The sequence below is a fragment of the Euphorbia lathyris genome, chromosome 10 (genome assembly GCF_963576675.1).
Source record: "Euphorbia lathyris chromosome 10, ddEupLath1.1, whole genome shotgun sequence".
Classification (NCBI taxonomy): Eukaryota; Viridiplantae; Streptophyta; class Magnoliopsida; order Malpighiales; family Euphorbiaceae; genus Euphorbia; species Euphorbia lathyris.
This window is the reverse complement of record NC_088919.1, coordinates 58,478,882-58,539,829: the sequence shown is the minus strand read 5'-3', so window position 1 is coordinate 58,539,829 and position 60,948 is coordinate 58,478,882. Positions and strand designations below refer to the sequence as shown.

The 60,948-nt window shown below is 38.5% G+C and overlaps 4 protein-coding genes and 1 pseudogene across 5 annotated transcripts; 4 read left to right on the top strand and 1 right to left on the bottom strand.

Annotated features, from left to right (window-relative positions):
• The first annotated feature begins 1,475 nt into the window (after positions 1–1,475).
• On the top strand, positions 1,476–2,191 carry LOC136209340 (protein PELPK1-like). Its single transcript, XM_066000786.1, has one exon. It carries the CDS (start codon positions 1,565–1,567, stop codon positions 2,063–2,065), a length of 501 nt encoding a protein of 166 aa, XP_065856858.1. The 5' UTR covers positions 1,476–1,564; the 3' UTR covers positions 2,066–2,191.
• A 7,866-nt stretch (positions 2,192–10,057) lies between these two features.
• On the top strand, positions 10,058–13,328 carry LOC136209962 (iridoid oxidase-like). 2 transcript variants are annotated; one of them, XM_066001602.1, is made up of 3 exons: positions 10,058–11,010; positions 11,963–12,591; positions 12,978–13,328. In XM_066001602.1, the coding sequence occupies exons 1-2, from the start codon at positions 10,105–10,107 to the stop codon at positions 12,584–12,586; spliced, it is 1,530 nt and encodes a 509-aa protein (XP_065857674.1). In that variant the 5' UTR covers positions 10,058–10,104; the 3' UTR covers positions 12,587–12,591; positions 12,978–13,328. The 2 variants fall into 2 exon arrangements, with proteins under 2 accessions (XP_065857674.1, XP_065857675.1); XM_066001603.1 differs by having other exon boundaries at positions 12,968–13,328.
• Positions 13,329–13,467: 139 nt separating this feature from the next.
• On the top strand, positions 13,468–16,588 carry LOC136209961 (iridoid oxidase-like). The gene is made up of 2 exons (XM_066001600.1): positions 13,468–14,449; positions 14,915–16,588. The coding sequence occupies exons 1-2, from the start codon at positions 13,535–13,537 to the stop codon at positions 15,536–15,538; spliced, it is 1,539 nt and encodes a 512-aa protein (XP_065857672.1). The 5' UTR covers positions 13,468–13,534; the 3' UTR covers positions 15,539–16,588.
• Positions 16,589–19,804: 3,216 nt separating this feature from the next.
• LOC136209960 (iridoid oxidase-like) lies at positions 19,805–21,636 on the top strand. Its single transcript, XM_066001599.1, has 2 exons — positions 19,805–20,753; positions 20,835–21,636. Exons 1-2 carry the CDS (start codon positions 19,839–19,841, stop codon positions 21,447–21,449), a joined length of 1,530 nt encoding a protein of 509 aa, XP_065857671.1. The 5' UTR covers positions 19,805–19,838; the 3' UTR covers positions 21,450–21,636.
• A 5,204-nt stretch (positions 21,637–26,840) lies between these two features.
• On the bottom strand, positions 26,841–27,659 carry LOC136208181 (aldehyde oxidase GLOX-like; annotated as a pseudogene).
• Between the last annotated feature and the right edge of the window lie 33,289 nt (positions 27,660–60,948).

The following is a 60,948-nucleotide window of genomic DNA, read 5'->3' as shown; positions in this document are numbered from 1 at the left end:
TATCTACACTCTTTACTGCTCAGTTTCGAAAATTACAGAGGAAGTATTGTATTCAGTGCGTTTGAAATGACAATCACAACAGATATTTATACAAGAAAAAAGAGCTATTGTGCTCTGATTTAGTGGAGACGAAAGAGGGAGTGAAATCAGGGTAGTGAGGAACTGGAATAACTGGTTCAGAAAGACCATATCAAAAGAGACGTTAGAGAAAAAAATATTTAGTTAATTAAAAAATATTTTATTCCGAATTTATTAAAATAATAATATAAAATATTATTATTTTTTCAATAAAAAAATTATGGAGTTTACACCACACCAATCCGGCCTAGACGGACAGCGACACATATGGTGGTCAAGCATCAAGTATGTCTTCACTCATTCACGAAAGTAGGGTATCCCTTAGGGCGCACCCAAATGTGTGAGGATCTTCTTTATGAATATCACCACAAAGTGCTTCCTAAGCAATGTGGGATCCCTTACTCTTCTAACTCTCTTTAAAGATTAAAATTTGGGTTTTTTCAAAAATTCAAATTGGACCTAAAGCCCAACAATAACTCTGTATCATTTGAAAATGAGAAAGAATATCATTCAAATAAGAGTTGTGGAAGAAAAAAGTTTTGGAAATTAATAACAAAAATAGTTCCATTAATGTGATTGACGTTTTTATTTTCCTCTAACCACTATTCAGAATTCAAATAGACATTCTAATTGTTGAGGTGGAAAACGACTGAAAAGGGTCCATTTTGATCGCCCATGATGTGTGCGGGTATGCCCCCAAGCCTATTGGGATTTGATTTATATCCCTCCTAGCATTAAAAAGCCTTTTAGTTTGTTTATTAGTTTTTTTTTTTTTTAAAATAATGCCAAGTTTTATTAACTTAAATCAGATTAAATAATATTCCTAAGAAATGGTGGTAGATATACCCACTTACCTTGAACAGACACAGAATTGAACGTTTTTGTTAGAGCATCGGCAGCCGAATTCGTTGAACAGATAGAGCACAACTCTAAATCTCGTAAGAAATGAATAGAATCAGAAATAATATCAACTAAATACGAATAACCTTTTAAACTCATTTGAATTGTCTTGACTATGACGAGACAATCCGACTGAATTTGAATTTTCTCAGTGGGACGATGTATTTTAATCCAACTTTATACGTATAATATACTGTTGGAAAGATCTCACGGAGTACAATATGAAAACATATTACTTGTTATTTTAAACTTCATCCCTCCATTATATTTTTAAGCCTCAAACTAAACAAATAATAACAATATAAATTATCATTATATATATATATATAGCTACACAATGAATAATACAAATAATTTGGTGGCAGCAAGCAAGAAAACATGCAAATGCAAGCCACCATCCTATGACTCAGACCTTCTTAGCTTATAAAAAAACCATAATTCAGCTAAGTAGTTGAACTAATTAACCAATATTAAAACCTATAAAAACTTCATCTGAATCTCAAAACTAAACCACAAGTAGAAATCACTAAAAGTTCCTCTAACAAGTCTTATATAGTAAACTTGCTCATTTTTTTGGTTTATAACTATGGCTAATCTTGGCATCTCATCCATTGTTATTTTTCCAATATTGTTGGTGATCAGTCTGTCATTAATGAGCTGCAAAATCCAGGTTCAAGCAAGGAACCTTTTGGAGTTACCTCAGCTTCCCAAGCTGCCTGAATTGCCCAAAATTCCAGAATTGTCAAAGCCTGAATTGCCTAAACTGCCTGAATTGCCAAAGCCTGAACTGCCAAAAGTTCCCGAGTTGCCAAAGCCTGAACTGCCCAAATTGCCAGAGATGCCAAAGCCTGAACTGCCCAATTTGCCAGAGATGCCAAAACCTGAACTGCCAAAAGTTCCCGAGCTGCCAAAGCCTGAACTGCCCAAATCACCAGAGATACCAAAACCTGAACTGCCTAAAGTTCCCGAGTTGCCAAAGCCTGAACTGCCCAAAGTTCCTGAGCTAGCAAAGCCTGAATTGCCTCATATTCCAACTTTGCCTGAGGATATAAAACCACCTCACTCAACTGCTGCTGCTGCTCCATAAATTATTAACTACTAGTTATGTGATCTATGTTTGATTCTTATTCAGCTTCAGTCAGATGCTTCTTATTATTTTATATGTATTTTTTTTTTTTTTTTTCTGTTGGATTGTTGTTTAAATTGATTTTTGTAATTTACATGTGTGTGTTTCAATCGAATTAGTAATAATCCATAAGAGTTTATTCAAGTGTGATCTCTAATTAATTATTGTTCCTCTTCCCCCATCTATAAAGCATAGTTCTTTAAATGGAAAAGGAGTTTAAGACGGCAAAGCAAGAAATTTTACGGTGGTTCTGGTCCATTGGACCTTGCCAATAGAAACGTGATAAATTCTTTTCTTACACCAATCATCTCCCAATGAGGTAGCATGATTCTGTTTTTTAATTGGTTGGGTCCATTGGATCCGGTCCACCGTAGAAGTCTCTGCAGAGCAAATGATAAATTAAGCCTCAATTTAAATGATTTTAAGGATTATGTCTTTATTTATCTTTTTTAAAATTAAGGCCTTGTTTACTAAAAAGTTTGGAGTAAAATTAGAGGTTTGAAACACTTTAGAGGTTTTAACTAGTCAAACCTCTAATAGTGGTGTTTGGTGAAGAAAGATTTGAAAGAGCTTATTGGATCCGAAAAGCTAATTTTGAAAAAGCTTATTTTATGAGCTTTTTCAATTAGCTCATCTCTTTTTATGGACATTTTTACCCCTAATTAATACTCTTTAATTCCAAATAAATATTTTACCATGTCTTTATTTGTCATTTTACACAAACAGCTATTAGCAATCAGCTAATAGTTTTACCAAACAAATTCTAACAATCCGCTAGTTAAATCAACTAACCAAAAACGTAATCAACTAACAATTAATGTAATCAGCTAACAGCTAATTACCAAAGAGGACCTAAATCTTAAATTTTATAATTTTAAGGATGAAGTCACGAGGCTTTATAAAGGGCTCAGGATGTGTAAAACTTAATAATAAGGGGCTAACCTAGCCTTTAAAACCGTAAAAATTGGGGTATACTAAAAAAAAAGTTTAAGGGATTAAATATGCTGTTTTTATCTATAATAATAATAAAAATTAGCATGCATCAGGATTCGATTTATAGAGGTTAGTTGCGTAAGATGCTTGTATATTGAAAATAGTAATTTGTATTTTGAAGGATTTTACTATCCAAATAATCAAATGAATTCAAGTACGGGTTTGAAGCATACATTTTGAAGCTTTTATTAAATTTGAGTAGGCAGTGGGAGAATCACTGTAGAACCACGACTTTCTATCACTAATCGATTTTTCCACGCTAAAACTATATTTAGAAAGAAAAATAAGTGAACCACAATCTAAGAACGAAGTCTCGCTGAGAGAGAGATTGTCGTCTTTAGCTTTAGCTTAACCCTCTTTTTATATGTTAGGCTTTCTTATGCCATTAGAATTAGACAGTTAATTATTTCTAGTAATACTTATTCTAATTCCCGACTAGATTAGCATTCCTAATTAATTAATACATTAGTTAGAATTAACTTAACTATAATTCCTATTTATTTAATTTCTTAATTAAATAAGTATCTGAATCCAATTAGGATTCCATCAGAGTCCGACTTTTAATCCGGACAGAATTCATACATCTGTGTCTCGTTAATTAAATTCACTTCACCTTTTCTTTTTTCATATTCGTAAATAGATCGTGTGGCTAGCATACTATTGAGAGCATCATTGTTATATACTTGTTAGAGATATACATTGTCTCGACAACTTAAGTATTGTACACATGTACATACTTAAAAATATCAGTAAATTGTACTTTATCAAAAATTCCATATCACATTTTCCAGCATTCTTTTACTTGGATCTCGATAGAATTCTATTTTCACAATTAAACATCACATTCCAACTATCTGATTGTGAAACATGAAAACTTGAAATGAGCAAATGATAAGCGTTCCTTTTAACTATGTTGCTTTCATCATAATGTAAAGTTTGCTTATCCAATTAGTCCTCTTCCGGGCTGAATTATCACCTAGTCCACAAGAGAATCCGATCAAAATAAACAAATACGTCTAGAACAAGCAAAGGTTCTAAAGGATAATAGTTTCGAAATCCTCAATGATTTGATTACGAAAAGAGCCTTACATTAGGAAAAGTTGAGATCATTTTTTCCATCTCTGCGTCGCTAAGCACACATGATATGAACTCATGTGTAATGGTGTTGTTTCTGATTTATGAAAAAAGTGCATGTTCAAAACACCATACAAAAGCATCAGTTAAGAAGTTCTCATCATCTAACCTTAAGTTCCCTTGCTTTCAGAACTAATTCGGCAATAAGGACAAATTGGTCTAAGTTATACATGAACTTTCCCTTTCAGATCTACATGTGATCTCTTTATATACTTAGGTGTATATAGAATTCTTATAGAGATGAGTAAAAATGGAACCCTCTCTGCTGAAGGCACTGTAATGTTCAATGGCATCAATGCTGGATTACTTTAGAGTTCTGAATATCTTCAATAATGTACTTCTCAACTCAACTCTCGTACTTCAACTTCAACCTCAACTTCTCCACCCTATGTTGCTGCCAAAAAGGGGGAGAAAGAAAAAAAAGAAGAAGGAAACCTCAACAAAACATCCAGAAGAAGCTCAAAGCAAAAGCTAGAATCCTAAACCTCTGAAAACCATCTAAATAGGTTCAGGTTCTACGTCTTTGAGAATAGGCGTATAAGTTGCTTAACTTTATCCTCTAATGTAATGCTTCCGAGTACAACTATCTTAATATACTTTTGAATTTTTCCATAACTTACTCTTTGTTTAATATGTTATATCTTCTAAAATGTTCTTTTCCATGCTCTGATAAATTAAGCTATAATTTTGGCTCTAATACTAATAATTCATGCATTATCTCTGAACTAATTTTTCTATTGAATGTTTTAACCCTCTGAGTGTTTTTCATTCTTAGCAAAATTTAATAGCTCAACCTTTATGAGGGAGTATCTATAATCTGAGTAAGTTCATCAATTCTGAGAGAGTAAGTGAAATATATATATATATTCCTTCCTCTGAACATTTTTTTCATCGTCAAAATGGAGGAGATTGTTGAAACTTGATGAAATTTTTTATTATGACAAAAATTACAATTAAGGAATAAGATCCCCAAAGTATTAAAATCCAGAATTAAATTAATGTATTTTATTGCTAATTAGTTTGTTTAAGTATCTAAATTCATTAGAACCAATACTACAAGTAAAAATGTCTTAATAAAATTAAAGACCCAAGTTGAAAACAAGCCCAGAATCAAGAAGCAGAATCTCTCGCAAAAGTCAACAGAAGACTTTCTAGTTTTGGCAAAAATATCATAAGACAGAAGACCCTATCAGATACTCATCTTTCTCGACAATCACAAATCAGGAAGGCCTAAACCATACGCAGCCCCCTGAACTTGTCCATTTTAGTCATTTTGCCCCCTGAACTTACGGGACGACCTATTTTTCCCTCAACTATTTAAAAGTGGTATTAGCAACCCCCTATTTTTATTATACCGAAAACAAAATGAAATTCCAACATTAGTACAAGTGTTCATGGAAGTATTGGAACCAGCCTGCATATATGTAACCTCATTTACAACTTGTTTTAGTAGTGCATAACCATATATGCAATTTTTACAAGAAAACTTGTGTATTGTATATACTAACCTCATTTGCAGCTTGTTTTAGTAGTGCAAAACCCTTTTTATTATGACATTGGTGTTTGCAATGAGAAATGTCATAATTGTTTCCGTTATAATGAAAACAGGGGGTTGTTAATACCACTTTTGAATAGTTGAAGGGGCAAATGGGTCGTCCCGTAAGTTCAGGAGGCAAAATGACTAAAAGTGACAAGTTCAGGGGGTTGCGTATGGTTTAAGCCAATCAGGAAACACGCGAGTCTGCAACCTGCATGATTCAGAATGCAGAAGCTGATCATTGAACACACTTCCCAATGGTCAATTGTCCCATAAATTCAGAAATGACTATTTTCTTAATTGGTAAAATAGGCGCAACAAGTTAGAAGCTCTAGAGAAAACATAAGTTGTTTCTTCACAACGGCTACCTTCTGAATCAAACGACAAGTTTGAATGCTCCACTTATAAAAGTCAAGGCCAAGATCAAAATTCAAAACTGATCATTCAAGCAAAAAAGAGATATATTGCAAAAGTAAAAAACAAAAGCAAAGAACAAATACATAATCATTTTCATATTTGTCTCATATATAGATATTAGCTCATCTAAATTTCCTATCAGAATCTTTCAATTGTAAAATCAGAAGCTCTATTGTTGCTTCGGTAATAGGTATCAAAGAGAGTGATAGCTGTGTATTGTAGTAAAAGACGGTACTTTACTCAAACTTAATCTATTGTGTAAAAGACTTGTACTTTACCTATGAAAGAGTTCTTTAGTTGATTAAAGATCAAAAGAAGGAATTCTGAATACTAGACGTTGTACCAAAACTGCTAACAATAACAAACCAAAACCCTCACGGAGGAGAGAGACAAAACCCTCACGCAAGAGAGAGACGAAATTTAGATTTGAGGTCAAATACTCTGTATGAATTGGTGATTGTGACATTATTTCATTTTAATTTTGTTTTATTCTTCCTCTCTTAATATAGAGAAGAAGGAAAAAAAAAACCTCTCAAAATATCTTGTATAGTTTTTCTAATTCTGCTCACCTTTTAGATATTATTATTTCATTCAAGTTTTAAACCGACCAAAAAACAAATTTTAAAAGGATAAGTTGTTAGCTTCATTTGCCAAATAAGATTAGCCACAATAAATCAGCCAATGAAAAATCAGATTGATAAGTTCTAAAAATAATCCTAAAGTTTTGGAAGAAGTGCAAACTTATCTGAAACGGAAATTTAATTCTAATATTTTTAATCAAGAATTAATTTGACCTTATTTTACTGAAAATATATATATAAAAAAAAAAACTAGTTTGCCATTACATCAGAATTTTTCAAACAATATTATATTAAAATGTTAATAATTATCTGTTATATATAAATTAAATACCAAAAAATTTATAATATAATTACAAATAATCAACTAAAAAATATACGAAATTATTTAATAAATAACTGTCAGAATTAAATTTTTACATCAAATAACTTTCAATATTAAATTTATACAATTTCATAATTTAAAACTAAATTTTCACTTCTCAAAACTATTAGGGTTTCGAAACCTAGTTTAAACGACTTGAGGCTGTTAATCATTTAAACCAATCTTAATTGGTGTAATAAAGATAAAAAAAACAGAAATACATGAAAATAATAAGTAAAATTTAATTAAAATATACGTACATAAAATCGTAGACACAATAAATTAACAAATAATATATGTATAAAACCTAAATAAAACAATTATATTTATATAAAAAGATTAATATGTACACTAAATTTGACACGGACAGTGTTGCATCGAATTTGACGTAATGATGTTTTTCTATTTTAAAGTTCTAACAAGTTTAGATGTAATATGAGTAATTAAGATCCATGTGATCAAAATCGATGATTTACAATAATAATTGAATTGCTAATCTACTTTGTCATCTCCAATCCAATTTGTCATTGGGTTGGAGATGACTCAACAAAATATTTATTGGAAAAATATAAGCCGTAGAAAATAAAAATAATTAAAACTAATAATTTAATGTGGTTTAACATTAATTTTCTTTTCATCAACCGGTAAAGCTTGCGAAAAAATTTCAGTATAAAATAACACCCATGCAAAAAAGACATTCATGAATATTTTCCTATATTTAGAACAACATAAGCTAAACCTAAAATAGCGGTTAATGTTATTATAAATAAAGGTCTAACTCACCCAAAAGGTACCTCAAATGTTGAGGATTGCCTCACATATTTAAGAAACCATATAGCTTCCTCATTTAGTAATGTGGGATGTCTAACACATCCCCTTCACGCCCAATTCATTTGATGCGTGATGCTAATATTAGCAGGAACCCCAATATTGAACCATGGCTCTGACATTATATAAACAAAAGCCTAACTCACCCAAAAGGTACCTCAAAGGGTGAGGATTGCCTCACATATTTCAGGAATCATATAGCTTCCTCATTTAGTAATGTGACATGTCTAACACGCCCCCCTCACGCCCAATTCATTTGATGCGTGATGCTAATATCAGCGGGAGCCCCAACATTAAACCATGGTTCTGATACTATGTAAACAAAGGCCTAGCTCACCCCAAAATGTACCTCAAAGGGTGAGGATTGCCTCGCATATTTAAGGAACCATATAGTTTTTCATTTAACAATGTGGAATGTCTAACAGTTATCCAAAAATATCTGAAAAATGATTATCCTATTTTGTTAAAAATAGTTGGACTACACTCTTTCAAAAGTCTCTCTCTCTTATTATTATAGCGACAAAACCTCTTAAAGTTTAGATGCATTAAAGATTTGATTCCATAGATAAATGTTCATGTTGACATATACAAGCCACACCATATGGTTTCAAAAATATATCACATCATAAAAGAGAAGTTGAAAGTGAAATAACATGTGGACCACTAATAAAGTTTTATGCAAAAGAATAACTGTCAAGATATGTGTTCCAATTACAAGAACGGACCTGAAATATTAGCTTCTAATTCCCAAAAGGTTCTGTAACTTACCGAAAGGAAAAAGATGTATAAAAGTGCATAGACACGTGGACCAATTCGGTATTGTCATGTGGAAACCTACCTACTCGTAGGGTACCCTCCACTTGTCTCTATAAATAATTATCTCAAAGACCGTAATGTATAGAATCACTTTTATGTCTACTTCACTCTGCTTTCTAGTCATTATACTCAAGTTCAGTATCATCGTTGACTTAAGCATGAAAGAGAGGCACGATGTACTCTGATAATTTGCTAATCTCTTAAAGTTTTATGCAAAAGAATAACAGTCACAAGAAGTGACCTGAAACATTAGCTCCTAATTCCCAATAGGTACCGTTAACTTATGGAAAGGAAAAAATGTGCAAAAGTGCATAGACACGTGGGCCAATCCAGCATTATCATGTGGAAACCTACCTACATATAGGGTGCCCTCCACTTATCTCGATAAATAGTTATCTCAAAAACCATAATGTACACAATCACTTCTATTTCTACTTCACTCTGCTTTCTAATCATTATACTCAATTTTAGTATCATCACTGACTTAAACATGGAAGAAAGGCACGCGGTACTATGATAATTTGCTAATCTCATCTCAGGTGTACTGAAAGGCTGCAAGACATCACTTCTACTTCTACTTTACTCTGCTTTCTAGTCATTATACTCAATTTCAGTATCATGGCTGACTTAAGCATGGAAGATAGATACACGTTACTCTGATAATTTGCTAATCTCATCTCAGGTGTACTGGAAGGCCGCAAGACATCACTTCTACTTCTACTTCTACTTTACTTTGCTTTCTAGTCATTATACTCAATTTCGGTATCATCATTGACTTAAGGATGAAAGAAAGGCACGCCGTACTCTGATAATTTGCTAATCTCATCTCAGTGTACTGGAAGGTGTACTGGAAGGCTGCAAAACATCACTTTTACTTCTACTTCTACTTTACTCTGTTTTCTAGTCATTATACTCGATCTCAGTATCATCACTGACTTAAACATCAGAGAAGGAAGGCCTTACTACAACCCCTCTTAGACAATTTGCTAATAATCTCGTTTCAGATGTATTGGGAGCCAACTGCCAAGCTCGTATTATTGGAAGACTTTACTATTTTTGCTCACATCTTAGATATTTCATTCCAACTTTAAACGGACCACAAAGAAGGATAACAACTTATTGGCTTCATTCTAACAAATAGGGCCAGTGGGAGATAAGACCAGCCACAATAATAAATGGAGCCAATGGGAGCTGAAATCATTGATTACGTGGCATGACGTTAAATTATTAACGTAACGGATGAATGACATGATACGTCGAGCTTATATAATAAAATAGATAACACAACAGCTCAAAGCATACACACAAAAAAAAAAAAAAAAAAACCAAAGAAATGGAGTGGAGTTTTATGCATCTGTTTACTATTCTGTTTGTAATAATTCTGATTCTGATCAAATCAAGACGATTCAATGAAAATCGGAGACCGCCAGGGCCACGAGCTTGGCCAATCTTCGGTAACATCTTCGATCTAGGAGCATTACCACACCAGACATTTCACAAACTCAGATCCAAATACGGTGCTGTAATTTGGTTAAGACTTGGTTTCACTAACACACTTGTTATTCAATCTGCAAAAGCAGCTGAACATCTTTTCAAGAATCATGATGTTCAATTCTCGGACAGGAAAGTTTATGATGCTTTCACAGCTCATAACTACAACGAGGGATCACTTTCAATGTGTCATTACGGTTCAAATTGGCGCATTCTTCGTCGTCTAGTCACACTTGGCCTCATGACAAGCAAGAAAATCATTGATTCTGTTAATGTTCGGCGAAATTGCATCGACAAGATGATACGTTTCATCGAGGAAGATGCAGCAGTAGCTCGTTCTAGAGGCGAATCAGGAGAAATAGTGGTGTCTAGGTATGTTTTTGTTATGACATTTAACTTAATGGGGAACCTTATTTTCTCTAAGGATCTTGTGGATTCTCATTCGGAAGAAGGTTGTGAGTTCTTTGAGGCAATGGATATGGTGATGAAATGGGGTGCGAAGCCTAATTTAGTCGATTTTTTTCCGAGCTTAAGAGGGTTTGATCCGCAGAGGATTAGGAAAAACATGGAGTTTGATTTGGGACGAACTTTAAAGATAGTGGAAAAGTTTGTGATGGAAAGGATTGAAGATAGAAAATCAGTGAAAGAAAGAGGTGAAGGAGATTTTTTGGATACAATCTTGGAGAATGAAAATGGAAAAGAAGGAGCTGATAAGATCTCAACTCACAATATGATCATAATCATACTGGTAATTAATTTCACTAACACTATTTCTACTTGATCATAAGCAACGCGGCAACGCAAATGATAAATATAAATGTCATTTGCCACACGTTGTGAATGATAAATCATGTAATGAAGCTTTGTTGCAAATAATAATATTATCATTTGCGACGCGTCTCCTTATTACACGTCGTAAATGATAATATTATTATTTGCAACAAAGCTTCATTACCCTTCACAAATAAGGCGTTGTAATGAAGCTTTTCTCCACTAGTGTGAATATCTAATTCAGTCTTATATTTTCAATATGCGTACAAGAAAAAATCATTCATAAACATTCATGTCCCGCATGTTAAGGATATGGTGCTTATTATTTGATCTAAAAGTTTAAACTGATATATCTAAGATTTAAATAACTTTTACTATTTCGAACTCTCATCGACTTAGTCTAAAACACTTTGATACCATGTAAAAAAAATCATTTCAAGGTAAAACATACAACGTAATGGATATGTGTTACGAGGTACCACAAGAAGAGAGAAAAATAGAGTTTTCAATTGACATAATGGAAAAAAAATGTGGATAAATTATATCAATAGTCACTAAAGTTTGGTACGGTTTCAAAAAGGTCACTAATTTTTTCTTTCAATCTAGTTATTGAACTTTATTTTGCATTTTAATAAAGTCATTCCAACCAATTCATACGGAAAAGCCCCTAAAATAGTGATATGACAACCAAGTTGGAAAACAACTTACTTTTTATAACATGACAGTTATGCGGTAACCACGTGTACCCCACCTGACAGCAAAAACGGATATATTTTTAGTTGTCACGTGACAGTTTCAAGTAATTGAATTGAGTAAATAAAAAAAAAAATATTGTCATGTCATATGTAAGAGTCGGTCATTTCCAACGTGGCTATCACGTTACATTCTAGACTCTTGGCTCACATGTTATAATATATATATATGTGCAGGAAATGTTTTTTGGTGGAACAGAAACTACAAGTGGAACTTCTGAATGGGTGATGGTGGAACTGTTTCGCAGCCCTGAATCAATGAAGAAAGTTAAAGAAGAACTCAATCGAGTTGTCGGAACCAAAAGGAAAGTTGAAGAGAACGACTTGGATGAACTTCCATATTTGCAGGCAGTAATCAAAGAAACAATGAGGTTACATCCTGTTCTTCCATTGTTAGTTCCACGAAACACATTAGAAGAAACAAAATTCATGGGATATGTGATACCTAAAGGTACACAGGTCTTTGTAAACACATGGGGAATAGGAAGAGACCCGGATACTTGGGAAGATCCATTGAGTTTTAAGCCTGAAAGATTTTTAGGCTCTAATATTGATTATAGAGGTCAAAACTTCGAGTTACTTCCTTTTGGATCTGGAAGAAGGATTTGTGTGGGATATCCATTGGCTCATCGGATACTTCACCTTACAGTTGCCACTTTGCTTCATTGTTTCGAATGGGAGATTGATACGAATTCTGCTGCAGAGGTCATGGACATGAATGAGAAGTACGGATTCACAGTTAAGAAGCTTATACCCTTTAGAGCTATACCAAAGAAGAAGATCATTGCAGAATCCGGATGATGATCGTAAGTAAATAAAATATATCACATAAAAGCTTAATACATATCTAGCCCCTTGTATTTGTCCGACCAGAAAATCAATTACCTTTTGAACTTGTTTAAAGTGTCATATTCATTTTCTTAAAGTGACTTAGTGGTCTCTAAACGTGCTTGGAGTGATCTATTGGACCACTGAACTTGATTAAAGTGTACGATTTGTCAAAAATTTCATCTTATTCTTTCAAATAAATTTTAGAGAATCAATATGTCACTTTAAACAAGTTCATAGACGTAAATAAAAGGTTTTCAAATTATAAAAAGCAATTGACTTTTCTAAATAAGTATGTAATATAGAAAAAATATATAAAAATTTCATGTTTTTATGAGACATCAAGCCATGTAGTTTATGTCAGGTTGTACAATAGCATCAGTGTTAGAGCTGAAATTGCGGGAGGTCGAATTCCAAATGGACTCCAAAATTGTTGCAGACAGTTTCAATAGCTCTAATCACGACATATCCAAGTTCGGTGTTCTCATTCAAAATTGTAAGGATATGGTTCTTAATCGGTCTGATATTTCTGTTTCCTTCTATCCTGGATTAGCGAACAAAGCAGCTCATACTTTTGCTAAGAGTGCTCGTTCTATTGCTAATCCGTTTATTTCTTTTTCTGCTCCGAATATTCTGGAGTCTGTAATTTTCAAGAATATTTTTCTTATTAATTGAATCTCCTAGTTTTCCTCTGAAAAAAAAAAATTTGTTGAAAGGTGTATTTTTTTTATTAATTTCTTTACTTCTATTTAGTTTTTTTTTTTTGTGTGTGTCTATTATATAGAGTAATTAGTCGAAGATCCGCGCGGGATGCACGACTATGATATTTTACTAAAAATTCAAAATAAACGTGATACGCCGGGCTTATATAATAAAACAAAGTAGAGATCACAGCAGCTCAAAGCACAAAAAACAAAGAAAATGGAGTTGAGCTTTGGGCATCTGCTTGCCTTGTTTGCTCTTCTGTTAGTAATAATTCTGATTAAGAGCAAGTCAAGGCGACTCGACGTAAAGCTGAGACCGCCAGGGCCACGAGCTTGGCCAATCTTCGGTAACATCTTCGATCTAAGAGCATTACCACACCAGACTTTTCACAAACTCAGATCCAAATACGGTGCTGTGATTTGGTTAAGACTCGGTTTCACTAACACACTTGTTATTCAATCTGCAAAAGCCGCGGAACATCTTTTCAAAAATCATGATGTTCAATTCTCAGACAGGAAAGTTTCTGATGCTTTCACAGCTCATAACTACAACCAAGGATCAGTTTCAATGTGTCATTACGGTTCCAATTGGCGCATTCTTCGCCGTCTAGTCACACTTGGCCTCATGACAAGCAAGAAAATCATTGATTCTGTTAATGTTCGGCGAAATTGCATCGACAAGATGATACGTTTCATCGAGGAAGATGCAGCAGTAGCTCGTTCTAGAGGCGAATCAGGAGAAATAGTGGTGTCTAGGTATGTTTTTGTTATGACATTTAACTTAATGGGGAACCTTATTTTTTCTAAGGATCTTGTGGATACTCATTTGGAAGAAGGTTCTGAGTTCTTTGGGGCAATGGATATGGTGATGAAATGGGGTGGGAAGCCTAATTTAGTCGATTTTTTCCCGAGCTTAAGAGCGTTTGATCCGCAGAGGATTAGGAAAAACATGGAGTTTGATTTGGGAAGAACTTTGAAGATAGTGGAAAAGTTTGTGATGGAAAGGATTGAAGATAGAAAATCAGTGAAAGAAAGAGGTGAAGGAGATTTTTTGGATACAATCTTGGAGAATGAAAATGGAAAAGAAGGAGCTGATAAGATCTCAACTCACAATATGATCATAATTATACTGGTAATTAACTTCACTAACACTATTTCTATTTGATCATAAGCAACGCGGCGACGCAAATGATAAATATAAATGTCATTTGCGACATGCACGTTGTAAATGATAAATTATATTATTCATTTGCGAAGCGTCTCCTTATTACACGTCATAAATGATAATTTTATCATTTGCGACAAAGCTTCATTACCCTTCACAAATAAGGCGTCGTTAATGAAGCTTTTTTCCACTAGTGTGAATCTCTTTTAGATATAACATGATAGTCATATGTCAACCACGTGTACCTCACATGACAGCAAAAAAAGAATATATTTTTAGCTGTCGCGTGATAGTTTCAAGTAATTGAACTAAGTAAATAAAAAATATCTTTTTTTGTCATATGGTTGTCATGTCGTATGTAACAGTAAATCATTTCTAGCGTCGTTACATTCTAGACTCTAGGCTCACATGTTATTATGTATAAATATGCAGGAAATGTTTTTTGGTGGAACAGAAACTACAAGTGGAACTTCTGAATGGGTGATGGTGGAACTGTTTCGCAGCCCTGAATCAATGAGAAAAGTTAAAGAAGAACTCAATCGAGTTGTCGGAACCAAAAGGAAAGTTGAAGAGAACGACTTGGATGAACTTCCATATTTGCAGGCAGTAATCAAAGAAACAATGAGGTTACATCCTGTTCTTCCATTGTTAGTTCCACGAAACACATTAGAAGAAACAAAATTCATGGGATATGTGATACCTAAAGGTACACAGGTCTTTGTAAACACATGGGGAATAGGAAGAGACCCGGATACTTGGGAAGATCCATTGAGTTTTAAGCCTGAAAGATTTTTAAGCTCTAATATTGATTATAGAGGTCAAAACTTCGAGTTACTTCCTTTTGGATCTGGAAGAAGGATTTGTGTGGGATATCCATTGGCTCATCGGATACTTCACCTTACAGTTGCCACTTTGCTTCACTGTTTCGAATGGGAGATTGATACGAATTCTGCTGCAGAGGTCATGGACATGAATGAAAAGTATGGATTCACAGTTAAGAAGCTTATACCCTTTAGAGCTATACCAAAGAAGAAGACCATTGCAGAATGGGAATGATGATCGTAAGTAAAATATATAACATAAAAGCTTAATACATATCTAGCCCATTGTACTTGTCCGACTAGAAAATCAATTGCCTCTTAAACTTGTTTAAAGTGTCATGTTCATTTTCTTAAAGTAACTTATTGGTCTCTAAACTTGCTTGCAGTGATCTATTGGAGCACTGAACTTCATTAAAGTATACGACTTGTCAAAAAAAATTCATCTTATTTTATCACATAAATTTTAGAGAATCAATATGTCACTTTAAACAAGTTCATAGACATAAATAAAAGGTTTTCAAATTATAAAAAACAGTTGATTTTTCTAAATAAGTACATAATGCAAGAAAAATATATAAAAATTTCATGTTTTTATGTAACATTAAGTCATGTAGTTAATGTTAAATGGTAGTACAAAATAATGGCTTTCTATATTCTTTTATGTTGAATTGTACAAGAGCATCACCTGGGTGTTAGAGCCGAAATTGCGGGACGGACTCCAAAAATGTTGATGACAGTTTCAATAGCTCTAATCACGACATATCCAAGTTCGGTGTTCTTATTCAAGATTGTAAGGATATGGTTCCTAATGGGTCTAATATTTCTGTTTCTTTCTATCCTAGATTAGCAAACAAAGCAGCTCATACTTTCGCTAAGACTATTCGTTCCATTGCTAATGTTTATTTCTTTTTCTTTTCCGAGTACTCTGGAGTCTATAATTTTCCAGGATATTTTTCTTATTAATCGAATCTCCTAGTTTTACTCAATTGTTGAAAGGTGTATTTTTTTATTAATTTCTTTATTTTTAATTTAGTTTTTTTTTTTTTGTGTGTGTTTCTAGAGGTGGCAAAATGACACACGACCCGATTACACGACACGAACACGACACGGATTTTTAGTGTTAGTGTTGAGCTTAATAGGTAATGGGTCATTTTTGGGTTGACACGAAACTGACACGCTAATTTTTGGGTTGGGTTAGTGTTGATATGTGAACCCGAAAACGACACGAAATGACACGACACGAACACGACTCGAACACGATAATTGCCAGGTCTATGTGTTTCTATTATATAGGGTAATTAGTCGAAGAATCGCCGCAATATGCAGCTATGATATTTTGCTAAAAATTCAACTTTAAACATATTTATTAAATTAAAAATATATATTTAATAATACATAGAAAAAAAAATCAGATTTAAGATAGTAAACATAATAATAAAAAGAAAATGAAAAAAAAAATCATTATTGATAGTGAAGAAACTAATGTGCAAAAGATGAGCACAATCAAAGATAGTAGTTATTACCTATGAAGCACGGAAACTCTTCATGACATGCGTTTCCCCGTTTCCGGCAGATGTGGGAAACGGAAACTCTCGGAAACTGATACGAAACGTTTCCGGGCACGTTTCCGTAATTACCCAAAATATGAAACGCGTCTCTCAATTTTTAAACGGTTTTCTCTACCTATTTCGATTAAAATTCTAGAAATTCAAACTTTCTATTTTGCAATTGCTATTCAATCTAAGATTAGGAAAATTGAAACTTCTTATTTGAGAGATAATTCTTTTCTTGTATCCTTTAATTTAAAGAACTTACCTACATTTCTTTCTCCTATTATCTTTGTCTCTTGAATCTCAATTGAGCTTGGACTTTCTTCCTCTTGTTATTCAATCTTGTTTTTTTTAATATATTATTATATTTTTAGTATTTATAAATATACCCCTATATTTTTAATATTTACACGTTTCCCCCACGTTTCCGTTTCCTATATTTTTCATAAATTACGTTTCCCAGTATCGTTTCTGTTTCCGTATCCGTTTCCGTGCAACATAGGTTATTACATTTGTGAAATTAAATATGTTTGACAACCAAAACTGAAAAGAAAAATAAATCTAAAAAACCCAAAGGTTGAAGGAAAAAAATATACAAAAGAAGACTTAAAACAAAGAAGATATTTTTGTGAAACCAAATATCTTTGAAAGTCTTATATGTATCGGTCGTTTGGTATTCTATTGGGATAGGGATAAGGATAAAGATTAAGATAAGGATAAGGATAAATGGCCGGGGTAAGGATAAAAATATGATAATCGAGAATAATTAGTCAATGTTTGGTATGTGGGATAGGTATAGGGATAAAATAATACATTTTACTATTCTAGCCCTATTTAAACTACATAACATTAATTTGAGGGATAAGATGGACTTTTCGATCCTATTAAAATCGCAGGAGCTTATCCCACCTCCTTATACCACCCCCTCTTGGGTATAGGATTTGAGGGATAAGAGGTTTATCCCTCATCTGTCTCACTCTTCTATCTCTCAAACAAACACGGGATAACTTATCTCGTGTTTTTTATCGTTATCCCACCTCTTATATCCCTTCTAACAAACAGGAGATGTAAAATACTTCGTAGGGGTTGAAATAGCCAGAGCAGAGTATAGGTATAATTTCTTGTTATCCGCAATTACGCTTACATTAAATGATAAAAAAAAAATGCACACACCACCTTATGTGATATGAACCCACTGTTTTTCCAATCATAAATACGCTCTCAACCGTTAGGCCAAGATTTTTTTCACAAAAAATAACAATTTTAACAATAAAGCATTCTCTAAACAAATTTCTATAGTTAAAGCAACATAAGATAAACTCAAAATACTAATAGTAGCAGGTGTTTTTCAAAAATACACAGATTATTTCCTTAATGACAGGGGCGGAGACCAGGCCCCTCCGGCCACAGAAACCACCCTAACCAGGGGTGATCCCGACCCCGTCTCCAAGAAATATTGATGGTATGCTGAATTAGCACCCCAAGCTAAAAGATATATGCACTCTTTCTGTGGATTCCCTTTCACTTTCTGCTTTTTTTTTGTGAAGAAGATAGTAAGGTCCAAATTTATAAATCAGTCCTCAGCTTAGTTTTTTTTTATTTGTCTCTCTTTACTTTTAACTTGTTTTTGTTTACCTATTTAGATTTGGTTAGTATTTATTAAATTATTTTCTACTTTAACCTAGAATTTAAATAGTTAAACCATTGTTTTGTTTACCTATACTTTAAATTAATTGATCATTTGATTGTTTATTATAGTTTTTATTGTTGATGGTTATAATTTTAATTGGAGATTCCATAAATTGAGGATTGTTACCTCTAATTTTATTGGGATTTTGATAAATTAGGAATTGTTATATTATATAATTATTATAAATTGGTTATTTCATTGGGCCAATTTTCTACATCAATACCTAATATTTTTGAGGAAATTACACAGAAAATCAATTCTGATTATTTTTTTACAATTAAATATCCCCTAGTTTCTTCTTTAATCACCCTGTGATATTTTTTATTTTAAACATCAGAATCTCATTAACTTAATTATAGTTTTGTCAAAAATTACGGTTAACAGAATTTAAATTGCTTATTTAATTATTAATTAGAGGTTATTTTCCAAATTCCTACTTCATTCCTATATCCATGTAGCCACCATCCCATTCTACCCTACTGCCATTTCCTTGTGTGGTGCCTTGTTTTTTTCAAATTTCCAAATCATGAATTTCACTTAACACCCAAATCATGGATATCACTCACAGATTAATGAATTCTATTCGCACAGAGAAGAAACAGAAATTAATCATCTGTGGTTTCAGTTTTCTTTTTTTTCCAAATTAACTGTTTTTTTGTTTTATATTTTATTTTTATAAATATTTAAAAATAATAAATAATAATTTTCTCTTTTTGAAAAGGACGTGTCAGTATTTGTTAAAAATCATATAATTTTAATATGATTTGACAATATTGTATTATTTTTGACAAACATGGGTGATTTGTAATAAACTACACCATTCTTGATATATATGTAACTAACCCAATATTTTTAGACTTGGTGTAAATTTGGTCCCCTCGGTTTGGTTGTCAAATTGGTCCCCAACTGAACAGTTCTACATTCGCTACTTCTTAAAAATAATTGGACTACCATCGTCCAAAATTCTCTCTTACCATTTGGAAATATGCAAACAAGATGGTTCTAGAAAAATCTTAGTAATTTCTTTCTGTCTTTTTTCTATTTTTGCTCACATCTTAGATTACTGTCTCATTCCAATTTTAAACGGACCAAAACCAAGGACAAGTACATCTTGGCTTCTTTATGCCAAATGGGAGATAAAGATTAGCCACAATAATTGTAGCCAATGAGAACTAAAATTATTGATTACGTGACATCAAATTATTAGCTTAACGAAAAGATAACGTGATACGCCGGGCTTATATAATAAAACAAAGTAGAGATCACAGCAGCTCAAAGCACAAAAAACCAAGCAAATGGAGTTGAGCTTTGGGCATCTGCTTGCCTTGCTTGCTCTTCTGTTTGTGATAATTCTGATTAAGAGCAAGTCAAGGCGACTCGATGTAAAGCTGAGACCGCCAGGGCCACCAGCTTGGCCAATCTTCGGTAACATCTTCGATCTAGGGACATTACCGCACCATACTTTTCACAAACTTAGATCCAAATATGGTGCTGTGATTTGGTTAAAACTCGGTTTCACTAACACACTTGTTATTCAATCTGCAAAAGCAGCAGAACAGCTTTTCAAGAATCATGATGTTCTATCTTCAGACAGGAAAGTTCCTGATGCTTTCACAGCTCATGACTACTACCAGGGATCTCTTTCTCTATGCCGGTATGGCTCCAATTGGCGCAATCGACGCCGTTTGGTCACGCTTGGCCTCATGACTAGCATGAAAATCAAAGAGTCTGCTAATGTTCGGCGACAATGCATCGACAAGATGATACAATTCATCGAGGAAGATGCAGCAGCCGCTCGTGCTAAAGGAGAATCAGGAGAAATAGTGGTGTCTAAGTATGTTTTTGTTATGACATTTAACTTAATGGGAAACCTTATTTTCTCCAAGGATCTTGTGGATTCTCGTTCAGAAGAAGGTTCTGAGTTCTTTGATGCAATGGACATGGTGATGAAATGGAGTGGGAAGCCTAATCTAGTCGATTTCTTTCCGATTTTAAGAGCGTTTGATCCGCAGAGGATCAGGGAAAACATGGAAATTGAGTTGGGACGAACTATAAACATAGTGAAAAAGTTTGTGATGGAAAGGATTGAAGATCAAAAATCAATGAAAGAAAGAGATGTTAAAGACTTTTTGGATACAATTTTGGAGCATGAAAGCAATGGAAAAGAAGGATCTGATAATGTCTCTCATGATATGCTCATACTCATACTGGTAACTTCGCTAAAACTATTACTCCGTCTAATTCATAAATGTTTCTAGACTCTAGGCTAACATGTTGCTATATATATGCAGGAAATGTTTTTTGGTGGAACAGAAACTACGAGCGGAACTACTGAATGGGTGATGATGGAGCTGTTCCGCAGCCCTGAATCAATGAGAAAAGTTAAAGAAGAACTTAATCGAGTTGTCGGACCCAAAAGGAAAGTTGAAGAGAGCGACTTGGATGAACTTCCATATTTGCACGCAATAATCAAAGAAACAATGAGATTACATCCCATACTTCCATTGTTAATTTCACGAAACACATTAGAAGAAACAAAATTCATGGGATATGTCATACCTAAAGATACGCAGGTCTTTGTAAACGTATGGGCAATAGGAAGAGACCCAGATGCTTGGGAGGATCCATTGAGTTTCAAGCCTGAAAGATTTTTAGGCTCTAATATTGATTATAGAGGGCAAAACTTCGAGTTACTTCCGTTCGGATCTGGAAGACGGGTCTGTGTTGGGTTCCCATTGGCTCATCGCGTACTTCACTTCGCAGTTGCATCTTTGCTTCACTGTTTCGATTGGGAGATTGATAGGAATTCTGCTGCAGAAGCCATAGACATGAATGAAAAGTTTGGATTTACAGCTAAGAAGCTTATACCCTTCAGAGCTATACCAAAGAAGAAGATCATTGCATAATCAGAATGATGATCATAAGTAAATAAAATAAAAATGAAATTCATCATTCTGATAAAGCATGTGATTTCTTTTCTTCTACTTCGAAATTAATTGATGAACTTAAGATTATCAACTATCTGTGAAAAAATAAATGATAAATGTCACATATGTGCAAATTTTCATTATAAAAAAGCTTTTATATTCATAAGAGTAAGTGACTGTATTTTAGAACATGTCCCAAACAAAAGAAAGTAGAATTTACACAAGCTTACTATTTTTGCTAGGAATGTAAACGGGGCAGGGCGGAGAATGCATTTGCTATCCCCACTCCCCGACTAGTCGGGGATTCCCCATCCCCGTCCCGCGAGTTAAACGGGGACAGATTTGTCCCTATCCCCGTCCCGCTGGGAATCCTTGTCCCCGTAGGATTCCCCATTCCTCATTTACATATGTTCCAAAAACTTTGTCCCCATTCCCACGGGGAATCACTGTTTATGTTTAAAAAAAATAGTAGTAGCTAATAGTACCAAACATCAACAATCATTCTCAAATTTTCTAAACCACCAAAAACTAAAAATTGAAAACAACCAATGGCCTAATTAAAATGTAGAATCATCCAAAAAAAATCAGTTATCATGGGGAATAGTCGGGAATCCCATCGGGGATTAACGTGGCGGGGACGGGGATACCTTTCCCCATCCCCGTCCCATCCCCACCGTGGGGATTCTTATCGGGATTCCCGTTCCCATCGGATGGGTCACCAACGGGGACAGAGATCCCGGCCCATTTACCTCTCTAATTTTTGCCAAATCCGTTGTTCCTAGCTTCATTGTTTAAATGTCACTTGAAAAACCATTGTACCGTTCTAGCTTGTCAAAATTGGTGAAAAAGAGCAAATTGCCATTTTCTCTTGCCATTTCCTAGGTCATGATGGGGGTTTGCCAAATGAATATTTTTCAAACATCACAATAGGTTCTTGTTTATGCCTAAGTCATGAGCAAAACATTTTATTAAAGGATAATGCAATTTGTTGATACAATCGGTATCAAACATGTGGTGTGCAAGCTACAAACAGAAAATTATGGAGCATTCTCGATTGTATATTCGGCCAAGTTTGAATAAGATCAAAAGGATCGCACATGAAACCATCAACATATGCATCCCAATTATGCAAAACCCATGAAATTTATCACATATCAAGTCACAAAAACCAGAAATTCAGAAAGTTATTTCAACAAATAGTGCATATTCAAAAGTTAAACGTAGAAAGCTTACTTGAATTTAGAGAAATGTGTAACGAATCAGATTCAACCCGATTCCAAGTTGTCAGGCGGCTCCGCAGCAACAGAAGTTCGTGTGGAACAGTGATGGATTAGGAATTAAAGAATCGGTTAATTTAAAAAAAAAAAAAAAAAAATCATTGTGGTTCTAATTAACCCGCTAACACCTGGCGTAACCTGCAAATTAAACGAATAATGTTAAGTTTTAATGAGTTCGAATCATAAATGTGTTAAATGGATTGATACATTTAACTCGTGTATTAAACAGGTCGGGTCGCGGGTTGATATATGAAATCCTTGCAACCCATGTAATTTTAGGCAGGTTGACGGGTCGTGTCGATCCAATCGGTTAACCCCCTCTAACCCGACCCATAAACTGCATAAACTTTTTCTGAAAGATCTAATTCTCCTTTTTATATTTTGATTTTGTTGAAAGTTTAAAGGGTAAATAGGTTATTTAACTTTTTTAGTTTATTTTAATATATGATGGGTTGGGTAGACGAGTCATGTAACTCTTTTAGCAGATTTTGATATATAGCAAATTAATGGATTAAATGAGTTGTGTTAATTTTTCACTTATGATTGATTCATTTAAATAAACGAGTATACAGGTCAATCCGTTTATTAAACGGGTCATGTTAGATTGACCTAAATAGATCACTAGAGTAAGTTGACACAACCAACAAATCCATATTAACACCTCTAATTTGCACAAAAAAGATGTTTGTGTTTTTTTTTCTTAAAGCTAGGTTTTTCTCTAGTTGTAAATCAAAAACACATTGCCAATTTATCCGTAAACGATAGTAAATAAATTTAATTTTTGAAATTTTATATTTTAAAATTCCTCCACGATGAAATTAGTAATATCAACATTAAAAGTTTTGTATTAGCTTTAAAAATTCTACCCACTAAAGTATTTGGATAACTAATCAACTTCTACCCCTGTTTACCTAGTAATGCCAGGTTAAACACATGTAAATCTTTAAAACCCATACCCCCTACATCCTTAGAGTGGCATAATTCAATCAAACCAGTGAATACCCTTTTTCCCATCAGTTTTCAATCCCCACCAAAAAGAGTTCATGAGTTTTTGAAGCTCATCACAAGTAGATCAAGGTAAAAGAAACGTACTCATACAGAATGTAGGTAATGCCTGGGTAACTGATTTCAACAACACTTCCTTGCCAGCCTGAGATAAGAATCGAAAACCCCAATTTCCAAATTTTTTGCGCAATCTATCAATGAGGAATGTGAAAATACGCCTTTTGGATCGCTCGATTAGGGAAGGCAGTCCTAAATAGCGACTGGTATCCGGTGGTGAGTGAACTCCAAGATTTCTTTGATTTCATATTTCAATTCTGTGCAAACATTCGAACTAAAGAAAATTCCAAACTTATTCAAGTTCACCGCTTGGCCCGATGCAATTTCATACTCGGATAAGATGCTCAACACCCCTAAAGCTTAAGTACTCGATGTCCCAAAGAACAAAAAACTATCATCAACAAAGAATAGATGTGTGACCGATGGCGCCCTTCGACAAATCCGACATCCCGAAATCAGGTTCTGATTTTTCGCCCTTTTAATCAGTTCAGACAACACCTCAGCACTCAAAATGAACAGATACGGGGATAGCGGATCTCCTTGTCTTAAACCCCTACCAGGTATAATTTGTTCAGTACACTCTCCATTCACTTGTATCTAACAGTTCTTATACAAAGCATTATCCAATTTACCCAGGTTTCATTGAAGCCCATGCGGATCATTACCAATTTTAGGAAGTCCTAATCAACCCTATCATAGGCCTTGTTAATATCAATTTTGAGGGCAACCTGCCCAGAGCTCTCCCTATTCAACCTTTTCATGAAATGTATAGATTCAAATGCTACTCGCACATTATCAATTATAGATCTTCCAGGGACAAAAGCAGATTGTGTCTCTCCAATGATTGCTGGGAGCACACCCTTCAATCGGTTAGCCAAGGCCTTTGCAATAATTTTGTATAGCACATTACATAGGGAAATTGGGCGAAAATATTTTAACAACCTCGACTTATCAACCTTGGGGATGAGTACAATTGTAGTGTCATTTAGCCCTGGTGGAAACGAACCTTGATTCAGCCAAGTCGCACATGCCAACCCTAGCTCCGCTCCCATAGTATCCTAGAAAGATTAAAAAAAGCCCGGGTTCAGCCCGTCAGGGCCAGGAGATTTGTTCGGGCTCTTGGAAAATAACGCATGCTTAAACTCCTCAACCTCAAAAGGTATTTATAGGCGTGTCAATCACTACATCAATAAAATTAGTCGTCTCTGTCACAGTCGTACCATAAGCTGAAAACACTGCCTGAAAATACTGTTGAGCCATACCCAACATCTCATTATGATTATCAGTTTCAACCCCCACATCATCACTAAGTGAGGAGATAAGATTTTGTTGCCTTTTTGCTTTGACACTAGCATGAAAGAACTGAGTATTTCTGTCCCCCTCCGTCATCTAAAACACCTTTGCCCTCAGCCTCCAGAACCTCTCTTCCGCTTCCAGTGTATCATTTAGCTTCCTTCTGGCAATGAAAAATTGAGCAATAGAGTCCCTATCGCCTTTGTCATGTAATAATTCCATTTGTCTTCTCCATTTCCGAATCTGGCTCTTAAAACGAACATTGAAGTTTCTTCCCCAGTCAGCCATTGTCCTCACACACTCCCTCAGCTAGGGTTGTGTATAATACGGTAAAAACTGCAAAACCGAACCAAACCGCATAAAATTCGGTTTTCAGTTCGGTTTTTTTATAATTCGGTTCGGAATCGGTTTGAGTTTTTAGAACATTTCGGAGTTCGGTTCGGTTCGGTTCGGTTTTACAAAAAATACTAAAAAAACCGAACCGAACTGATTATATGTATAATAATAAATAATACAAATTATACCTCATATGCCGTAGAATTTTTTTAAACGCACAACAAATATTAAATGTTGTCTTTATAAGTTTATATTTTCAAGTAACTAATACTAATCCCTAGACCTATAGTAGACGTTAGAAAGCCGGCATCTCAGCATTCAATGGAAAATTCTAGAGAATTAGTCTGTTGCTTTTCCTGCCTGTTCCTCTTTCTCTTCCTCTTCCTCTTCTAGTATATATTTTGAGTTTTTCACTTATTTTCTTATCTCTATCCATACGATACAACTACTAACCTAAATACCATTCCCTCAATTCAAACAGCAATATGTGAAAATCTAAATTCTAATCCCTCAAATCAAACCATCAATCCTCATTCCAGTATCAGTCTGTGGGTTTCAAATCAAACCATCAAACTATAGAGTCTGTTGTTGCTGGTGCTGCTTCCTTTCCTCTATGGGTTTCAATTTCTGTTTTTCCTATTCAGTTCTTCAAGCTTCACCATCTGTGTTACCCAAAAAATGAACCAGATATTTTGTTTCTGAAACCATTGTAAATGGTTTATTACTTTTGAGGTCTTTTTGCTTTTGTAGCAATTGACCTGTTATGAAATATTTATGTATTTGGTGAAGTAATACCCTTTTTTGAACATGACTAATAGATGCTCATAAATCGCCTACAAGTATTTTGATTCATGATTTTTTTGAACAGTAACTGTTTTTTTTTTTTTGCAGCACTTTAATAGTTACAAATAAGGCCTTAATATATATATTATGATAAATTTTAGGGAAAAGTACAAAAATAAACCTTGTGGTTACACCTGTTTTCGAACAACACCTATGTGGTTTAAAAATTTACAAAATGGTACCTTGAGGTTCATTCCGTTAGCAAACGCATACCAAATTGACTAACTGTGTTAAAAGTCAAAGGGAAAAGAGTTAATTTGGTCCTTATATTTATTTATTTTATAAATTAAACCCTCTTATTATCTAATTATCACAAAAAAACCCAAACTAAAAAATAAAAATCAATTATACCATCTTCGACATCTCTCTTTAATTTTTTATTTTTTTTCTTCTTTCTCTCTCCTCTCTCTCTCCTCTTTGTTAATTTCTCTCTAAAATCCTACTCCATCTCCAACAATATCTAAAACTTTGTAGATGATGATAAATTGCAAAACTAAAGTTTACCTAGAAAAAATTTCATATATTTAAATAAATTATACATCATACAATCGACCATTAATTACCCTATCTTCACCCATGCACCATTACTAGGTATACCAGCATGCACCACAAACAACAAGTAGTATCCAAGTGGTGCAATCTCAGCCTTCGATGGTCGAAGAGCATCCACATTATGCGTATTAGACGACTCAAATGAAGCCAAAAGCAACCGAAGAATCACCATCCTTTGATTCATGGAAAACGAATGTGTAGTGAAAGACATGAAATCTCACCACAAATCGATTGTTTCCATATCTTAATCTATTGTTCAAAGACAAAATCGTCGGTCGTATAGGGCTGTACTCGGGTGACAAGTATGATGGTGAAACGCGTCTAAACTTAAATCAGTTGGAAATAATGCAGTGAAGTTATACTTGGCGTGAGGATTACTTCCTCTGACCAAAACACGTCTGTCTGGAAGCAAAATCGCCGTCGAATGGTACATTCTCGGGATCGACGATGTCGCCATGGTCGAGAAACGCCAGGTAGAGAGGCCATCCGGACGTTATATGAGTGGAATTGTTGCAGGATTACGGCCGTCGTCATACCCTGCCGTGCCGGACTGAGCACCGTTTATTATAATCACATCGCCGGTAGGTAGGAGAATCATATCGCTCATTACTCTGCTTGTAGGCATGGTTTCCATTGTTCATTTAGGGTTTTGATCACTGACCATTAGCCAGCCACATGTTGAAGCTGCAGCAATGTAGGTTCCGGTTTCCGCTCGGTGATACGAGCCTCTCGGAGATCCTCAGCATATCAGAACTTCAGCTTCAATTATGTCGGTGTTTTCGTTTATCGAAAGTAAAACAGAGGATCCAGTGCTCGGATAATTGCAGGAACGTTGTGAGATGGAGTAGGATTTTTTTAGAGAAATTAACAAAGATGAGAGAGAAAGAATAAAAAAATAAAAAAATTAGAGAGACATTGAGAAGATAGTGTAATTGATTTTTATTTTTTATTTTGAGGTTTTTTTTTGTGATAATTAGATAATAAGAGTGTTTAATTTATAAAATAAATAAATATAAGGATCAAATTAATTCTTTTCCCTTTGACTTTTAACACCGTAAGTCAATTTGGTATGTGTTTGCTAACAGAATGAACCTCAATGTAACATTTTGTAAATTTTTAAACCACATGGGTGTTGTTCGAAAACAGATGTAACCACAAGGTTTATTTTTGTACTTTTCCCTAAATATTATGCTTTCTAAAATTATTAAACAAATTCAGTTAATTCGGTTAAAAACCGAACCGAAAATATCGGTTCAGTTTTGTTTCGGTTTATAAATCTATTCGGTTTGCTTCGGTTCAAATTTTTTTACTAATTCGGTATTTGGTTAATTTGGTTCTGTTCGGTTTTGTACCGATGCACAGCCCTACCCTCAACTTCTCAGGCACAGGCCGCAACCCCTAGTGTTCCCAATGTCTCTGAACCATCTCGGTGAATTCCTTTTCCTTGAGCCAGCTGTCCTCAAAATGAGGACCTACTTCTCTCTAAATTGGGCAGTAATCCTTATATGATTTGGAGAAGTATTTGGAGTGGACTGAGCATACTTAAAAAGGGGATTAGATGGAAGGTGGGGGATGGTAGGTCTATTAGGGTATGGGAGGATCCATGGGTGCTTAAATTAGATGATTTTTGCATAAAATCTTTTATGGTCCCTGGCATGCAGGATTTAAGAGTAGCTGATTTGTTGTTAGAGAATAGAAGAGGGTGGGATATGAATCAATTGCATGGGTGTTTTAGTGAACCTGAAGTGGCTGCAATTTGTGATATTATTTTACCATTGAGTGTCAATGAGGATGTCAAAGTGTGGCATTGGTCAAAAGATGGATTTTATAATATGAGATCCGGATATCTTACAAGGATGGAGATGGAGAAGGGAGGTTTAGAGAATAAGGGTTGGAGGAAGCTTTGGAAATTGGATATCCCCCCTAAGCTCAAACTTTTTATTTGGAGGGTGTGTTCGGGTTGCTTACCCACTCGGACTAGGCTGGCCCAACGCCAAGTTCCAGTCACTCTTGAATGCCCAGTATGTGTGGAAGTGGATGAAACGGATAACCATTTATTTATAGAATGTTGTTTTGTATGGGACTTATGGCGGGTTGCTAGACTTGCGGCTCCACATGTTAGCGAGCTAACTTTTACGCAATGGCTGATGCAGGAATTCTGTACAGCGAATGCGGACAAATTGGCTCGGATCTGCTACGGGTTAAAGACAATACGGGAACATCGAAACAGAGTTTTATGGCAAATGGAGTGGTGGCCGACGGACACAAGCTGACGACTTACGTTCGATAATTTTCGGGACTGGAAGGCTTACCAGCGTGGTTCGGTCAGTAGGGCTGTACAGTCGGCTCCAGTTGTCCAGAAGTGTCGTCCGCCATCTGCCGGTTTTGTCAAATGCAACACCGACGCCGCCTTATTTGCTGATGCGGGTCACTGCGGGATGGGAGCTGTGGTTAGGGACACCTCGGGCACATTTCTATTTTGCAGCAGCAGCCTTATTGCGGGAACTAAAGATCCAAAGGTAGTGGAAAGCACTGTAAGAACGAGTTTGATTTGGCTAGCTAACCATAATTATACACGTGTTGAGTTTGAGTCTGATGCCAAATTAGTTGTTGATGCGATTCACTCCTGCAAGAGAGATAACTCGTAATTTGGCTCAATTATTCATGACTGCAGAGTCATCCTTAGCTCTAATCTTAACTTTAAATTATGTTTTATATCTCGTTTAGCGAATATGGCTGCACATTTGATAGCTAGGCAAACCTATTCCAATGATAGTAATTTTTTGTCTATTGTAATACCGACTTGACTGTCAGATGTTATTTTTGAAGATGCTAATCCTATTTTATAAAGTCGATTTGAGTTCAAAAAAAAGTTCTGAATTAGAATTTCTTTTAATAAAAAAAATAACAAATACCTATTCATAATTTTCCTTTTTAATTAATCCATTGAAGAACAAAGAAGCGTGTCGGGTTGGGCATATGCTTCGAGTTACAACTTTGGAGTGAATATGTTAGAAAGTCATAAGATCATTTCTAACTTTGTGACGTTTTTGTAGAAAGTGACCTTGTCATTTTTGTAGAAAGTCATAAGGTTTTTTTTTTTTTTTTTTGGAAACGGTAGATTTACTTTTGACGTAAAAATTGTTACAATTTTATATTTAATTTTTTTTAATGTTTTTATTGAATAACAATTTTGAACAAACTATTTAATCAGTTATATAATTATTATACCGGACTTTCAAAACATGAATTATATCTAAAATATTTATTATGTTATTAAAACAATTTTAAGTACTGATTTTTATATCCGGTGAGAAAAGCTACGGACTACTCCTTTGTTAGAAATCTTAGATTTCATCCTAATATTAGATAACCACTAATTGCCCAGATGGTCGAATAAGATGATTTTTACAAACACGTAATGACAGTCAGAAGAGCGTACATTAATCTATGACGATTATAATCGAGTTCTTCAGGAATCACCGAGAATTGTGTTTCTCTCGTTTAACCTTTAGACTATACAGACTTTCTAGATAGAGAGAAAATAACTTTTAGACAATTAGAGAGATGATCAATTCTGATTTGTGTTCAGTAAATATACATTTTATCACAGTATCTCTTCATCCATAAGGTATCTTTCTATTAATCAATCAGGATGATTGATCGTACCCTTTCGTGAACTGACCAATATGATTTATTGTTTTATTTTATCAAACCATATAAGTATATAATATACTAGGACTATATTCTAACTTGATGTAAATTATGGAAAATCAACATTATTATCTCAATAATCCTAAAATGTAAAACTTAACGAAAGACCGATCGACTTTAACTTCAGAGTAAGATTATTATTAATTTTCATATTAATAATTATTATTAGTATTCTAAATTTCATATTATTATTATTATGGTAAATTTCAAATAAAATCTATGTGGTTTCACTAATTTTTAGATAAAGGACTATGGTTTACTTTTGGATTGAGGTTTCACACTTTTAAGAAAACAAAGACCTTTTGAATTAATGCTATTAAAACCATCTTTAACGAGCTGAAAATGAAAATTTTCAAGAATTAAAGTTGTTCAATGTCATATTTTCTATGGAATTACATTTTCGATTTTCGAAAATCATCTTTTTTGGAACTTTCTCTCTCTAAACATTAACTTTCTCTCTCTTTACCAAACACCATCTAAATAATCTCAAAATAAAAAAGTTGAAGAATTAAAGTTGTTTAGAATATTAGTAGTTCTTAAAATATCTCATTTTTGAAGTCGTCAATGGTGATTTTAATAGTATCAATCGAAAAAGTCCTTATTTTGCTAAAGTTGAAAACCTCAGTCCTTATTTTGAAAGAAAGTAAATCACAGTCCTTTATCTGAAAATTAGTGAAATCACAGGGGTTTTATTTGAAATTTACCCTTATTATTATTATTATTTAGTCCAAATTGGTTGGTAGGAAATACATTTTGTTTTTTTTTCTGTTATTTTATCAAATCAAATTTAAAACCCCAATTTTAAAACCCCAATGCATGCAGTAAATAACAAGACAAACTAACATGCAAATAAGCAAAGAAATATGAAAGGCTTAATACATCATTTCCCAATTTAACTTCTTCACAAAGGTTGATTAGCCTCCTAAACATTTAAAGTATTTTGATAGCCCCTTAATTTATATAAATTGTTTGTTTAACCTTTTAAACTTGCACAAAATGTAAGCAATTGATCACCCAATTGTAAAAGAGTAAGTTAAATGCGGAAGATTATTGCACACGTCTTAAAAAAAGTAAAATTGTAAAAATGTTAGAAAAGGAAATAGGATAAACACAGGATTTTGGAAAGAATAGCCAAACACTATTACTCAATTTTCATATATTCTGAGAATACCAATACAAGAGCTATATATAGCTTTATTCAGAAAGGAACTAGAAAAGACTAAAATACCCAACATGGGAAAAGATTAAAATACTGATCATATTAAATCAAAAACTAACACTCCCCCCTTAAGCCTAAACACTAGGCAATTGAACTAATCCCATTTGGACCAAGGCATCAAACATCTGTGAAGTAGACAGAGACTTTGTGAATAGATCTGCTAGTTGACATTCTGAAGAAACATAAATAGTGCAAAGGAATCCATTCTCTACATGTTCTCGGATGATATGTACATCGATGTCAAAATGTTTGGTTCTGTCATGGTCAATAGGGTCTTTGGCTATCTGAATAGCTGATGTGTTATCACAGAATAGCTTCACAGGGTAAGTAATGTCAATTCTGAAGTCAGTCAACAAATATGAGAGCCATTTCAATTCACATGTTGTAGTTGACATACTTCTATATTCAGCTTCTGCTTATGACTTGCTAACTGTAGGCTGTTTCTTGGCCTTCCAAGATATCAAAGACTTACCCAAAACACACAAAAACCCGTGACAGACCTCCGGGATTTTCTACAAGTACCACAGTCAGCATCACAATATCTTGTGAGGGTGAAAGTAGAGCTAGCTGAGTAGAAAAGTCCAAGATGCAGAGTTCCTTTGAGATATCTAAGAACATGAATTGCTGCCTGCAGATGATGATTACAAGGTGCTTGCATATATTGAGATAGATGTTGAATGGCGAATGTAAGGTCTGGCCTTGTAAAATTCAAGTACACCAGTCTACCAACCAGCCTTCTATATTTGGAAGGATCAGGCAAAGGGGTACCTGAATCAGTGAGGATAATGCCATATGATAGAGAACTAGAAGCAGGCTGCATATTCATAACTCCTGCATCAAGAAGAATATCCCTTGAATACTTAGTCTGGCTTAAAGTAAGACCAGTATGATTGATGCGTGCCGTCTAGCGTGTTCTTTTTAACGACGAAATGTATATTATGATGATTGCGCTATGACTATGGATGTGGTCTTTCTAAGTGTTTTGTATCTACTAGACATCACTACTTAGGGTCAAGTGTACCCCGTCGTATCAAGTAATAATTCGGTTAAGACCGGGTATCGAATCCACGGGATTTATAACTGCAAGTATTAAACGACTCGGTTTTATACGTTATTTAAGCGGTGAATACTTTGAGTTGGTGTGAGACACAACTACAAACTACTCCTAACCTATTGGTGAGACAGATTTATGTAACGGAAAACTCCAAGGAATGATATGGGTGACGATAAGTTATAAATATAATATGCAATACTCCGAATATATTCGGTTGACAATTTACTCTTGCAAAGACGACTACGTGTAGTTCGACCGAGCCGTGAAGTACTTAGACTACGTGGTTCCTAGTCAAGGCGTGTCTAATGCTGGGGACCAGAAACTAGGGCCCGTAAGTTCCGTGACTTGTCAATTCCTACGGTTTCCGGTTTGTCACTTTCGGTAAGGCAACACCTATATGAGTCCCTAAAGATAGCCCGAATGGCGTCGGAAATCGCGTTCCCCTACACAATAGTCAATTATGAGTATCAAAACAAGCAATAAACATCAACATGTATATAGAAACGGAAATTGCAAATCATATATTATAAATATGGAAAGCGTAAATGCGGAGTACAACCAAGCCTAGTACATAGGAAGAGTGCAAGCTAGTTAGCAAGTAGAGAGGGAAGAATCGGCTCTCGGAACTAGCTAACCGGACTCAAGGCCGTCTCTTAGGTCTTGGAGGTGGAACTCTCGAGCTTGGTGGACGAGGACGGAACGGAACTTTGACGAATGACAGATCAAATGAACAAGCTCTCAAGGTGGTAGGGTTTTATTACATAAAAACTGAATCTAAAACTAAAACAACAAGAATTCTATCAAAAGAAGTAAAATGTAGCTATGTACAAGGTATCTAAATGAGTGCTAGTCACTCTTATTTATACATCAAGCTAGGAGCAAAATTGTAAGTTCACAAGGTATAGGTATGGAGCAACATTAATTTCTGCAGAATTCCCATAATACGCCTTACGTATGGTAGGGTACGCCCCGCGTACTAGCCCATGCCTTCAATAATTTCCTGCATGTGGACCTAAATCGGATCTTGATGTCCCAAGTACGCCCTGCGTACTTTGACATACACCGCGCGTGTTTGAGCTCCTGGCTAAAAAGAGCTTGAATTACACCAACTACGCCCTACGTATCCTGAAACACGCCCTGCGTATGATAGTTGACTTAGGAGACAATGCAGTCTGACATTTATGATTGGGCCAATTATTGCTTTCTACGCCCTGCGTAAGTTGGGTACGCCTTGCGTATTATGCGTTGGATCCACGTGGTGTCTGCGGATAAGGCAATTATTTCTGACTCAATGTTTCACGCCCTGCGTACGGAATGATACGCCCCGCGTACTGGCATGAATTTTGCTCCTTGCTCGTACCTGAAATACAATTCTTGAGAGCCGAGTTAGCTTGACGTTTTATTTCATAAATTCAACCAAAAACAAAGATAATTAACTAACACTACGAATTTTATTCTTACTACGTTATTTTATTAAAACACTCTATTTTTGTAATTAAACTTATTTATTTAGTCTCAAATTAAACCATAAATCACGCTAAAAGATAGGGGTAAAATACCCCTATCAATGATCCCTTGCCAATTCGATACCCAATAAGTATTTTACACTGCCTAGATCCTTAATGGTGAACTTGTCATGGAGAAAAGCCTTAACATCATTGATAAGCTGCAAACTAGTTCCTGTGAGCAGAATATCATCCACATATACTACAAGAATAGTGAATGAAGAATCTGTGATGTGTAAAAAAAGACAATGATCATGTGTAGATCTGTGAAAACCAGAAGTGAGTAAAATGTTGGTTAGCTCTTTATTCCACTGCCTCCCAGCTTGTTTCATCCCATAAAGTGACTTGATGAGCTTACACACTTGTCCAGACACTGCTTTACTATAACCTTGTGGAGGCTGCATATAAAGATCTTCTTCAATGAACCCATGCAGATAAGCATTGTTCACATCCAATTGATGGATTGGCCATTGTTTACTGGTAGCTATAGCAAGCACAAGTCTGACTGTCACTATTTTGGCTACAGGGCTAAAAGAATCAAAGTAATCTTCTCCATACAATTGACTATAGCCCTTGGCCACAAGCCTTGCTTTGAACCTCTCTACTTCTCCACTCGGCTTGTACTTAATTTTAAAAATCCATTTGCTGGCAATGGATTTTTTGGAAGGAGGAAGAGTAGTTAGGATCCAAGTACCATTATCTTCAAGGGCTGATAATTCTTTATGCATAGCTTCAACCCATAGGGGATTAGTTTTAGCCTCCTCATAATCTTTAGGTTCTTTAAGTTGATATAGATTGATCAAAAAATCCATGTGAGGTACAGTATAGGAAGGAAGAGATGAGAAGTGTGGATAAGAGGACTGAAGATTAACATTAGAAATGAAATCATTGAGCCAAGTTGGCTTCCTGTGTTGTCTTAGTGGTCTTTGACGATCAGAGATAGGAGAAGGACTATGTTCTGTAACAGTAGGAAGATGTGGAGAATTAGGTTCTGCAATGGTGGGATTAGGAGAAGAAAGAACTGAATCATCAGTAGGGATATACTGTGAGGGAATTAGAGATTGTTGTGGTAGTGGTGGTGGAACAGATATAGAATCAAGTAAGATAGGTTCATCAATGGGACAAGGAAGAGGAACTTCAAAAGAGGATGAAGATGTTTTGAGAATAGAATAGGGGAATATGTGTTCATAAAACATGACATCCCTAGACACTATGCGTTTTTCTTGAGTAAGATCCCATATTTTATATCCCTTTTGATTCACCGGATACCCTAGAAAAACCCTTTCACTAGCCATGGGCTCTAATTTTGATTTGTGATGAGTGATAGTATGGAAACATTGGCATCCAAAAACCTTCAGAATATGGTAAGGTGGTGATGTAGAGTAGAATTGAGCATAAGGAATGGACCATTTTAGAAGTTTACTGGGAAGAAAATTGATTAAATGAGCAGCCATAGTAACTGCTTCTCCCCAAAACAGAGTGGGCATTGAAGCTTGAAAGAGCAAAGTTCTAGCAACAGCTAGGATGTGTTGATGTTTTCTCTCCACAACACCATTATGTTGTGGAGTATAAACAGAACTATGGTGGTGAAGGATGCCTAGTTTGGTAAGAAGTTGATAACAATTGTTATTGCAAAATTCTTTACCATTGTCAGTCCTAATAACCTTGTCTGAACTAGAGAATTGAGTATAAACCATGTTTAAGAATTTTTCGATAGCAAATGACACTTGTGCTTTATTTTGAAGGAGAATCAACCGAGTGAATCTAGTATGATCATCAACTATGGTAAGGAAATAATTTGCACTAGTCAATGAGGACTTAAGATAAGGGCCTCATAAATCCATATGTAACATATCTAGTTTCGTTTGGGTAGAGATATGGCTAATGGGAAATGACAGCCTTTTCTGCTTAGCTAGGGGACACACAGAACAGGAATGAGACTCAGGGTAAAAAGGAATCTCTTGAATATGAGGCAAAAGAGCAGGGGATGGATGTCCTAACCTCTGGTGCCATAGGTCTTGTCGTAGAATTTGCGGTTGAGAAACAGCATTACATTGAGAAGAGGGAGAAACATAATTTTGTAGAGTCAGTTTAGAGAATGACTCTGCAGATATGTGATACAGTCCATTTAAAAAAGATCCTATAGCTAGATTGGAGCCAGTAGAAGAGGATTGTAAGACACAATGATCAATATGAAATTGGACTGTCACCTTAGCCTGAGTCAATAACTGACCAATGGACATCAGATTGTACTTAAAAGTAGGAATGTAAAAGACATTATGTAGCTTAAAAGTCTGTGTAAAAGAGATTATACCAACTGTATCAACCATAACACTATGCCCATTAGGAAGATGCACAGACTTAGGATTAGCTAGCTTAGAAACAGAGGAAAACAAATGCAAACATCCATTCATATGTGATGTTGCTCCACTATCCACAATCCAGTCTATGTTAATAGTTGAGTCAGGAAACATACCAACTTGATAACATTAGGATATAATCATAAGGACCAAAAGGGGTAATTACCTTAAGATATGCCACGTAGCAAAGGAAGCCGTCTGGCGGATCATCCTAGATCAGCTCTAAGAGATCCGTCGGCGGATCTCTTAGGCGAATCTCTCCATTTACCTAGATAACGGTTGGCCGCCGTCTCGGCCATAAATGATTATTAAATGAATCATTAAATAGTCTCAAACCGCCAAATTAAGAGTAACTTGTAACCGCCATTAAATGAGCATTAATGGAGGCTTTCTAGTTACCTAGGGGTTACGAATTCCTCAACTATATATAGCCTACCTTTCCATGCTATCAAGGTACACTTACTTTTATATTCTCTAAGCTTCATCAATATAGTTTATTCTCCCTATATTCTACTGACTTTGGCATCGGAGTGTCCCCGGCCGATCCCAACGGCGCCTCACAGGGACGTGATCCGATCAGAAGATTCTCTTGTGTTATCAATTGGTGCGGTGAAGGTGGAGTCCTTGATCAAATAAAGGATTTTTTCGTTCACAGTGAAACATCATGACCGATGAAGGACCAAATCCCTCCTCTGGGATTGAATCACCGATAATTACACCATCTAGTGCTGGACGCATAAGCACAACTGCTCCTACAATAAATATTGATGGAAATATGCCCACTGCCTCTTTCATCGATATGTGTGTTCAGGATATTGAGGCACGATATGGACTTGAGATAGGGAACCGCCTACGGGCATCCATGACTATCCCTCCGCGTTGGAGTACAATATCTATGACATCTGTCTCATCCTTACCTCCTTTAAACTTTGGTCTGGGACCGGGTTCCCATGGCTCTTCATTCCTTCAAGCTCATAATATTGATTCTATAATAACCACTACGGCACCGGGTGATGGACGACAGGTTAACAGGGAGTTATTTCCTGGCGAGGGAAGTCGAAGGAATGATACGGTCCCTCCTGGCGGATCGGGGGTTCCAAGGTTTAGTCTCGATGGACCAAATGTACCCAGGCGTCCACGGACAAATTCGTCTCTTGGCGGATTCAAGGAGCCCATGCGTAAAAAGCATAAAAAGAATAAAAATAAGCGAGCAGGATCCCCACGCCGTGGCAGATCTCCTCCATCTACTGGTCGTAGAAGAAGTAAAAGGCCAGAAATAACATCTCATATAGGTGGACCACCGCCGCATCCATCTTCGGGAACTGTTGGACACACCTCGTCAGGAGGCCAGCAAGGAGGAAATGGTCCAACTCCACCAGGCAGAGGAGGTAGTGGAGGAGATGGGGGAGGAAGGGGAGGGAACGGACGTGGTAATGCAGGAAGACATTCGCCATCAGATCCATCGTCTGAGTCAAGTTCTTCTTCTTCTTCTTCTCCAAGTAGATCGCCACGAAGGGGTCGCCCCAGGGCGGATCCGAAGAATTTTGATGATAGGGTGAGGGCCCTAGTACTCCAAATGAACGAAGAAAATGCTAGGCATAATCCATTCGCCAATAGGGATTCGCCTTTTGCAGCCTGGATCGAGGCAGAGGAAACCGACAGAGCTTTCAAGATTCCCAACCTTGCGATATACACAGGCAAAGATAATCCGGAGGCTCATATTCGAAAATATCGAATCTTAGCCAGACTTAATAGAGCTACTAAACCCGTGCTTTGCAAAATGTTTGTCACCACACTAGGAGGTCCAGCTTATTTGTGGTTTCAATCTTTACCTCCAGGCTCAATAAACAGCTTTGATCAATTGAGCAGGCAATTTTGTGCAAAATTTGCTGGATGCATCCCTGCAGTGGTGAAATCCGGAAAGCTTTTTGAATTAAAGCAAAAGGCGAATGAGCCCCTCCAAGATTATGTGGACACTTTCAACCAGTTGTGTATACAAATAGTTGATGTCGATATCTCCGTAGCTGTGGAATGTTTCGTGAGAAACACTACATGTAAAAGTTTACAAGAGGACCTCATCCGCAAAAAGCCTACCAGCATGGCAGAGTTGATGGAGCGTTGCAAAGACTTTATAGAGGTTAACGATATTCACCGAGGTTCTCCATCATCGCCAAAAAAAGACAAAGGCGAATCTCGTCCCTGAGATCGGGACAGAGACAAACGTCAAGATTCTTCTTCTCGGAGCAAACGAAGGGATTCTAGGAACAAATCGACGTTTGTCACTTCCTTCACACCTCTCAATGCTTCTAAGAGCGAGGTTCTTATGTGGATCGAGAATAGTCAACACAAATGGAGCATTTCATACCCCGAGCCAAAAGGAGGGGAGTACACCAATAAAGGAAAGAATCCTAAAAATTATTGCAAGTATCAGAGGAAAAATGGCCATGATACAGACGCTTGCTGGGAGTTAGCTCGAGAAATTGAGCGACTCATTGAAAGAGGAAAGTTGGATCGGTTCATCCAAACAGAAGGAAAGGAAGATGATAGATCCAAGGAGGACCCAAAGAAGAAAGGAAAGGGTACCATCAATGTCATAGCAGGCGGACCTGGCTATCAGCCAGCATTGAAAAAGGCGAAGACAACAACCCTTGATAGGACATCGCTAAACCGCCCCTTCTCGGATGCGGGTCTTGAGATTTTACCCCATGCGGACGCACTGGTCGTCACTATGACGGTCGAAGGTTGGGAGATGAAGAGGGTAATGATCGATACGGGAAGTTCATGTAATGTCATTACCCGAGGAGCATTCGCCAGACTCCGGATTGATCCCGTCCAGGTGGAGCCAACGGTGGTTGACATTTTGGGAGTGACAGGTCATACCATTCAGACGAAAGGCCAAGTAACTTTGGATTGTGAGCTTACTGATAATGATAAAGTTTGGAGAGGAGATTTGGAGTTCTCGATCTTGGATGGACAATTAGCTTATAACATTATCCTTGGACGACCTTTTATCTCCGAAGTTGCAGCTCTTATCTCTATTCGCCATTTGACACTTTATATTCCCACGGTCAAGGGAGGTGTGATGGTCAAAGGTTGTCAAAAGGTAGCCCAAGAAACATATACGACATCCTTAACGATTCGCCCTCAATCTAAAGAAGAAGATGAGGAAGAGCGTGTCACAATGGCCCTAGGTGAAACCGAAATGTACTTTGTGGCAGAAGAGAAGCAGGTGCGAATAGCTAAGGGGCTACAGGGCAAGATCCGGGATACGATCACCAAAGTACTTTGTGAAGCGGAAGATGTCTTTACATGGAAGGACGAAGTTCTCCCGGGAATCAGCCCAGATGTGATCTGGAAGATGATAGATCCAAGGAGGACCCAAAGAAGAAAGGAAAGGGTACCATCAATGTCATAGCAGGCGGACCTGGCTATCAGCCAGCATTGAAAAAGGCGAAGACAACCACCCTTGATAGGACATCGCTAAACCGCCCCTTCTCGGATGCGGGTCCTGAGATTTTACCCCATGCGGACGCACTGGTCATCACTATGACGGTCGAAGGTTGGGAGATGAAGAGGGTAATGATCGATACGGGAAGTTCATGTAATGTCATTACCCGAGGAGCATTCGCCAGACTCCGGATTGATCCCGTCCAGGTGGAGCCAACGGTGGTTGACATTTTGGGAGTGACAGGTCATACCATTCAGACGAAAGGCCAAGTAACTTTGGATTGTGAGCTTGCTGATAATGATCAAGTTTGGAGAGGAGATTTGGAGTTCTCGATCTTGGATGGACAATTAGCTTATAACATTATCCTTGGACGACCTTTTATCTCCGAAGTTGCAGCTCTTATCTCTATTCGCCATTTGACACTTTACATTCCCACGGTCAAGGGAGGTGTGATGGTCAAAGGTTGTCAAAAGGTAGCCCAAGAAACATATACGGCATCCTTAACGATTCGCCCTCAATCTAAAGAAGAAGATGAGGAAGAGCGTGTCACAATGGCCCTAGGTGAAACCGAAATGTACTTTGTGGCAGAAGAGAAGCAGGTGCGAATAGCTAAGGGGCTACAGGGCAAGATCCGGGATGCGATCACCAAAGTACTTTGTGAAGCTGAAGATGTCTTTGTATGGAAGGACGAAGTTCTCCCGGGAATCAGCCCAGATGTGATCACCCACAAGCTTAACATCGATAAAGATGCAGTTCCTGTGGCTCAGAAGCGGAGAAATCATGGTCCAGAAAGGCAAAAAGCGATAGAAGAAGAAATCGCCAAGCTCCAAAAGGCGGATGTCATTGAGGAAGTACTTTACACTCAATGGTTGGCGAACGTAGTGCTAGTCAAGAAAGCTGGCGGATCTTACCGCATGTGCATTGACTTTACGAATCTCAATAAAGCTTGCCCTAAGGATAATTATCCTTTGCCATGCATAGACATGCTTGTAGATGGAACGGCTGGTCACGCAATGTATTCATTTACTGACGTAAAGTCAAGTTATCATCAAATCCCGATGGAGCCCTCAGATAGGATCAAGACCTCGTTCGTAACTCATCAAGCGACTTATTGTTTTAAAGTCATGCCCTTCGGGCTCAAAAACGCAGGAGCTACCTATCAGAGGATGATGAACAAGATATTTGCAGACAGTAAGACTGATAATTATTCTGTCTATGTAGATGACATGATCATTAAAAGTACAACTGTGGAGAAGCATGCAGAGGATATAAGGGGGGTACTGGACATACTTCGCCACCACAACATCAAGTTGAATCCAGAGAAATGCACTTTCGGGGCAACATATGGCAAATTTCTAGGGTTCATGATTAGCGAAAGAGGAATTAGCCCAAATCCTGACAAAGTCAAAGCAGTCCTAGAAATGCAACCTCCTAGGAATATCAGAGAAGTACAACGCCTCAATGGGCGTATCATAGCCTTGGGCAGGTTTATCTCTTGCTCAGCTCGTAGATGTCAGCCTTTTTTCGAAGTTATCAAGGGACAAAAGGCGTTTGAGTTGAATGAAGATTGCCAAAATGCATTCGAAGGAATCAAGCGGTTCCTTACAGAGCCACCCATGATGAGTCGACCTTTGAAGGGGGAGGATCTATACATGTACGTGTCAGTTACGGATAAAGCCGTATGCACAGTCATGGTGCGAGAAGAAGATGGCCAACAATTCCCCATTTATTACGTGAGTAAGGTTTTGAAAGATGCTGAAACCAGATATTCGAAGTTGGACAAAATGGCATTGGCTGTCGTAACCACGGCAATTCGCCTTAGCCCATACTTTCAGGCGCACACCGTGATAGTTCGAACCCATATACCGATGAGAAAGGTATTACAGAAGCCGGACACTTCGGGAAGGTTGATGGAATGGGCGATTCGCCTGGGCGAATTCGATGTAAGGTATGAAAGCATGTCATCTTTGAAAAGTCAGGTCTTGGCGGACTTCGTGAATGAATTCACTGACGAGGGGATATCTCATCCCAAGCCTCCATTAGAAGAGTGGTCGATGTATACCGATGGAGCTTCCTCTGCAGATGGAGCTGGTGTAGGAGTTGTGATCAAAGGTCCCCACTATATAAGATTGCGATACGCAGCAAAGTTAAATTTCCATGCTACTAATAACGCTGCTGAGTACGAGGCTCTAATATTGGGCTTACGCCTACTTCAAGAAATCACCCCGGAACAGATCGTGATATACAGCGATTCTAAACTAATGGTCAACCAGGTGATCAAGAATTACGAGGTGAAGGACGAGGTTCTAGCCAAGTATGTAGCAGAAGTCAAAAAGATTCTAGATAACCTTGAAGCTAAAGAAACTAAGTGGGAATTGGTTCACATACCAAGGGAATCCAATACAGAGGCTGATCAATTGGCCAAAATGGCTTCTTGTGAAGTAAACTGGGTGGATCCAGATTGTCCCTTCGAGGTAAAAATGGCTCCAGCATTCGCTACTAAAGAAGTGTCCGTACTCACAACGGTGGAAGATGATTGGAGGACAGTCATCCGCCAATATCTACTAAATGGAACATTACCTGAAGACAAGGAAGAGGCGAAGAGGATTGTCAGGAGATCAGCTTACTTCTCCTTGATCAATGATGGTCTTTACAGAAAATCCTTTAGTCATCCTTGGCTAAAATGCATTCTACCAGAAGAAGGGCAGCGGATCCTCAAGGAGCTGCATGAAGGATCTTGTGGGTCGCATGAAGCATCCGCCACGATCTTGAGGAAATCCAGGATAGCAGGTTTCTACTGGCCCACAGCTGAGTTAGATGCCCAAAGTTTGGTGGAATCTTGTCACAGTTGTCAGATTCATGCGAATGAGTCACACACTATCAAGCACATTCAGAGACCAATTATTGAAGGCCGTCCGTTCTCCCTTTGGGGAATAGACATCGTTGGCCCGTTTCCTCCAACTCGTCGGCAAAAGAGGTATGTAATAGTAGCAGTGGACCATTTCACCAAATGGGTAGAAGCCGAGGCCGTTTCCTCCATTACAGCAGAACAAATAGTGGAGTTTGTCAAGGATAACATCGTAGGAAGATATGGCATTCCACATACCATCATCACTGACAACGGGACACAGTTTAACTGTGGCAAATTCAAAGCTTTTTGTGAGGGATTGGGCATCCTGAACAGATTCGCCTCCGTTTATTATCCCCAGTCCAATGGAATGACCGAAGTGACCAATCGAACGATTGTAAAAGGGATAAAAAAGAGGTTGGGTGAACACGACAAAAAATGGGCGGACCAGCTTACAAGTGTTTTGTGGGCCTATCGCACCACCCCAAGAACTGCTACGGGAGAAACGCCATTCGCCCTTTCTCACGCAGTGGAAGCCGTAATCCCCGTTGAAATACAAGTCCCCAGTGATCGAGTGGCCTTTTACTGTGAAAAAGACAACGATAAGCGATTAAGGGAGCGTCTGGATCAGGTTGAGGATCGCAGGAATCAATCCTATGTACGCATGGCAGCATATAAACAGCGGATCGCATCCTATCATGATAAAAATGCCAAGCTTGTGGATCTAAAGATAGGAGATCTTGTGCTTCGCAAGGCTGATAAAGTCCAATCTCGAGAAGGCAAGGGCAAGTTGGGGATCAATTGGATAGGTCCATACCAGATAGTGGAGAAGGTGGGACCAGCCACATTCAAAATACAAGATACGGAGGGCAACACCTTGCCACGCACCTGGAACCTCCAAAATCTCCGCAAATACTTTGTTAGAAAATAAAGTGTGGTCTTGAGTACTCTTTTTCCTTTAACAAGCTTTTTCCCATGGGGTTTTTCTTGTTAAAGGTTTTGACGAGGCTCATCTATAAAAGACCTGTCCGCTGTAATAAGGTGTTCATCCCATTAATAAATATCATTGGTTTTATTATTCATGTTCTTTTTATAATTTACTGCTGCAATATCAATATTCCAGTCTTAAAAAGAAAGGGGAGGCACCCAACGTTCTCCACATTCGCAATATATCGCTATCTTAAAACACATAAGAGGATCAATCTTATGGGCAGATCCGTCTCTGGGCGGATCCCAATCTTCAATAAGAGTTAAAACGATCCTTGGACGCAAGGTCTTTACACTCTTTTATCCTTTTCAAAAAGGAATTCACAAGTCCTACGGGCGGCTCACTTCACCTCAAAGATAGGTAGCAAGTTGAACCCCTGGGTAGCTTTACTTCCTCTAAAGAAGGAATAGAACAGCTCCAAACCTTCACAAAGGTTCATATAATGAAGTATGGTTGGCCACCTACTTCAAACAAAAATACTAAACATACTCACATTAAAAAACACTGTCCTGCGCAAGGATAGAAGTAGCATAATGTTTATACATAGCAATGTTTGGAATTATGCTTGAAAAGTTTTTACAAAAACTTGTTAACTAAATGATAATAGGGGCATCTTCTTTTGTGCTTCCTTCGCCCCCAACGCTCACTTGAGGGTCTTTCTTCTCCACAGTCAGGGATCCGCCTTCAAGAGATACTTCCTTATCCCCTTTTTGTTCAGAATCAGCTTTGGACGGCATCTCCTGGAGGTCATCCAGCGCAACTGTGGTAGAAGGTTTGACGTCCGGCAGGGTTCCCTTCATCCATTTTCGCACATAGTTGCGAAGGTACTCCTTGGCATTGGGCATCTTCTTGAACCTTGCCACATCTTCCGGTTCGGGGATAGCGAACTCAGGATCTGTGAAATCAACTTCAGGATGTGATAAAGAGAAGTACGCCATAAGCATCTCTCCATAAAAGAAGGCTTGTTCGCCCGCTGTGTATTCCGCTTCCCCAAGAGCATCTTCATGGCTTTTAGCATCAGAAGCTATTTTTGCCTTCAGGTTTTGTATCTCCTCGTCTCGGAGGACTAAAGCAGCGGTAGCGGAGGCTAGGTTCGCGTTGGCAATGGCAATAGTGGAATTGGCATTTGCTATCTCTTTCTCTAGCTTTTCAATAGTTGCCCTATTCACCACATTCTGAAGAACTCCATTCTCCAGAGTGCGCAAACGAGCATACAGCTGAGAAAAAACAAAAGGATTTAGCCTAAGAACGAAACAAATCATCACATTCTTTTAAAAACTCACCGAAAGAAGCTCAGACTTTCCCTTATGGATGTGGATCGATTCAGGAATTTGGTCATAATCCTTTTGTACTTCTCCCACCTGTCCTAAAGCTTCGTCCAGGTCATTTAAGAGAGATTCATTCTCAAAAGTTCCTTGAACCCCAAACTTGGCGGACCAATATCCGCCGATATCAGGCTTCGCCATCTGCTTAAACAGGAAAACTCATACGCCGCTTTAAAATCAGATGAGCAGGAAACAAAATCAAGAGACTAATTACCTGAGCCACTTTCTCAGTAGGTTTGGCGGATTTAATCGCGTCCGCCATTATCTTGGTACTCCCAACATTATTGGGCCGCCTCTTCTTCAGCGGCGGATCGATAGCCATCTCCATAGGGCGTTTGCCCGTATCAGGTTGAGGGTTAGCCGCCTGATTTTTCTTGCGGGCTTCCTCTTCTTGAAACATCCTGCGCGTCTCTGCAAGAGCACGATTTGCCTTAGACACACCCCTGTCAAAGAAGATATCAGAATAATTAAAGCTCCTGAATTATACAAAGTACCTTGATCAAACTGAGTAATTTTTGAATAAATGAATTGATCCTCCACTCGGCGGATCAGAGGAATGTCACTCATCATGAAGGCTAAGGCATCCGCATACGTCCATGCATCCGCCTTAATTTGCTTCATGAGATCCGCCACCTTTTCATCACTGTGTGTTAAGATTCGCATATCGCCCGCCATGTGTAGCGGACGAGAATTCCAGACAGAAGGAAAACCTAACGGGTCATCCTCCTTTATCTTCACGTAGAAAAAACTCTCGTCCCAACTATGAACGTTGGACATTTTGTCGTAAAAGGGCGAATAAACACCAAATTTAGCAAATGTAAGATAAGACTCCGACTTCCTCCTGGAGGGTTTGTGAAAAGCTCTAAAGATTCGGCCATTATACACTACACCTAAATTTGACGCAAGATAACAATCTAACGCCATGTCAAGCCAGCCGTTGGGGTGTAGCTGGCTGACGGCGATGTCAAAATACGAGAGGATATCCGCCAACATCTGAGGAAGAGGAAGGCGAAACCCTCTCTCAATATGACTACAAAATACAGTAAAGAAGCCCACCGGCGGATTGGAGGGGCGTTGATGAGAAGCTGGGAGTTGGGTTTCGTAATTTTTGATCCACGGAAAGCGATCCGATAGACTCGCCAAATCCGTGGCACTCATACGAGACGAAGTAGACTCCGCTCGAGGATTCTTTTTTCTAACAGGAACAGAAGAAGAGGCCATTAAACCCAGAAACCGGTTACGGGCACCGGCCGGGGTAAAACCGGAAAAGAAAGATGGGTTTTCGGTGGAACGAGTCTGGTAAGGGTTACGCACCGAGTTATTAAACTCAGTTGAACCAGAATTAATCTCGCCGACAGAAGATTGGGAGTTTTCCGACGAGGATGTGGTCCAACTAAAATCTAGTTCAATCTTGGGAGAAGGCGTCGAATTAAAGAGCTCGGAAGTTGACACAGAGGATGAAGATGAACTTCTAAACATTCAGAGTAAAAGAAAAAGCACTTACATGGAAATATAGAAGCTTGAGTAGGATCTTTGAAGTTTCTGAGGAAAAGCTTCGAAAACGGGAGGAGATGGAAAATGAGAAAGGAAGAGAAACTCCGGAAGATGAAAGATGGTTTTTGAAACGTTCCTAGGGCCGTGTGCTATTACACGTGTCGATCATCAAAGGACGTTGAACAGAGTGCACATTAAATACGGAAGCATAAGACGACGCGCAGAAGTCCAAAAGCCCTAAAGGACTTTAAAGGCATTTTTGGGGGGGCTTCTGATAACATTAGGATATAATCATAAGGACCAAAAGGGGTAATTACCTTAAGATATGCCACGTAGCAAAGGAAGCCGTCTGGCGGATCATCCTAGATCAGCTCTAAGAGATCCATCGGCGGATCTCTTAGGCGAATCTCTCCATTTACCTAGATAACGGCTGGCCGCCGTCTCGGCCATAAATGATTATTAAATGAATCATTAAATAGTCTCAAACCGCCAAATTAAGAGTAACTTGTAACCGCCATTAAATGAGCATTAATGGAGGCTTTCTAGTTACCTAGGGGTTACGAATTCCTCAACTATATATAGCCTTGATAACATTAGGATATAATCATAAGGACCAAAAGGGGTAATTACCTTAAGATATGCCACGTAGGAAAGGAAGCCATCTGGCGGATCATCCTAGATCAGCTCTAAGAGATCCGTCGGCGGATCTCTTAGGCGAATCTCTCCATTTACCTAGATAACGGCTGGCCGCCGTCTCGGCCATAAATGATTATTAAATGAATCATTAAATAGTCTCAAACCGCCAAATTAAGAGTAACTTGTAACCGCCATTAAATAAGCATTAATGGAGGCTTTCTAGTTACCTAGGGGTTACGAATTCCTCAACTATATATAGCCTACCTTTCCATGCTATCAAGGTACACTTACTTTCATATTCTCTAAGCTTCGTCAATATAGTTTATTCTCCCTATATTCTACTGACTTTGGCATCGGAGTGTCCCCGGCCGATCCCAACGGCGCCTCACAGGGACGTGATCCGATCAGAAGTTTCTCTTGTGTTATCAATTGGTGCGGTGAACGTGGAATCCTTGATCAAATAAAGGATTTTTTCGTTCACAGTGAAACATCATGACCGATGAAGGACCAAATCCCTCCTCTGGGATTGAATCACCGATAATTACACCATCTAGTGCTGGACGCATAAGCACAACTGCTCCTACAATAAATATTGATGGAAATATGCCCACTACCTCTTTCATCGATATGTGTGTTCAGGATATTGAGGCACGATATGGACTTGAGATAGGGAACCGCCTATGGGCATCCATGACTATCCCTCTGCGTTGGAGTACAATATCTACGACATCTGTCTCATCCTTACCTCCTTTAAACTTTGGTCTGGGACCGGGTGCCCATGGCTCTTCATTCCTTCAAGCTCATAATATTGATTCTATAATAACCACTACGGCACCGGGTGACGGACGACAGGTTAACAGGGAGTTATTTCCTGGCGAGGGAAGTCGAAGGAATGATACGGTCCCTCCTGGCGGATCGGGGGTTCCAAGGTTTAGTCTCGATGGACCAAATGTACCCAGGCATCCGCGGACAAATTCGTCTCTTGGCGGATTCAAGGAGCCCATGCGTAAAAAGCATAAAAAGAATAAAAATAAGCGAGCAGGATCCCCACGCCGTGGCAGATCTCCTCCATCTACTGGTCGTAGAAGAAGTAAAAGGCCAGAAATAACATCTCATATAGGTGGACCACCGCCGCATCCATCTTCGGGAACTGTTGGACACACCTCGTCAGGAGGCCAGCAAGGAGGAAATGGTCCAACTCCACCAGGCAGAGGAGGTAGTGGAGGAGATGGGGGAGGAAGGGGAGGGAACAGACGTGGTAATGCAGGAAGACATTCGCCATCAGATCCATCATCTGAGTCAAGTTCTTCTTCTTCTTCTCCAAGTAGATCGCCATGAAGGGGTCGCCCCAGGGCGGATCCGAAGAATTTTGATGATAGGGTGAGGGCCCTAGTACTCCAAATGAACGAAGAAAATGCTAGGCATAATCCATTCGCCAATAGGGATTCGCCTTTTGCAGCCTGGATCGAGGCAGAGGAAACCAACAGAGCTTTCAAGATTCCCAACCTTGCGATATACACAGGCAAAGATAATCCGGAGGCTCATATTCGAAAATATCGAATCTTAGCCAGACTCAATAGAGCTACTGAACCCGTGCTTTGCAAAATGTTTGTCACCACACTAGGAGGTCCAGCTTATTTGTGGTTTCAATCTTTACCTCCAGGCTCAATAAACAGCTTTGATCAATTGAGCAGGGAATTTTGTGCAAAATTTGCTGGATGCATCCCTGCAGTGGTGAAATCCGGAAAACTTTTCGAATTAAAGCAAAAGGCGAATGAGCCCCTCCGAGATTATGTGGACACTTTCAACCAGTTGTGTATACAAATAGTTGATGTCAATATCTCCGTAGCTATGGAATGTTTCGTGAGAAACACTACATGTAAAAGTTTACAAGAGGACCTCATCCGCAAAAAGCCTACCAACATGGCAGAGTTGATGGAGCATTGCAAAGACTTTATAGAGGTTGACGATATTCGCCGAGGTTCTCCATCATCGCCAAAAAAAGACAAAGGCGAATCTCGTCCCCAAGATCGGGACAGAGACAAACGTCAAGATTCTTCTTCTCGGAGCAAACGAAGGGATTCTAGGAACAAATCGACGTTTGTCACTTCCTTCACACCTCTCAATGCTTCTAAGAGTGAGGTTCTTATGTGGATCGAGAATAGTCAACACAAACGGAGCATTTCATACCCCGAGCCAAAAGGAGGGGAGTACACCAATAAAGGAAAGAATCCTAAAAATTATTGCAAGTATCACAGGAAAAATGGCCATGATACAGACGCTTGCTGGGAGTTAGCTCGAGAAATTGAGCGACTCATTGAAAGAGGAAAGTTGGATCGGTTCATCCAAATAGAAGGAAAGGAAGATGATAGATCCAAGGAGGACCCAAAGAAGAAAGGAAAGGGTACCATCAATGTCATAGCAGGCGGACCTGGCTATCAGCCAGCATTGAAAAAGGCGAAGACAACCACCCTTGATAGGACATCGCTAAACCGCCCCTTCTCGGATGCGGGTCCTGAGATTTTACCCCATGCGGACGCACTGGCATCACTATGACGGTCGAAGGTTGGGTGATGAAGAGGGTAATGATCGATACGGGAAGTTCATGTAATGTCATTACCCGAGGAGCATTCGCCAGACTCCGGATTGATCCCGTCCAGGTGGAGCCAATGGTGGTTGACATTTTGGGAGTGACAGGTCATACCATTCAGACGAAAGGCCAAGTAACTTTGGATTGTGAGCTTACTGATAATGATCAAGTTTGGAGAGGAGATTTGGAGTTCTCGATCTTGGAAGGACAATTAGCTTATAACATTATCCTTGGACGACCTTTTATCTCCGAAGTTGCAGCTCTTATCTCTATTCGCCATTTGACACTTTACATTCCCACGGTCAAGGGAGGTGTGATGGTCAAAGGTTGTCAAAAGGTAGCCCAAGAAACATATACGGCATCCTTAACGATTCGCCCTCAATCTAAAGAAGAAGATGAGGAAGAGCGTGTCACAATGGCCCTAGGTGAAACCGAAATGTACTTTGTGGCAGAAGAGAAGCAGGTGCGAATAGCTAAGGGGCTACAGGGCAAGATCCGGGATGCGATCACCAAAGTACTTTGTGAAGCTGAAGATGTCTTTGTATGGAAGGACGAAGTTCTCCCGGGAATCAGCCCAGATGTGATCACCCACAAGCTTAACATCGATAAAGATGCAGTTCCTGTGGCTCAGAAGCGGAGAAATCATGGTCCAGAAAGGCAAAAAGCGATAGAAGAAGAAATCGCCAAGCTCCAAAAGGCGGATGTCATTGAGGAAGTACTTTACACTCAGTGGTTGGCGAACGTAGTGCTAGTCAAGAAAGCTGGCGGATCTTACCGCATGTGCATTGACTTTACGGATCTCAATAAAGCTTGCCCTAAGGATAATTATCCTTTGCCATGCATAGACATGCTTGTAGATGGAACGGCTGGTCACGCAATGTATTCATTTACTGACGTAAAGTCAAGTTATCATCAAATCCCGATGGAGCCCTCAGATAGGATCAAGACCTCGTTCGTAACTCATCAAGCGACTTATTGTTTTAAAGTCATGCCCTTCGGGCTCAAAAACGCAGGAGCTACCTATCAGAGGATGATGAACAAGATATTTGCAGACAGTAAGACTGATAATTATTCTGTCTATGTAGATGACATGATCATTAAAAGAACAACTGTGGAAAAGCATGCAGAGGATATAAGGGGGGTACTGGACGTACTTCGCCACCACAACATCAAGTTGAATCCAGAGAAATGCACTTTCGGGGCAACATATGGCAAATTTCTAGGGTTCATGATTAGCGAAAGAGGAATTAGCCCAAATCCTGACAAAGTCAAAGCAGTCCTAGAAATGCAACCTCCTAGGAATATCAGAGAAGTACAACGCCTCAATGGGCGTATCATAGCCTTGGGCAGGTTTATCTCTTGCTCAGCTCATAGATGTCAGCCTTTTTTCGAAGTTATCAAGGGACAAAAGGCGTTTGAGTGGAATGAAGATTGCCAAAATGCATTCGAAGGAATCAAGCGGTTCCTTACAGAGCCACCCATGATGAGTCGACCTTTGAAGGGGGAGGATCTATACATGTACATGTCAGTTACGGATAAAGCCGTATGCACAGTCATGGTGCGAGAAGAAGATGGCCAACAATTCCCCATTTATTACGTGAGTAAGGTTTTGAAAGATGCTGAAACCAGATATTCGAAGTTGGACAAAATGGCATTGGCTGTCGTAACCACGACAATTCGCCTTAGGCCATACTTTCAGGTGCACACCGTGATAGTTCGAACCCATATACCGATGAGAAAGGTATTACAGAAGCCGGACACTTCGGGAAGGTTGATGGAATGGGCGATTCGCCTGGGTGAATTCGATGTAAGGTATGAAAGCAGGTCATCTTTGAAAAGTCAGGTCCTGGCGGACTTCGTGAATGAATTCACTGACGAGGGGATATCTCATCCCAAGCCTCCATTAGAAGAGTGGTCGATGTATACCGATGGAGCTTCCTCTACAGATAGAGCTGGTGTAGGAGTTATGATCAAAGGTCCCCACTATATAAGATTGCGATACGCAGCAAAGTTAAATTTCCATGCTACTAATAACGCTGCTGAGTACGAGGCTCTAATATTGGGCTTACGCCTACTTCAAGAAATCACCCCGGAACAGATCGTGATATACAGCGATTCTAAACTAATGGTCAACCAGGTGATCAAGAATTACGAGGTGAAGGACGAGGTTCTAGCCAAGTATGTAGCAGAAGTCAAAAAGATTCTAGATAACCTTGAAGCTAAAGAAACTAAGTGGGAATTGGTTCACATACCAAGGGAATCCAATACAGAGGCTGATCAATTGGCCAAATGGCTTCTTGTGAAGTAAACTGGGCGGATCCAGATTGTCCCTTCGAGGTAAAAATGGCTCCAGCATTCGCTACTAAAGAAGTGTCCGTACTCACAACGATGGAAGATGATTGGAGGACAGTCATCCGCCAATATCTACTAAATGGAACATTACCTGAAGACAAGGAAGAGGCGAAGAGGATTCTCAGGAGATCAGCTTACTTCTCCTTGATCAATGATGGTCTTTACAGAAAATCCTTTAGTCATCCTTGGCTAAAATGCATTCTACCAGAAGAAGGGCAGCGGATCCTCAAGGAGCTGCATGAAGGATCTTGTGGGTCGCATGAAGCATCCGCCACGATCTTGAGGAAATCCAGGATAGCAGGTTTCTACTGGCCCACAGCTGAGTTAGATGCCCAAAGTTTGGTGGAATCTTGTCACAGTTGTCAGATTCATGCGAATGAGTCACACACTATCAAGCACATTCAGAGACCAATTATTGAAGGCCGCCCGTTCGCCCTTTGGGGAATAGACATCGTTGGCCCGTTTCCTCCAACTCGTCGGCAAAAGAGGTATGTAATAGTAGCAGTGGACCATTTCACCAAATGGGTAGAAGCCGAGGCCGTTTCCTCCATTACAGCAGAACAGATAGTGGAGTTTGTCAAGGATAACATCGTAGGAAGATATGGCATTCCACATACCAACATCACTGACAACGGGACACAGTTTAACTGTGGCAAATTCAAAGTTTTTTGTGAGGGATTGGGCATCCTGAACAGATTCGCCTCCGTTTATTATCCCCAGTCCAATGGAATGACCGAAGTGACCAATCGAACGATTGTAAAAGGGATAAAAAAGAGGTTGGGTGAACACGACAAAAAATGGGCGGACCAGCTTACAAGTGTTTTGTGGGCCTATCGCACCACCCCAAGAACTGCTACGGGAGAAACGCCACTCGCCCTTTCTCATGGAGTGGAAGCCGTAATCCCCGTTGAAATACAAGTCCCCAGTGATCGAGTGGCCTTTTACTGTGAAAAAGACAACGATAAGCGATTAAGGGAGCGTCTGGATCCGGTTGAGGATCGCAGGAATCAATCCTATGTACGCATGGCAGCATATAAACAGCGGATCGCATCCTATCATGATAAAAATGCCAAGCTTATGGATCTAAAGATAGGAGATCTTGTGCTTCGCAAGGCTGATAAAGTCCAATCTCGAGAAGGCAAGGGCAAGTTGGGGATCAATTGGATAGGTCCATACCAGATAGTGGAGAAGGTGGGACCAGCCACATTCAAAATACAAGATACGGAGGGCAACACCTTGCCACGCACCTGGAACCTCCAAAATCTCCGCAAATACTTTGTTAGAAAATAAAGTGTGGTCTTGAGTACTCTTTTTCCTTTAACAAGCTTTTTCCCATGGGGTTTTTCTTGTTAAAGGTTTTGACGAGGCTCGTCTATAAAAGACCTGTCCGCTGTAATAAGGTGTTCATCCCATTAATAAATATCATTGGTTTTATTATTCATGTTCTTTTTATAATTTACTGCTGCAATATCAATATTCCAGTCTTAAAAAGAAAGGGGAGGCACCCAATGTTCTCCACATTCGCAATATATCGCTATCTTAAAGCACATAAGAGGATCAATCTTATGGGCGGATCCGTCTCTGGGCGGATCCCAATCTTCGATAAGAGTTAAAACGATCCTTGGACGCAAGGTCTTTACACTCTCTTATCCTTTTCAAAAAGGAATTCACAAGTCCTACGGGCGGCTCACTTCACCTCAAAGATAGGTAGCAAGTTGAACCCCTGGGCAGCTTTACTTCCTCTAAAGAAGGAATAGAACAGCTCCAAACCTTCACAAAGGTTCATAGAATGAAGTATGGCTGGCCACCTACTTCAAACAAAAATCCTAAACATACTCACATTAAAAAACACTATCCTGCGCAAGGATAGAAGTAGCATAATGTTTATACATAGCAATGTTTGGAATTATGCTTGAAAAGTTTTTACAAAAACTTGTTAACTAAATGATAATAGGGGCATCTTCTTTTGTGCTTCCTTCGCCCCCAACGCTCACTTGAGGGTCTTTCTTCTCCACAGTCAGGGATCCGCCTTCAAGAGATACTTCCTTATCCCCTTTTTGTTCAGAATCAGCTTTGGACGGCATCTCCTGGAGGTCATCCAGCGCAACTGTGGTAGAAGGTTTGACGTCCGGCAGGGTTCCCTTCATCCATTTTCGCACATAGTTGCGAAGGTACTCCTTGGCATTGGGCATCTTTTTGAACCTTGCCACATCTTCCGGTTCGGGGACAGCGAACTCAGGATCTGTGAAATCAACTTCAGGATGGGATAAAGAGAAGTACGCCATAAGCATCTCTCCATAAAAGAAGGCTTGTTCGCCCGCTGTGTATTCCGCTTCCCCAAGAGCATCTTCATGGCTTTTAGCATCAGAAGCTATTTTTGCCTTCAGGTTTTGTATCTCCTCATCTCGGAGGACTAAAGCAGCGGTAGCGGAGGCTAGGTTCGCGTTGGCAGTGGCAATAGTGGAATTGGCATTTGCTATCTCTTTCTCTAGCTTTTCAATAGTTTCCCTATTCGCCACATTCTGAAGAACTCCATTCTCCAGAGTGCGCAAACGAGCATACAGCTGAGAAAAAACAAAAGGATTTAGCCTAAGAACGAAACAAATCATCACATTCTTTTAAAAACTCACCGAAAGAAGCTCAGACTTTCCCTTATGGACGTGGATCGATTCAGGAATTTGGTCATAATCCTTTTGTACTTCTCCCACCTGTCCTAAAGCTTCGTCCAGGTCATTTAAGAGAGATTCATTCTCAAAAGTTCCTTGAACCCCAAACTTGGCGGACCAATATCCGCCGATATCAGGCTTCGCCATCTGCTTAAACAGGAAAACTCATACGCCGCTTTAAAATCAGATGAGCAGGAAACAAAATCAAGAGACTAATTACCTGAGCCACTTTCTCAGTAGGTTTGGCGGATTTAATCGCGTCCGCCATTATCTTGGTACTCCCAACATTATTGGGCCGCCTCTTCTTCAGCGGCGGATCGATAGCCATCTCCATAGGGCGTTTGCCCGTATCAGGTTGAGGGTTAGCCGCCTGATTTTTCTTGCGGGCTTCCTCTTCTTGAAACATCCTGCGCGTCTCTGCAAGAGCACGATTTGCCTTAGACACACCCCTGTCAAAGAAGATATCAGAATAATTAAAGCTCCTGAATTATACAAAGTACCTTGATCAAACTGAGTAATTTTTGAATAAATGAATTGATCCTCCACTCGGCGGATCAGAGGAATGTCACTCATCATGAAGGCTAAGGCATCCGCATACGTCCATGCATCCGCCTTAATTTGCTTCATGAGATCCGCCACCTTTTCATCACTGTGTGTTAAGATTCGCATATCGCCCGCCATGTGTAGCGGACGAGAATTCCAGACAGAAGGAAAACCTAACGGGTCATCCTCCTTTATCTTCACGTAGAAAAAACTCTCGTCCCAACTATGAACGTTGGACATTTTGTCGTAAAAGGGCGAATAAACACCAAATTTAGCAAATGTAAGATAAGACTCCGACTTCCTCCTGGAGGGTTTGTGAAAAGCTCTAAAGATTCGGCCATTATACACTACACCTAAATTTGACGCAAGATAACAATCTAACGCCATGTCAAGCCAGCCGTTGGGGTGTAGCTGGCTGACGGCGATGTCAAAATACGAGAGGATATCCGCCAACATCTGAGGAAGAGGAAGGCGAAACCCTCTCTCAATATGACTACAAAATACAGTAAAGAAGCCCACCGGCGGATTGGAGGGGCGTTGATGAGAAGCTGGGAGTTGGGTTTCGTAATTTTTGATCCACGAAAAGCGATCCGATAGACTCGCCAAATCCGTGGCACTCATACGAGACGAAGTAGACTCCGCTCGAGGATTCTTTTTTCTAACAGGAACAGAAGAAGAGGCCATTAAACCCAGAAACCGGTTACGGGCACCGGCCGGGGTAAAACCGGAAAAGAAAGATGGGTTTCCGGTGGAACGAGTCTGGTAAGGGTTACGCACCGAGTTATTGAACTCAGTTGAACCAGAATTAATCTCGCCGACAGAAGATTGGGAGTTTTCCGACGAGGATGTGGTCCAACTAAAATCTAGTTCAATCTTGGGAGAAGGCGTCGAATTAAAGAGCTCGGAAGTTGACCCAGAGGATGAAGATGAACTTCTAAACATTCAGAGTAAAATAAAAAGCACTTACATGGAAATGTAGAAGCTTGAGTAGGATCTTTGAAGTTTCTGAGGAAAAGCTTCGAAAACGGGAGGAGATGGAAAATGAGAAAGGAAGAGAAACTCCGGAAGATGAAAGATGGTTTTTGAAACGTTCCTAGGGCCGTGTGCTATTACACGTGTCGATCATCAAAGGATGTTGAACAGAGTGCACATTAAATGCGGAAGCATAAGACGGCGCGCAGAAGTCCAAAAGCCCTAAAGGACTTTAAAGGCATTTTTGGGGGGGCTTCTGATAACATTAGGATATAATCATAAGGACCAAAAGGGGTAATTACCTTAAGATATGCCACGTAGCAAAGGAAGCCGTCTGGCGGATCATCCTAGATCAGCTCTAAGAGATCCATCGGCGGATCTCTTAGGCGAATCTCTCCATTTACCTAAATAACGGCTGGCCGCCGTCTCGGCCATAAATGATTATTAAATGAATCATTAAATAGTCTCAAACCGCCAAATTAAGAGTAACTTGTAACCGCCATTAAATAAGCATTAATGGAGGCTTTCTAGTTACCTAGGGGTTACGAATTCCTCAACTATATATAGCCTACCTTTCCATGCTATCAAGGTACACTTACTTTTATATTCTCTAAGCTTCGTCAATATAGTTTATTCTCCCTATATTCTACTGACTTTGGCATCGGAGTGTCCCCGGCCGATCCCAACGGCGCCTCACAGGGACGTGATCCGATCAGAAGTTTCTCTTGTGTTATCAAGCCTACCTTTCCATGCTATCAAGGTACACTTACTTTTATATTCTCTAAGCTTCATCAATATAGTTTATTCTCCCTATATTCTACTGACTTTGGCATCGGAGTGTCCCCGGCCGATCCCAACGGCGCCTCACAGGGACGTGATCCGATCAGAAGTTTCTCTTGTGTTATCACAACTACACCTGCAAATGGTGTGAAAGCATCTTGCACAGAAGAAGTTTGTTGAGTCTTTAGCGCTTTCAAGATTGCAGAATCAATATATGAAGCAAATTGAGGGGAAACATTTCCTCAAGAGATATCTGTAGATGGCTCCATAGATGCAGCACAATGATCTTAATTAGATTTCACCTTCTTCTTCCCATCCTTCTTGAAGTTTGCATTGTACCAATCTGGATAACCAGTAAGTCTAAAACAAGTCTCTCTTGTATGTCCTGTTCGATCACAATGATCACAATATCTATCTTCTTTTCGCACAAAATCTTTCTTCTGAGAGTTAGAATTTGATCCTGTGCTAGATGCAAGAGTGGAACTGGCTGTGCTAGATCCAGTAGAAGGAAAAGATCTTCGACTAGTTTGTGAATTGGAATGCGTACTGAAATTAGCAATTTCAAGATGTTGAGATGAACTGACTTCTCTCTGTTTTTCAACTTGCATAATCATAGAATATGCCTTGTTAAGATCTGGAAGAGGCTCGAGAAGAAGAATTTGATTCTTTACGTTATCATATCCATCATTCAATCCAAGAAGGAACTGCAGTAATCTATCGCTCTCTTGTTGAGCCATCATTTTAGAATGTGCTCCATATTTGCACAGTGGTGGTGGTCTAAGATGATCAAATTCATTCCAGAGGCGAGATAATTGTGTAAAATAGCTTGAGACTGGTATATTACCTTGACAAAAAATAGAGAGATCTTTAGCAAGCTTGTATAATTGTGGTCCATTAGAAGTACCAAATCGCTTCTCAAGCTCATTCCAGAGAGATCAAGAAGTAGTTGGATAGAATAATGATTCTGCAAGCTCCTTACTCATGGAATTGAGAATCCATGATTTCACCATGCTGTCAGCCTGATCCCAAGCTTCATATTCCTCTGAATCTACATCTGGTTCAAGATGGGTTTGTTGTACAAACGCGATTTTCTTCTTTGCGCGTAACGCAAGAAGCATTGCGTGACTCCAAGCAAAATAATTCTCACCAGTTAAAGATGAACTTACCAGAACAGCTCCATGCATATCATTTGTATTTAATAAAAAAAGTTTAGATGTAGGAGTTGAATCTGACCTAGATCGATCTCGTCTGGGCGATAATGAGCGGAAATCATCATTATCCATGATGAACTAGATCGAGAGGAGAAGAGAAGAAGCAATCGAGGATGAAAACGGATAATCGGTGATAATCAGATCGATTTCTCAAAGCTCTGATACCATGTGAAAAGGTAGAAAAGGAAATAGGGATTTTGGAGAGAATAGCCAAACACTATTACTCAATTTTCATATATTCTGAGAATACCAATACAAGAGCTATATATAGCTTTATTCAGAAAGGAACTAGAAAAGACTAAAATACTGATCATATTAAATAAAAAAAACTAACAAAAACGACCAAGATCGAGAGGTATGCGGTTCTAATATTAGAGAAGACAATCTTTATAGTTGAGTAATTAATAACTTTATTTTTAATCTATTTTTAAATTATGTAACAATTTTTTAGATAAGTTTACGGAGCAAATAATGTATTAATCGAATATCAAAAATAAAAAGAAAAAAAATGATTAGCGAGAAGGCCATTCACGTGATTGAGGGAGAGAAAATGAAAAAAAAAATCATTTATACTTTAGCTTTACGTTTTCATATTGATATTTTAGGTTCTTTTGAGAGTAAAAGTTCCCTTTCATTACACTCTTTTCCTAACACTTCTCATTTAGAGGTTCAACATCCTCGTCGAATGAGTCTTAATGAAGTCTTCGATCTGCTGCTTGAAGGATTGGAGGTCTAATTCTTTCTCCCAACTGATTTCTTCATCTCCTCGTGCCCTCCACTTGGCAAGGTACTCCTTGTAAGAACGTCGACTTGTTGAAGCTATCCTTTATGCTAAAATCTCCTCCACGTCTCAGCTTGCTGGTGACTTATTTGTGATTGGTGGTCTAGTAGTCCTATTATGGAGATCGTCTTGTTAGAATTTTTTAATTAAAATTTTATCACTATTGTTTATTATTAGTGGTGTTAGAATTTTTTTAATTAAAATTTTATCATCACTATTGTTTATTATTAGTGGTGTTGGAATTTTTTAATTAAAGTTTTATCACTACTGTTAATTATTAGTGGTATTTTTTTTTTGGTTTACATGGAAGGCGCAAGGCCCGAGAGGGGGGAGAGGGGAGAAAGCAAAAATTAAAACTTAATCACGAATGACTCTACTAAGAGTCGAACCCTGACAATCATCATTGAGGATTCCCTGGAGGCCTGCAGGAGGTGTATCAAATTCATGAAAACCTATGTGACAAGAACCTGCGAAGTTCGCCAACCAGTCAGCGGCACGGTTACCCTCCCGATAAATGTGTTTAACGGTGATAATCCAGCACCTCTCTCGTAACTCCTTACCACGGTCCAAAATCCACGAATAGGGATGGGAAGGTCCCGTCTCTTTCGTTAAGAGTTTTAAAACTACACCCGAGTCCACTTCCACCATAACCTTCCGGAAGCCCTTATCCCACGCTAGCTTCATCCCGAAGTACAACCCCCATAATTCAGCTAAGGTCACAGTGCACCATCCAATGCTGACACCGAATCCCCCAAGCCATTCACCACCTCTTCCTCGAATTAGTCCTCCAATAGAGGCCTTACCTGGATTGCCCTTGCAGGCTCCGTCAGTATTTACCTTGACCCAATCCTCCTCGGGTGGCTCCCAGCAAATCTAGATTCTACGAGAAGTCGCCATTCCTGAGTTTGTAAGTAAAGTCTGAGCTTCCTGATATTCCTTACATTGTTGCATGATTTGACCCACGCCTCTCCACGGATTGCTACTTCCTCCAAAGATTAATTCATTTCTTCCCTTCCAGAGACCCCAGATTATAAAAGCAAAAACGACAGGCCAAGCAACTTGATGGACCAGACGAGTACAGCAAAGGTTCCGAGAGATCCATTCGCATATGTTACCACTGAAGAAGATCATCCTAATGTTCCACGGGATAATCAATTCCTAAAAACTAGTTCTTCTATTCCGTTGATGACCTTTTCCTACTATTCTTATTCCTAATTTAAAGCATCTAAACAAACTTTCTAACGTTAACTATCTACAGACCACTATAAATAGTTTGAGCTGCTTCATCTTTGTGAATCACCAACAAGTGCAAACAGCAGAGATTAAATTGAAAAAAAATACTCATTCGTTCTTATTGTTTTGCTCAGTAGACAAATAGCTCCCACAATCTTGCTTTTATAACTTTCTTTCACACTCATTATTGTTTGAGCATTGAGAATAATCGATTCGGGAGATTCTTAGTTGCACATAAGAATCTCAACGGATTAAAGTGTATCTTGCGGGAGAGATGTGGTTGATTAATACTCAGTGCAGACGGGCCGTTTTCTCTCAAAGGACAGCGCAAATCAGCGTGCTTCAATCCACAAATCCACAGGCTACTCTAAACTCTTCTCTATGTTAATTGTTATC

Coding starts and splice junctions, on each gene's coding strand:
- LOC136209962 (XM_066001602.1), top strand. CDS start 10,105: ATGGAGTGGAGTTTTATGCATCTGTTTACTATTCTGTTTGTAATAATT. Junction 11,011..11,962: donor ATATGATCATAATCATACTG/GTAATTAATTTC, acceptor ATATATGTGCAG/GAAATGTTTTTTGGTGGAAC.
- LOC136209961 (XM_066001600.1), top strand. CDS start 13,535: ATGGAGTTGAGCTTTGGGCATCTGCTTGCCTTGTTTGCTCTTCTGTTA. Junction 14,450..14,914: donor ATATGATCATAATTATACTG/GTAATTAACTTC, acceptor ATAAATATGCAG/GAAATGTTTTTTGGTGGAAC.
- LOC136209960 (XM_066001599.1), top strand. CDS start 19,839: ATGGAGTTGAGCTTTGGGCATCTGCTTGCCTTGCTTGCTCTTCTGTTT. Junction 20,754..20,834: donor ATATGCTCATACTCATACTG/GTAACTTCGCTA, acceptor ATATATATGCAG/GAAATGTTTTTTGGTGGAAC.
- LOC136209340 (XM_066000786.1), top strand. CDS start 1,565: ATGGCTAATCTTGGCATCTCATCCATTGTTATTTTTCCAATATTGTTG.